Source organism: Trichosurus vulpecula, chromosome 1 (assembly GCF_011100635.1).
Source record: "Trichosurus vulpecula isolate mTriVul1 chromosome 1, mTriVul1.pri, whole genome shotgun sequence".
Classification (NCBI taxonomy): domain Eukaryota; kingdom Metazoa; phylum Chordata; class Mammalia; order Diprotodontia; family Phalangeridae; genus Trichosurus; species Trichosurus vulpecula.
Genome location: NC_050573.1, coordinates 325448546 through 325520634, shown reverse-complemented (window position 1 = coordinate 325520634; position 72089 = coordinate 325448546). Strand labels below are relative to the sequence as shown.

At 36.4% G+C, this 72089-nt stretch overlaps 1 pseudogene; it reads right to left on the bottom strand.

The window, feature by feature from the left end:
• Nucleotides 1-21292: 21292 nt before the first annotated feature.
• Nucleotides 21293-55154, bottom strand: LOC118837856 (annotated as a pseudogene).
• Nucleotides 55155-72089: the final 16935 nt, after the last annotated feature.

Below are 72089 nucleotides of genomic sequence, written 5' to 3'. Positions count from 1 at the left end.
CCTGGCTTCTATATTTGATGGAGAAAATGGAAGAGACCAACTTCTCTTCAGGTTGCTGAAGGAAAAACTCTTGGGAGACATGAAAGGAGTGGAAAGTCTTTATTGTATCCATAGTACTAGCTTGCTACCCTAGAGACTTCTGGGATTTTCCCCTTGGGTGAGATCCAGGACATTCCCTCTAGGTTGATCTGAATTACCTCACTCCCATTAGGAAAGCTCCTCTACTCTTTGTTGTTTGGTGTATATTCTCCTATATATAGCTTCTCTAATTTCTCTTTAGGTATGATTTGGTTAAATCAGTCTCCATTCTGTTCTTATTGTGTGTTCATCAAGGAGCTGGTATTAGATGGAGAAGAGGTCAGGCCTTTGATATAGAGCTTATTGTCCCCTATAACAGCAAACACATGGGCATACTCAGGATGGCTTCTAGCACAGGTATTTTGATCTGCTTTTCTAAAGGAAAGCAACTTTCAAGGAGTCAACAATCTTACTTTAATTAAACATATATATCATTCACTTAGTCCAGGGGAAAAGTCAGCACCCTGAACTTCAGAGAAAATAAAAACAGAGATTACAAATAGAAATTATAGGCAGAGAAAATAGTACAGATCAACAGACAGAACCAACTGTCTGATCAAAGCAATACATAATGTTCGATTAAGCTATGTTAGGTTCGGATTTGGATTCGCGCTGGCAATAAGGCACATGCCCAACAGAACAAAGTTTTTTATTGAAAGACAGGGGAAAAACTCTATTAACCCTGCAACAACATTATATAACAATTCCTACTACACAGTAAACGCAGTGACAAAGACAGAGACACAGACACACAGAGGCAACACCTGTTCAGAGGCACACTGCCGCCTAAGGTTTCTCCAAGATGGGGAATCGCTCTCTTTTCTACAAATGCAGTGACAACAACAAAGGACACACATACAACATACACTTCACATTCAGCACCTGTACCCAAGGCCTTTCCAAAGCTGGGGAACGCCTTTATATCTACCTTCATTGGTCTTTCTGAACGTAGCCCCAGACAAAGCATCATTTCTATGGGTGAGGTTCCAATGTGCCTCTCCTACATGATGACTTTTATAGGATGCTGAACAAAGAAAGTTTTTTCCCACCAGAGTGGGGAGCCACCCTCTCCCCCTCATTCCAAAGCTTCAGGAATGTTTCTCCAGCGGCAGAGGAGTTGTTTCCTATCCTTTGTCTTTGGAGTTTCCCAAGCAGGAGAGTCTAAAGGTCTGCAAAGGGGGCAGGGAGTTTGACACATACATGCTGAGCTTACACTGTAATATGGAGGATCTTCTCTAATGATTTATCATTTGTATACCTAGTTACCAGAGAGAGAAGGACCAACATCTGTGTTTTCAAAGCTGGGGGGCGCTCCTTAACAGATACCAAGAGTAAGAGTCTCATCTAGCCAAATCACACAAACACCCTTCCAATGAGTGAACCCTCAAAGCAAAATGCTAACCTCAGAGTATACACACACACACACACACACACACACACACACACACACACACACACACATATGTATATGTATATACAGAGTCAGAGGGCATCACAACCCTCATGATACCATGCCAACTTAGAAATTAGCAAAAGGTGTGAACCTTCCTGCAAACAAGTATCCCCTAATCAAGCTTCCTTTAATGGGCTTCACATGAGGCCTATTAATGGGCAGGGAAGATCCTCCCATTCTATGAACTTTACATCCCCTTGCCCTCAAAATGACAACATAATCAGAAGTTAATTCAAACATGAGGGGCAGCTAGGTGGCCCAGTGGATAGAGCAACAGCTCTAGAATTAGTAGAATGCGAGTTCAAATCCAGCTTCAGACACTACACAGTTACTAGCTGTGTGACTCTGGGCAACTCACTTAACCCAGATAGCCTCCACCCCCCAAAAAAGGTAATTCAAACATGGTCATATCCTCTGGACTAATAATATTTAAGGGAACAGAGAGATATATTTCTATCCAGGTAACCCTTCTCTTCAAGTTAAACAAGGACAGGCTCTCATCATACATGGGTCTCTCTACACATGGGGCTTAGCCTCTTTTTTGTGACATGAAAGCTGTATTTTCTCTACACATATTAGGCAATTCATAGAATACTCTGTTTTCAATGGTCCCTACTAATTCAATGTCTTACTTCTGTGTAAGAGAAGTATCTTGTTAGTCAATTTCAACTGATCTTCTAGGATTCTAACTAAGTTTGAAGCCACAGTGAACTTGGGGAACTTACATTGGCCTGAACAAATTTCTGTATGGCTTGGTGATGAGCCGACAGAAGGAGCGGGAGACAGTGGCAATCACTACCTATTCTTTGTCCTATTAGCTTCAGTCATTGTTCTATGTTTGCCATCCCTGTGGAGCAGCATCTCTCTTTGGGAGCAGCTTCCACCTCTTTTGTCCTGTAGTTATACAGTAAATAAGTAATGCAATAGATTCAAGCCTATATCTCCTTGAATCTAAGTCAAGTACTCTATGCCATGTAGAGTGCAACTGTTGTGTTATTGTTGGGTTTTTGTTCAGTCATTTGAGTCAATATTTTACTCTTTGTGACCCCAGGTGGAGTTTCCTTGACAAAGATACTGGAGTTAAAGTTACTATAGACACTATAAACAATTTGGGAGTCTTCTTGCCAAGAAAAACCCAGGGCCTATATGAACACAAATACAAAACACTTTTCACCCAAATAATAAGATCTAAATAAATGGAAAAACATCAGTTGCTCATGATTAAGCTGAACAAATATAATAAAAATGACAATTTTACCTACATTAATTTATTTATTGAGTGACATACCAATCAAATTGCCAAAAATATTTTACAGAGATGGGTAAAATAATAACAATATTTATCTAGAACAAAATGTCCAGAATATCAGGGAATTAATGAAAAGAAGTGCTCGGGAAGGTGGCCTTGCCATACCAGTAATGTTTAACATTTCCATCCCCAGCTCATTTTATAGATGAGAAACTGAGGCAAACAGTGGTATGTGACTTGCCCAGGGTCACATAGGTAGTAAGTGTCTGAGGCCAAATTAGAATTCAGGAAAATCAGTCTTCCTGACCAGACCTGGCACTCTATCCAGTCTGCCACCTAGCAGTCCTATGTAGGGCAAACTCTAGTTTAAATACCACCTCTTCTGAGAAGCTCCCTGCCCCAGAAAAAGAAAAAAAAACCTCTTAGAAATAATCGTTTATTTTACTCCACACACTGCTCTTGTTTTATGTCCTAACTTTACATATTATTCTGCATCAAAATGATCAAATAATAATGCAATAGAGCAAGGACTGTCTTAATTATCTTTTTAAAGATAGTGTTTTTTCTAAAGTAAAAAAAGAGGGTTAGCAATGCTAATCTCAGACAAAGCAAAAGCAAAGATAGATCTAATTAAAAGAGATAAGGAAGGTCACTACATCCTGCTAAAAGGCACTACAGATGATGAAACAATATCATTCCTTAACGTATATGCACCAAATGGTATAGCACGCAAATTCTTAAAGGAGAAGTTAAGGGACTTACAGGAACAAATAGAAAGCAAAACGACGTTAGTGGGGGACCTTACCTCCCCCTCTCTGAATCTGATAAATCTTACCTCAAAATAAACAAGAAAGAAGTTAAGGAGGTGAATAGAATTTTAGAAGAGGTAGATATGATAGACCTCTGGAGAAAAATGAATGGGGATAAAAAAGAATATACCTTTTTTTCAGTGGCACATGGCACATACTCAAAAATTGACCATGTACTACTGCAGAAAAACCTCACAATCCAGTGCAGAAAGGCAGAAATAGTCAATGCATCCTTTTCAGATCATGATGTAATAAAAATTAATCATAATAAAGGACCATGGGAAGATAAACTAAAAATTAATTGGAAACTAAATAATCTAATGCTAAAGAATGAGTGGGTCAAAGAACGAATCATAGAAACAATGCAAGAGAATGACAATAAAGAGGCAACATACTAAAACTTATGGGATGAAGCAAACGCAGTTCTTAGGGGATGTTTTATATCTCTAAATGCTTACATGAATAAAATAGATAAAAAGGAGATCAAGGAATTGGGCATGCAACTGACAAAGCTGGAAAAAGAACAAATTGAAAATCCTCAATTAAATAACAAATTAGAAATACTGAAAACCAAAGGAGAGATTAATAAAATTGAAATCAAGAAAACTATTGAACTAATAAATAAAACTAAGAGTTGTTCTTATAAAAAAAACAATAAAATTGATAAACATTTGGTCAATTTGATTAAAGAAAAGAAGAAAATGCCTTTTATATAATGGTAATAATCCAGATGCATTCTCAGTACGCGGTGAAACAAGGATATCCATTATCACCCCTATTAATAAATTTGGTACTAGAAATTTTAATTTCAGCAATAAAAGAAGAAAAAAATTGAAGGAATTAGAATAGGCAAAGAAGAAACTAAGTTATCACTCTTTGCAGATGATATGATGATTTACTTAGAGAATCCTAAAGAATCATGTGAAAAACTACTTGAAATAATAAATAACTTTAGCAAATTTACAGGATATAAAATAAACCCACATAAATTCTCAGCATTCCTATATATTACTAACAAATCCCATCAGCAAGAGATAGAAAGAGAAGTTCCATTTGAAGTTACTATAGACACTATAAACAATTTGGGAGTCTACCTGCCAAGACAAACCCAGGGCCTATATGAACACAAATACACAACACTTTTCACCCAAATAAAGTAAGATGTAAATAAATGGAAAAAAAACATCAGTTGCTCATGATTAAGCTCAACAAATATAATAAAATGTTAATTTTACCTACATTAATTTTTTTTTTCAGAGAAAGGCATTTTATTACGCTCCCCGAGAGAGTGTGTGTAGTGCTCATGGGAACACTCACCTTACCTACATTAATTTATTTATTCAGTTACATACCAATCAATTTGCCAAAAAGTATTTTACAGAGCTGGGTAAAATAATAAAAAAAAGTTTATCTAGAACAAAATGTCCAGAATATCAAGGGAATTATTGAAAAGGAATGCTAGGGAAGGTGGCCTTGTCATATCAGTTGTTAAACTGTATTATAAAGCAGCCATCATCAAAACAACTTGGTACTGGCTGAGAAACAGAGTGGTAGATCAGTGGAATAGGTTATGTACACAAGACACAATAGTCAAACACTACAGCAATTTACTCTTTGATAAACCCAAAGAATCCAGCTTCAGGGTTAAGAATTCACTATTTCACAAACCCTGCTAGGAATATTAGAAAATAGCATTGCAGAAACTGGGTACAGACCAATATCTTACACAATATACCAAAATAAACTCAAAAAGCATTCATGATTTTGGAATAAATGCTGATACTATAAGAAATTTGGGAGAGCAAGAAATAGTTTACTTATCAGATTTATGGAAAAGCAAAGAATTCATGACCCAACAAGAGACAGAGAGCATTACAAAATGCAAAATGGTAATTTTGACTATGTTAAATCAAAAAGTTTTTGTATAAACAAAGCCAGTACAACAAAGATGAGGAGGGAAGAAGAAAATTGGGAAAACGTCTTTACAACCAGTGTCTCTTACAAAGGCCTCATATTTAAAATATAGAGGGAACTGAACCAAATTTATAGGAATACAAATCATTCTCCAATTGAAGAATGGTCAAAGTATATGAACAGGTGGTTTGCAGAGGAACAAATTAAAGATATCTATAGTCATATGAAAAAATGCTCTAAGTCAGTATTGATTAGAGAACTGCAAATCAAAACAGCTCTTAGGTACTACATCTCTCCTGCCAGATTGGCTAACATGACAAAACAGGAAAATGATAAATGCTAGAGAGGATGTGGGAAAATTGGAACACACTTACATTGTTGGTGAAGTAGTGCATGATCCATCCATTCTGGAGAGCAATTTGGAACTATGCCCAAAGGGTTTCAAAAATGTGCATACCCTTTGACCCAGCAAACTACTTCTAGGGCTATACACCAAAGAGATCATACAAGTGGGAAATGGACCTGTACGTACAAAAATATTTATAACTGCTTTTTTTGTGGTGGAAAAGAATTGGAAATCAAAAGGATGCTCATCAATTGGGGAAAGGCTAAAGAAAATGTCATATATGAATGTAATGGAATAATATTGTGTAGTAAGAAATGAGGAACAGATGGACTTAATTATAACCTGGAAAGACATATGTGAACTGATGGTGAGTGAGGAGACCAGAACCAGGAGATCATTATAGATGATTAAAGAAAAGGACTAACTTTGATAGACTTAACTCCTTTCAGCCATACAATGTTCAAAGATAGCTCCAAAGACTCATGATGGAAAAAGCTATGCACATCCAGAGAAAGAATTCTGGATTCTGAATGCGGACTGAGGCAAACTATTTGCTCTCTTTTTTTCTTTCTTTTTTGGTTTCATTTCTCTTTTCTCATGATTCATTCCATTGGTTATAATTCTTCATTACAACTGGACCATTATGTAAATATTTTCAGTGTGAAAGTCCATGTAGAACCTACATTGGATTACATGCTGTCTTGGTGGGGAGCAGGGAGGAGAGAAAATTTGGAACTGAAAAACTTGTGGAACTGAATGTTGTAAACTAAACATTAAGAATAAATTTCCAAAAAAAGGATACTGTTTTTCATATCACAAGTGGTTTAATGAACGAATAAATAAGAAATTTTAATGTAAACATTTTTTCTTAACAAAACTGATCTGTGACATAGTTATACAGGATTTCCAGACTTATTATACATACACTATTTGCTGTCAATTCTATGGAACTCTGCTCAGTCAAAACATAAAGAGGTTTTGGATGAGGGGGATTTTCTGTTCTGGTATTGTTAGAATAATTGCAAATAATAATGAAGTATGTTTAGTCCGTAAATAAGTTTTCTCAATAAACACATCTAAAAAAATTATCTCCCTGTCCTCCCTTTCTTCTTTTTAGGATAAATAAATAGGTCAAATCAAATTAGATAAAATTAAATAAGGACACAAATAATGGTCTAAAAGTGGATTTTTAAAAAATCTCAATTTCAAGAGACAGAAAGCCTGACTAGGTAACAAATATTTCCCATTTATAAAAATATATGTGGAAGTTTGAATAACTAAAGCTCACAATGAATAATTATATATGAAGAGGACATCCCTAAAATGAAGACTCTCTGAGGTTGCATTAAGAGAAATATATGTACCTGAAGGAGAGAGATAATTTTGTTTTATTCTCCCCTAACCCACTGACATTTGAGATAGTGTTATTATGTTCAGGGCCTAAAATTTTATCAGGAACTGTGGCAAATGGTGGCTTGTTCAGTAGAGCACAGTGAGAATGGTAAGAATATTGGAAAACAGCTCATAGAACATGGAAGAGCTGAGTGATATTTTGATGTCCAGCATGTGACATACAAGGATCTATAGCACAATTTTTTTCAGGAAGGCATAATGAATAGATAGGAATAATCTCAAAGAGGAAATTTGCTAAGGATTATAGCTACCCAAAAGTTAAATGAAGTAAGACTCAAAAAAATTTGTGTTACTGTTCCTATAAATACCCCCATTTCCCAGTTCACCAACATCACCAGCTTTCATTTTCCTCATCTTTAATCCACTTCAATGATACACAAAGATCACACCTTTGTACCATAATCTCTTGCTCTCACTGTTACCCACAAGAGATCTCTCACAATCAAGAACTATTAAACTTCTTTGTGTGGCCACTTTATTTCTTAGCCAGTACCAAATAGTTTTGATGATTGTTGCTTTATAATACAGTTTTAGATCTGGTATAACTAGGCTACTTTACTTTGCATTTTTTCTTAATTCCTTTTATTCTTTTATTTTCCAGATGCATTTTGTTTTATTTTTTCTAGCTCTATAAAATAATTTTTGGTGGTTTGACTGGTGTTGCCTTGAATAAATAAATTAATTTAGGTAGAATTTTCATTTTTATTATATAACTTAGCCTACCCACAAGCAACTGATGTTTTTTCCAATTATTTAGATATGATTTGATTTTTGTAAAAGTGTTTTGTAATTGTGTTCATATAGTTCCTGGGTTTGTTTTGGTACATAGACTCCCTAATATTGGATAATGTCTACAGTAGCTTTAAATGGAATTTCTCTTTCTATCTCTTGTTGTTGGGCTTCTTTTAGCAATGTATAGAAACACTAAGGATTGTTGTGTGTTTATTTTATATCCTGCAACTTTGCTAAAGTTATTTATTATTTCAAGTAGTTCTTTCCTTTATTCTCTAGGATTCTCTAGGTAAATCATCATATCATCTGCAAAGAGCAGTAACTTAGTTTCTTCTTTGCCTATTCTAATTCCTTCATTTTTTCTTTCCTGTCTTATTGCTAAAGCTAATGTTTCTTGTACCATATTGAATAAGTGGGGTGATAGTGGACATTATTATTTCACCCCCAATCTTATTGGAAATGCTTCTAGATTATCCCCATTAGGTATAATACTTGCAGATGTTTCTATGTAGATGCTACTTGTCATTTTAAGGAAGACTCCATTTATTCATATGCTCTCTAGTCTTTTAAATAGTTGCATTTCCTCAAAAGCTTTTTCTGCATCTATTGAGATAATTATATGGTTTCTGTGAGTTTTTCTGTTGATATGATCAGTTATACTGATCATTTTCCTAATATTGAACCATTCTTGCATTCCTGGAGTAACTCCTACCTGGTCATAGTGTATTATTCTCATGATAAATTGTAATAATATTTTTGATAATATTTTATTTGAAATTTTTTCATCAATACTCCTTAGGGAAATTGGTCTATAATGGTAAAGTATTTTTTTAAAGTAGCTAGGTGGCTTAGCAAATAGAGCATTGGGTCTGGAGTCAGTAAGACCTGAGTTAAATCTGGCCTCAGACAGTAGCCGAGTGATTGTGAACACATAGCATAACCTGTTTGCCTTAATTCACCAAAGAAGGAAATGGCAAACCACTCTGGTATCTTTGCAAAGAAACCTATCTCTATCTCTATCTTTATCTCTATCTTTATCTCTATGTCTATCTATCTCTATTGTATATATATGACATATATATATATATACATATATCACACACACACACACACACACACACACGTGTGTGTGTGTGTGTGTGTGTGTGTGTGTATTGTCCAGTGGCAAGACAAAAGTCAAGATGACTAGCAATGGCCCAGGATACAGTAGATGATCTTGGATTCTTCTATGTCTGACCAAACTCTAAGTGCTTGACAGCACCTTGTTCAGCTGCTTCCATAGCCATTGGAAAAAATTGTTCTCATCTGCCCATTTCACTGAGGGAGTCTTCATTTGTTTGTGGTAGACATCCCCTTAACTCACCAATGAGTTTGCATCTTGTCAATTACCCTCAACCTGGGTTAGCTCATTTATCAAGATAGTTTTATCTAGGTTTGGCTGCTGAACTTGCTACAGCTTCTTGGAGCCACAACTGAGAACTGGGTGGCAGGTGGACATCAAAGGTGTATGAGTGGGAAGAACTCACACCAAAGGTGTTAGCCCTCCCTAAACACCTCCATACAATTTTTTGTGATTGTATGAAAAAATCAGATATACCTCTGGACTTATTTATTACCAAGCAAACTAATTCAAAGTTACATAGGCCAGTGGTAAAGCAGTAACATGTTATAATATTCTAAGCTGGAGATAGCCTTGAGGATAAAGACCTTCACATATATTGGAAACCAGCAGGGATGTAATGGGTCAGAAGTACAAAAAAAATGTTACATTACTCCATGCCATTGACCATGTTGTTTGGACAAGTATGAGACAAAACATACAACTCTGGAAGGCACATTGAGTAATAATTGTTATTAATTCACATAAAACCAGGGCTTACAATGAAAAAAGTCATATCTGAAAAACTTGGGTCTAAATTCTGCCTGTGATACTTAATAACAGTCTAAGTAGGGCAAAAGAGATAACTCTCAGAGACTACATGTAATTCCCTCATGTTTAGATATTAAATCATAATGAAGTAGTAACCTTTGTTGATCAAGGTAATTCTGTTATGAAAGAAATCATTCTTCTTGGGAGTACCGATGTACAAAAAACAGGATTCACCCTCAGCTATCTGAGAAGCTTGGGTAATCAGAAGATATTATACTATATTGGAAAAATAATAAATATAACAAATACATGTTCATGTTAATTAAATATGTGTGTATGTGTATTGATGGGCAGTTAGGTGGCACAGTGTCTAAAGTACTGGGCCTAAAGTCAGTAAGATTCATCCTTTGAGTTCAAATATGGCCTCAGACACTTACAAGCTATGTGACCCTGTGCAACGCACTTAACCCTGTTTACCTCAATTCTTTATCTAAAAAATGAGCTGGAGAAGGAAATGGTAAACTACTCCAGTATCTTTCCCAAGAAAAATCCAAATTAGTTAATGAAGAGTCAGACATTACTGTAATGACATATATGATTATGATTCTAGTACTGGAAATAAGATTGACAGTACCGCTATAGGATAACTGCTATATCAGGCATATCCAGTTTATCTTTGATTTGTTTCAGGAACAAATTTTGGACCTTGATATGTTGTATTTAAATATTAATATAATGAACTATATTAAATCAGATTGAATCATTTCAGAGAAGAAGAAGAAGAAGAAGAAGAAGAAGAAGAAGAAGAAGAAGAAGAAGAAGAAGAAGAAGAAGAAGAAGAAGAAGAAGAAGAAGAAGGAGGAGGAGGAGGAGGAGGAGGAGGAGGAGGAGGAGGAAGGAAGGAAGGAAGGTATAAAAATGAAATTAGAGTGCCTGAGGGAAATAAAAGTGGAAGGAAGATAAAAAGCTTACCACAAAAAGAGGAAAACTTTAACAAAGTTGGAAATGCCGTGAACTACAATAGAGTAAGATATTTAAATGAATAAAGGAACAATACAAAATTGAATCACAGGAAAAGACTGAAAGATTTGAAGATATGAAGAAACAATTGGCAAAACAAATTACCTGGAAAGCAAGATAAGAAGAGATAATTTAAAAATTAATGAACTCTCTGAAAAATTACCAAATAAAAAATAAAAAGAAAAGAAATTTGATTAGCAGTATTGCAGAAATGTTGTTGTTTAGGGGAGCAGAGCCAAGATGGTGGCTGGAATGCAGAGACTTGCTTAAGCACTCCCCCAGATCCCTCAAAATACCTATAAAATGACTCTGAACAAATTCTAGAACTGCAGAACAAAAGAAATAGCAGAGGGAAACAGGTCTACAGCCCGGGAGAGCCTGGACGGTTTCCAGGAAGGATCTATCGCACACTGCTGAGATTGGAGGGCAGCCGAGCATGGGCCGCACCTGGACAGAACAGACCGTGAGTTGGCCAGCTGGAACAGGCCTTGGGGCCACGAAACAGTGAGCTGTGGCAGTTACCAGACTTCTCAACCCAGAAAAACTAAAGAACAGGTTAGGGGGAAACTGCGGGATTGAGTTTAGAGGGCTCTGGCTGCCAGCTCTGGGTGGGGGTTGAGGAAGTGGTGCAGCAGTGGTAGTAGCAGCAGCAGGAAGTGCCTGAGACTACTACCAGAGCTACAGCATCAGCTGCTTCCCTAGTCCCTGCCTCACACTGTGGGAGGAATCTAGCAGCGGATCAGAGTGAGAGTACAGGGAGTGCTTTGTGGGCACAATGGAAGATTCTCTTGCTGTGCCCTGTTTGGATCTATATTGTGGTCCTGGTTGCCAGTTCTTGGGGGAGGGGGAGTGCTACTGTGAGAGAGCCTGGGGTGAGGGTGGAGTAGAGGTAGCTCAGAAAACAGCAGTGCTTGGACCCTAAAGCTTGGGACAAAGTACTCTCTACTCCACAAGCCGGCATATCCTCACAAAAAGCTCAAGGGTCAAGTAGTTGGCTGGGAACATGAACAGGCAGTGAAAATGAACTCAGACTCAAACTCATACTCAAACTCAAACTCTAGATTCCTTTTTTGGTGACAAAGAAGACCAAAACATACAGCTTGAAGAAGTAAAAAAAGTCAAAGAGGCTACATCAAAAGCTTCCAAGGAAAATATGACTTGGGCTCAGGCCATGGAAGTACTCCAAAAGGATTTGGAAAATCAAGTAAGAGAAGTAGAGGAAAAATTGGGAAGAGGAATGAGAGAGATACAAGAAAACCATGAAAAACAAGTCAATGGCCCCTCCCCCTCAAAATACTGAAGAAAATAACACCTTTAAAAAATAGACTAACTCAAATGGCAAAAGAGCTCCAAAAAGCCAATGAGGAGAAGAATGCCTTGAAAGGCAGAATTACCCAAATGGAAAAGGACTTCCAAAAGACCACTGAAGAAAATACTACCTTAAAAATTAGATTGGAGCAAGTGGAAGCTAGTGACTTTGTGAGAAATCAAGATAGTATAAAACAGTACCAAAGGAATGAAAAACGGAAGACAATGTGAAATATCTCATTGGGAAAACCACTGAGCTGGAGAATAGACCCAAGAGAGATAATTTAAAAATTATTGGACTACCTGAAAGCCATGACCAAAAAAAGAGCCTAGACATCATCTTTCAAGAAATTATCAAGGAGAACTACCCTGATATTCTAAAGCCAGAGGGTAAAATAGAAATTGAAAGATTCCACTGATTGCCTCTTGAAAAAGATCCCCAACAGAAAACGCCTAGGCATATTGTTGCCAAATTCCAGAGTTTCCAGGTCAAGGAGAAAATACTACAAGCATATAGAAAGAAAAAAATTGAATATTGTGGAAACACAATCAGAATAAAACAAGATCTAGCAGCTTCTACATTAAGGGATTGAAGGGCTTGGAATATATTATTCTGGAGGTCAAAGGAGCTAGGATTAACACCCAGAATCCCCTACCCAGCAAAATTGAGTATAATGCTCCAAGGCAAAATATGGATTTTCAATAAAATAGAAGACTTTCAAACTTTCTCAATGAAAAGACCAGAGCTGAATGGAAAATTTGACTTTCAAATACAAGAATCAAGAGAAGCATGAAAAGGTAAACAAGAAAGAGAATTAATGAGGGACTTACTAAAGTTGAATTGTTATGTTTACATTCCTACATGGAAAGATGATGTGTGTAATACATGAGACCTTTCTTAGTATTATTGGATTTGAAGGGAATATAGACAGGGTGTACAGGATGAATTGAATATGAAGGGATGATATCTAAAAAAATGAAATAAATTTAAGGGGTGAAAGAGGAATATACTGAGAGAGGGAGAAAGGGAGAGATAGAATGAGGTAAATTATCCCACATAAAAGTGTCAAGAAAAAGCAGTTCTCTTGGAAGGGAAGAGGAGGCAGGTGAGGGGGAATGAGTGAATCTTACTCTCTTCAGATTCAACTTGAGAAGAGAATAACATACACACTCAATTGGGTATCTTACTCCACAGGAAAGTAACGGGAAGGGGATAAAAAAGGGGGGATAATAGAAGGGAGGGCAAATAGGGGGAGGAGGTAATCAAAAGCAAACACCTTTGAAAAGGGATAGGGTCAATGAGAAAATTGAATAAAGGAGGACAGGATAGGATGGAAGAAAATATAGTTAGTCTTTCACAACATGAATATTGTGGAAGGTTTTACATAATGATACATGGGTGATCTATGCTGAATTACTTGCCTTCTTAGGGAGGGTGGGTGGCAAGGGAAGAGGGGAGAGAATTTGGAACTCAAAGTTTTAAAAGCAGATGTTTAAAAAAATAAAAAAAAGAAATGTTGTTTAAATCTAATGATGATAATGGTATGTAATCCTATTGTAGGCAATGGATGTGGGTATTAGAGAGCACTTCAGAGGCTCTGCAATAGGAAAATGCCTTTTAATTTTAGTAAACATCTGGAGAAGAGAAGCGAAATTATTTAAGAAAAATAATTGCTCAAAACTGTCAGTCAGTATATTACTATCAAAATTTCTGCTTGCAAGTCATGGCCTCAGACCAAAAAATTATGGTATGGGTTGGGTCTTAGCCTACAAGCCATTATACTAATCAAATGACCTAGAACAAGAGATGAACAGATTACCCCAAGGCTAAAATTAAGCCTTTTAAACTCACCTTTATCTAATAGCAAGTTCCTTATCTTTTTTTTTCACAATCCCTAGGCTTATTCTAAGCCTCTATCTTGAGTTAAGAAAGAAAATCCCAATTACTCTTGTTTGAGCCACTCCTGGGGAAGTCTATGCTTTCTATTTCTGGGTGCTCTGCTAAAGAAACTGCAGAGGAGTTGCATGGGTGTTTGAACCTATACAATTTCCCTTCAGCCCTCAAGAATTATTAGATCTTCCATGCAACTGAATGGGTGGAAAACAAAAAGAAGAACAATAAAGCCCAGGTAATTTTTTGGCAAGGCACGTTACTCAAATCTTTTTTTCCAATATCCTGCCTTCCACGTACTATGTCATCCTATAAGTGAAAAAATATAAATAATTTTAATGAAAAGTTCATCAAAAAATCCTTTTCAAATGACAGAAAAACAGATCTACTGATTGGACAATATTGTAATCTAGTCACTCTCCTATTCAGAGCATCACTGCTTTTGTTGATCAGATGATATACATTTGTTTTTTGCTATCCTTTAAGACACTGGACTTTCTAGAATTCAGTCAGACATCCCTTTCTCCAGTCTCTAGTGTGATGGTTTCTAAGATCTCCATTCTATGTGTCAGCTGACTAGCAATTTCCTCGCACAACTCTTTTGTAGTCTTTCCTCTCAATTTTCTTGTGATTTTAGCTATTCTTTTCTTACCATCATCTGATGCACTGGCCTCATTGATTTATCTATCATACACTTGTAGGATTCTGTCAATCAATTGAAGTTTAGCATTTTAATGAAGTTTTCACAATATTTGTTCATCCCTTTCTCTTCTCTGAACCAAAGATATCATCACTCTAATGTTGCCAGCCAATATGTTGGCACAGAATGGTTCTGTATGATTTAATAGTCAGACAAGGCAGCCAGAAAAGCTAATCCTATTTTAGGCCTCATTAATAAAAGCATAGATTCCATAACAGGGGAAATGATAGTATCATTTGTTTATTTTTTTTCTGGTCTAGTTAGGCCATACCAGGAGTACTGTGTTTAGTTTTTTGTATTGAATTTTAGCAAATACAATACAAAATTGAAATATATTCAGAGAAAAGCAGCCAGAATACAGAGGGGACTAGAAATCATTCTATATGAGGATTAACTGAATGAACCTGGCTAAAAGGAAACATATATTGACGGCAAGAGTAAAGGGAGGGATTCTTTGGTCTCTCACCCAAACTCCTCCTAATACCTTTTTAAAATGATTCCAAACAAATTCTAGAGCAGGAGAACCTAAAAAAGACAGAGCGAAACAAATTTCCAGCCCAAGACAACCTGGAAGGTAGACAGGAAACATCTGCTGCACCAGGGTGAGAGAGGGGCATACTCCAGCATAGGGTCGGCCATTAGACCAAGACTCAGCAAAGCCTGAGCAGGCCTTGTGGTGCCTGAATCCCTGGCAGCAGCGGAGATTTACAGACTTCTCAGCCCAGATACACCAAAGATGACTTAGAAGGGTAGTGGGAAAGGTCTGTAAGACCTGGGTGAGAGAGAAGTGCAGTTCAGTACAGCCTGTGCTAGCAAACTTTGGCCCCAGCAAACCTGGAGCAGACCTTGAGAGTGAAGGAATCAGCAGCAGCAGTGGCTGCTTCCAGAGCTTACAAATGATAATTGAGTAGAACAACTGTTCAAAGGAGATTACAAGAGTCTCTTTATTAGCACTGAGGTAGGAGTCTGCTGTTTGCCCATACTTGGATCCTGATAACAATCCTGTGTGTCAGTCCCAGGGTGAGGAGGAGCACTACCATAGCAGAGCTTGCAGCCAGTGTAGCAGGGAAGCTAACCACAATTCCAGTGCAGAAAAGAGTGCTTGTCATCACTCATAGACCACAACACAGCCCAGGAGAATAGGAAACAACTCTCCTTGAATCAAACCACCTTGGGAGAACTGAAAGCTTACAGATCCCTAGAAGTATCTCTGAAAACAGCTGCACAAAATGCCTGAACCTTGGACAGCGTGTCCTCCACCCTGGAAACAGAACCCTAACTTAAAGAAGAGTTCAAAAGTCAAGTAACAGGCTGGGAAAATGAGCAAACAATAACAAAAAAAAACTCTGACATTGAAACTTATTTTGGTGACAAGGAAGTTCAAAACACACACTCAGAAGAAGACAATGAAGTCAAAACTCCTCCAAAGCTTCCAAGAAAAAAATACAGTTTGGTCTCAAGTCATGGAAGAGCTCAAAAAGGACTTTGAAAATCAAGTAATAAAAGTAGAGGAAAAATTGGGAAGAGAAATGACAGTGATACAAGAAAATCATGGAAAAACAAGATGACAACTTGGTAAAGGGGACCCCACCTCGAAAATACAGAACATAATAACACCTGAAAAAATTTTCCCAAATAGCAAAAAGTAGTCCAAAAAGTCAATGAAGAGAAGAATTCCTGAAAAAGCAGAATTGGTCAAATGGAAAAGGAGGTCCAAAAGCTCACTGAAGAAAACAATCTTTAAAAATTAGAATTAGGGGGTGGAACCAAGATGGCTGCATGAAAACAGCATTTTACTGTAGCTCTCTCACAAATTCCATCAGAAACATCTAAAAAAGTGAATCTGAGCAGATTTGAAAGAGTTAAAAGCCACTAGTAGGCAGAGAGGAGAAGGAGAGCACAGAACAGCACAAGACCACACCAAACAGGAGCAGCAGAGGAACCCAGGCAATGCACCAGTCTGGGAGAGCACTAGGCTAGTGAAATGCCAGAGCAGGAGCAGGCCCAGACAGGAAGTACTGGCTATGGCAGTGAGCCTCAGGCCTCTCAGCCCAGGACAGAAGTCTGTTGGAGCTACATGAGACACCAGCACAGAGCCTGAAGGTGCGGAAACAGCTACCCATGAAGCCTCCTGCTCACAGTCTAAAGGTTTGAAACTCACCCTCTTCAACTTCCAGGAGCCATAATGACCAGGCAAAATGGCTCTCATTCCTCCCTTCCCCACCCAGATAACACTTCCTCAGTAGAAACCCTGAAATAGAGGAGTCAGAAGTGGGGCTTCAGTAGCCATATAGCAAGAGAAGTTGGGGAGAGGGCCCTTCTTATGGTGGTGGAAGGAGACTGGAGCAGAGAGATGTTCCAACAGGCCCTACCTCAGCAGAACCGCAGGAATTCTTGAGCCCTAGTGGGGTGGAGCTAGCAAACACCAGGACCCCAGAAGTGCCTTGCCACAGCCAGGGGAAGTGGCAAACACTAGCACAGACAAGAGCTGAGACTACTCATGCTATAGAGTAGCCCTAGGAGAAGAGGAGACTTCTAGCAGCCAGACCACTCCTGCCCCACACCTCAGGAAACCAGAGGCCACAGCACACAAAGCCAGTGATCTCCAGAAGCAGAGATCCACTTTTAGAAGCTGTAACCAGAATGGCCTTTGTTTTCTTTGAATGACTCAGCTTCCCTCATTGAGCTTCCCTGGACACTGCGGCTTGCTCTTCTGGGGCAGGAAGCCCAGCAACCATGAGAGGAATCAGAGAACTTCCTGTGTGATGAGTCATGGGGCTGGCTGAGGGGAGGTGTGTTAACCTGGTCTACACTAGGGGGAGGGGCCAAGTCAAGAACCAATCGGCCCTGGTCATTCAGGCGGTGCTTGATGATGTCAAAAACTCTATAAGAGGGGAGAGAACAGCTGGAAGACCCCTTTTCCTTTTCTGGTTGGAGCCAGAGACACCTACAGCTGAAGCTGAGCTGCTGGTAGCAGAGCTAACCCACATGGAGTGAGGAGTGCTGAGCCAGGACTGGAGGCCAGTGGGTAATCTTGTTACCATAGAGGGGAAGCATGTATACGATTTTGCCTTATACTATCTCGCTTCTCTGTGGCGTCCTGGTCACCCTTGTGAGGTGGACTTATTGGGCCTGGAAGCTTTTGATGAAAATATGAAAATGGGGACGCTGGTTTGTGGGCTTGTTACTATGGAGTGTAAATACATGCTTTAGTTCTCCTGCCTTCTGCCTAGAGAATTCCTTATATCCTGCAGTTCCAAACCTTTCAGGCACATATGAGATTCTCTTTGAAATCATAAATTCTGCCTTCCTAATATAGAAGCCATGGGAAAAAAAATAAAACAAACATCACGAAAAAACAGACCACAAAAGCAAACACTATTGACTCTTGTTATGTACACTGGGAAGATCAAAATACCAATGCAGAAGAGGACAGCATTGATACTATACCCACATCTGAAACCTCAAATGGGTGTGTGAGCTGGTCTCCAGCCCAAAAAGTATTCCTGGAAGAGCTCAATGAGGATTTTAAAAACCAAATTAGAGAGGTAAAAGATGAGAACAAATCTTTAAAAAGTAAAATTGGTGAAATAGTTGAGGAGGTTCAGAATATATTTGGATAGAATAACTCCTTAAAAAGTAAAATTAATCAAATGGAAAAGGAGATACAGAACCTCGTAAAAAAAACAATGTGTTAAAACTTCAGGCAAGTAGAAGCTAATAACACTATGAGACACCAAGAATTAGTCAAGCAAAATCCAAAGAATGAAAAAAATAGAAGAAAATGTGAAATATCTGATTGGGAAAACAACTGACTTGGAAAATCTGTCCAAGATAGATAATCTAAGAATTATTTGTCTACTGGAAAGCCATGATGAAAAAAAAAAAGAGCCTGGAAAGCATCTTCTAAGAAATCATCAAGAAAAACTGTCCCAAGATCCTTGAACCAGAGGGTAAAATAGTCATCAAAGAATCCACCAATCACCCCCTGAAAGAGATCCCCAATTGAAAACTCCAGGGAATATTGTAGCCAAATTCCAGTATTGTCAGGTCAAGGAGAAAATACTTCAAGCAACCAGAAAGTATCAATTCAAATATTGGGGAACTACAGTCAGGATCATGCAGGATCTTGCAGCTTCTACAATAAAAGACAGGAGAAATTGAAATATGATATTCTGAAAGGCAAAGGAGCTTGCATGGCAATCAAGGATCAACTACTCAGCAAAACTGAGCATAATTTTTCAGGCAAGGACATGAAATGAAATAAGGGAATTCCAGACCCTCCTGATGCAAAGGCCAGAGCTCAATGAAAAATTTGATCTTCAAATACAAAACTCAAGAGAGACATAAAAAGGTAAACAGGGGCAAAAAACAAAACTGTTATTCAATAAGGGAAAATTGTTTACATGCTTATATAGGATTATATTGTCTTTTTATATTGTGTGTATATGTCAATATTGAGAATGCTGCAGTTATGACAATAGAAAGGGATATACATGGACTCAGGGTGTCAGTGTAAAGTAACTGATGTAATGATAAAAAACATAATTGAGGGGTGTGTTGCAACAATTCAGCTATTGTGGGAGTGTAAAAAAACCAAACAAGATCAGCAACAAGAGCTGCCAGCACAGGTTCTTTTGATCTGCTTTACTAAGGAAAGCAATGTGAAGGGGTTAACAATCTTATTTTAATCAAATCTATATCTATATATATGCATGTATATGTGCATGTATATATGTATACATACACACATATATGTATATATGTATGTGTGTGTATACATATATGTATGTATGTATGTATGTATGTATGTATGTATGTATGTATATTCATGTATGCTCATATGTATACTTAGTTCAGAAGGAAAAGCCAGCAACCTGAACTTCACAGCAAATACAAATAAATTACAAACATACATTATAAGCAAACCAAATACAAACCAACATCTGGGTTAGCAAAGCCAGGGGGTGGTTCCAATGGTATGCCCAGAGTCACACGGCACTCTTCCAGTGAGTGAGAGCCCCAAGGGAGAATTCCAACCTCTGGGTTTATATGTCTTGTTCAGGGTCACATGGCTTAAATGCTTCTGATGTCACAAATATGTGACTCAAACCCATGTAAACTTGGCTTTCCCTTGAGGCAAGGAGGTCATCAAAGACTCCTAATTTAAATAAAGAAACAAAGGTCAAAATCTTCAAGCATACTTCATTAAATAAGTGCTAAAGCCCACCTTAATTACTGATACAGGGTGCAAAAGGATTATTCTGGAAGAAGACGTAAGGAGGAGGTAGAAAATGGTAAATTATGTTACATGAAGTGGCACAAAAATATAGAGGTATAAAAGGGAGGAAGAAAAACAGTGTTGAAGCTTTGTTCTCATCAGATTTAGTTTAAGGAGGGAAGAACATATTCTGGTAATTATAGAAATCAAAATTATCCTACAGGAAGTAGGAGGGGAAAGGGGAAAGAAAAAGGGGGGTGGTGTGGATAGAAGGGAGGGAAGAAGTAGCAAGGGTAAATAAGGGAGGGGTGTCATTAAGGAGGGAAAAAGTGAGGAAGACTGTGGTCAAGAGAAAAACTCTTTCGAGGAGTAGAAGGGAGAAATAAAAGCATAAATGGGGAAGGGAAACAGGATGGAGAAAAATACATAGCTTGTAATCATAAATGTGAATGTGAATGGGATGAACTCCCATAAAACAGAGGAGGATAGCAGAATGGATTAAAAACAATAATCCAACAATATGTTGTTTACAAGAAACATTTAAAACAAGGGGATACACAAAGGGTGAAGATCAAAGGCTGGAGTATAATATATTATGCTTCAGCTAAAGTGAAAAAAAAGCACAGGTAGCAATCCTAGTCTTAGACAAAGCAATAGCAAAGATAGATCTAATTAAAAGAGATAAAGAAGGACACTATATCCTGTTAAAAGTCATTGACAATGAAGCAATATCATTACTTAAGTTATATGCACCAAGTGGTATAGCATCCAAATTCTTGGAGATGTTACAGGAGTTACAGGAAGAAATAGAAAGTAAAACTATACTAGTGGGGCACCTCAAACTCCTTCTCTCTGAACTTGATAAAGCTAACCTCAAAATAAACAAGGAAGAAGTTGAATAGAATTTTCTGTTGTTGTTGTCAAATGTTAAATTTATTGCAATAGTCTCCTTTGTTGTTTTCAACTTGCTTGGCATTCAACAGCACCACTATTGATGTCAGCAATGACATCATGAGGATGTCTGCCATCAATGTTGCAGCCCACAGACTGGGCTGTTCCAAGTATCTCTTCAATGGTTCCAGAGAGCTCTCTTGCCAAAGATTGGTGCCTCATCTCTCGGGCAATGTTGACAATCTCATCGAGACTGATGTTTCCATTGTTTTTAATATTTTTCTACTTCTTTCTGTCCCGAGGAGGTTCCTTTAGGACTTTGATGATCAGAATGAAGCAGAAGGCACGACCTAAATCTAGGCCTGTCTGTTCTGAATGGTAAGTTTCACTGTGATCCTTAGCCATTTCCAGTCACCACCTTGGCAATGTCATCACCAACCTTTTTGGGAGACAAACTCAAGGGACCAATTTTGGGGGCCAGAACTGATGTGGCACAAACTTCACCACAGTGAACCTTAAAAACATGGATTTAATTTCATTAGGGTAACACTTTGGTGGCATGGAGGCTATGTAGGTGGAGGCTTGGCCTGGATGCTGTGGGGTGGCTGCCGGTGTCAGATGAACCCTGGATTCAGGATGACTGAAAGAAGTTGCACCTTCACCACCATGAGCTGGAAGCCAAAAGTAGTGAATAAAATTATAGAAAAGGTAGATATGATAGACCTCTGGAGAAAACTGAATGGGGATAAAAAGTAATATAACTTTTTTCAGTGATACTCAAAAATTGACCATGTGGTATGACATAAAAAATTCTCAACCCAGTTCAAAAAGGCAAAAATAGTCAATGTATCTTTTTCAGATGATGTTGCAATTAAATGTATGTGTAATAAAGGAACATGGAAAGATAAACCAAAAATTAATTGGAAACCAAATAACCTAATCTTAAAGAGTGAGTGGGTAAAAGAACAAGTCATAGAAACAATTAATAACTTCATGCAACAGAATGACAATAATGAGACAACATACCAAAACTTATGGGATGCAGCAAAAACACTTCTTAGGGGAAGTTTTATGTCACTAAATGCTTACATGAATACAATAGATTAAAAGGAGATCAAGGAATTGGGCATGCAACTGACAAAGCTAGAAAAAGAACAAATTGAAAATCCCCAATTAAATAATAAATTAGAAATACTGAAAACCAAAGGAGAGATTAATAAAATTGAAATCAAGAAAACTATTGAACTAATAAATAAAATTAAGAGCTGGTTTTAAGGAAAAAAAAAAACACTAAAATCAATAAAGCTTTGGTCAATTTGATTAAAAAGAAGAAAACCAAATTATCAGTATCAAATATGAAAAGGGTGAATTCACTTCCAATGAAGAGGAAATTAAAACAATAATTAGGAATTATTTTCCCAAATTGTGTGGCCATAAAGGTGACAACCAGAGGGAAATGGAGGAATATTTACAATATAAATTGCCCAGGCTAACAGAAGAGGAAATAAAATTTCTAAATAACCCCATCTCAGAAAGAGAAATTGAGCAAGCCATCAATGAACTCCCTAGGAAAAAATCTCCAGGGCCAGATGGTTTTACATGTGAATTCCACCAAACATTTGAAGAAGAATTAATTCCCATACTTTATAGAATATTTGGGAAAATTGGTGAAGAAGAAGTCCTACTAAATTCGTTTTATGACACAAATATGGTACTAATACCTAAACCAGGAAGAGTCAAAACAGAGAAAGAAAATTATGGACCAATTTCCCTAATGAATATTGATGCAAAAATTTTAAATAAAATATAAGCAAAAAGATTACAGCAACTTATCACAAGAATAATCCACTATGACCAGGTAGAATTTATTCCAGGAATGCAAGGCTGGTTCAATATTAAGAAAACTATCAGCATAAATGATCATATCAACAAAACTAGCAAAAAAAAAAGCTTTTGACAAAATACAACACCCATTCCCACGAAAACCACTAGAAAGCATAGGAATAAATGGAGCTTTCATTAAAATTATAAGTAGCACCTACCTAAAACCATCCGCAAGCATTATATGTAATGCAGATAAGCTAGATGCATTCCCAATAAGAAAAGTGGTGAAACAAGGATGTCCATTATCACCTCTATTTTTTAATTTGGTACTAGGAATGTTAGCTTTCACAATAAGACAAAAAGGAAGAAATTGAAGGAACTAGAATAGGCAATAAAGAAGCTAACTTATTACTCTTTGTAGATGATATCATGATTTACTTAGAGAATCCTAAAGAATAAAGTAAAAAACTACTTGAAATAAAAAATAACTTTAACAAAGTTGCAGGATATAAAATAAACCCACACAAATCCCCAGCATTCCTACATATTACTAACAAAGTCCAATAGAAGAGATAGAAAGAGAAATTCCATTTAAAGTTAGTGTAGACACTATGAAATATTTGAGTCTTTTTTTTTTTTTGAGAAGGCTGGGAACAGCTTTATTGGTTAAAGTTTGAAATACTGGTTGTGATGTCCACTATAAAGTGGACAGGATTTAGGGTGCTGAGCTTCCTTCACCAGTAGGAGGGGCTCCCTGGTCCCCAGAGTGCTGTTAGTGCTTGAGCCAGTGGACATGGGGGACAACCAACTGCTAGACCAGGAAGCCTTTAACACTGGTCATGAAGTCTTGGGGTTGCTCGGCATGGATCCAGTGGCCGCCCCCTGGGACAGACAGGATCTGAGCTTGAGGGAACAGACGCTTGATCTCAGAGAAATGATCAGGCTGGATGAATTTAGACTTGGCACCTCTGAGAAAGAGTGTGGGACCAGGGTAGGATTTCTGGAGCTGAGGGAAATCGAAGATCTTGTCCATCTGGTGGATCAGGGCTTCAACGTTGCCCCTCCATTGAACAGCCCGCTGCTGGCTTTCACCGGATTGGTGAGGCGGAACTGCCGTATAGTGGAGTCCTTGATGACAGGACTGAGCTGCTGGTCTGCTACTTTGCGTGCTTGAGAGAGGGGCATCTCCTCGGGGATCTGTACTGTCTTCATGGCTAACAAGTAGGAAGAGAAGTCTGAGATGGCCATGACCGGCAATGGGCTGATGTCCACTGAGATCAGGCGTTCCACCAGCTCTGCCCTCTGCAGTGCCAGTGTCATGGCTGTCTTGCCCCCCACACTTGTGTCCGATGAGGACGCAAGGGGCCAGGCCAAGATGCGGCAGGAGGGCCTCCATGTCTGCACTCATGGCCTCATAGCTGGAATCAGGGCTGTGTGGGCTCTCTCCATGGTTCCGGGCATCCACTATCAGCACCTTCCTGCCCGTTTGCTGCTGAGGGTCTTGCCGATGGTCTGGAAATTAGTTTTGCTGCCAAACAACCCATGCAGGAAGACCAGGGGCGGGTGGCTGTCCTCGGAGTCCAGCAGCTTGTAGGCGAGGGGCACCGGCTTGGGGCCGCTGCTCCCTTGCGCGACCGGTGCCCCAGGGAGGCCGAGCCCCCGGAAAGGCAGCGGGGGCTTACAGGCCACCCCCCAGAGGCCCCTCCAAGCCTGGCTCCAGCGCCACAAGCTCTGTGTTGTAGCCAGCCCAGCCCAGGGAATCGCGAACCCTGGCGCTGACAACTGCAGAGGTGAGTTCTGTCCCCATCCGCTGCTCCAGCTCTGCGTGGCCCCCACCTGCTGCCACGCATGCGCTCTTAGCCCGCGTCAGGCCCCTGCCCCTTCCCCCGACAACTACCTGAAAGTGTTCCTGACAAGACAAACCCAGGACCTAGATGAACACAATTATAAAACACTTTTCTCCCAAATAAAGCCCGATCTAAATAAATGGGAAAACTTCAGTTGCTCATTGTTAAGCCAATATAATATAATTAAAATGACAATTATACCTAAATTAATTTATTTATTCAGTGCCATAACAATCAAACTACCAAAAAAAAATTTTACAGAGCTGGATACAATAATAACTAAATTTATCTGGAAGAACAAAAGGTCCAGAATATCAAAGGAATTAATGAAAAAAAATGCTAGGGAAGGTGACCTAGCCATACCAGATATTAAACTGTACTATAAAGCAGCAGTCATCAAAACTATTTGGTACTGGCTAAGAAACAGAGTGGTGGATCAGTGGAATAACGTATGTACTCAAGACACAATAGTCAAGGACTATAGCAATCTACTCTTTGATAAACCCAAAGAATCCAGCTTCTGGGTTAAGAATTCACTATTTCACAAAAACTGCTTGAAAATTTGGAAAACAGTATGGCAGAAACTGGGCATAGACCAATATCTTACACTGTATATCAAAATAAAGTCAAAATGGCTTCATGATTTAGGAATAAAGGCTGGTATTATAAGCACTTTGGGAGAACAAGGAGTGGTTTACCTGTCACATTTATGGGAAAGGGAAGAATCCATGACCCAACAAGAGAGAGATTGCATGACAAAATGCAAAATGGATAATTTTGAATATGTTAAATTGAAAAAAATTTGTATAAACAAGGCCAATTCAACCAAGATTAGGAGGGAAGCAGAAAATTGGGAGAAAATCTTTACAATCAGTGTCTCTGATAAAGGTTTCATCTCTAAAATATACAGGGAACTGAGCCAAACTTTTAGGAATACAAGTCATTCTTCAATTGAGAAATGATCAAAGGATATGAACAGGCAGTTTGCAGGCACAAAGTATCTGTAAGGACTACCTTTGATAGACTTGATTCCTCTCATCTATGCAAGGTTCAAAGACAGCTCCCAAACACTCGTGATGAAAAAAGCTATGCACGTCCAGAGAAATAATTATGGGGTCTGAATGCAGATTGAGGCAAACTTTTTTTTTCTCTCTTTTTTTCTTTTTCCTTCTTTTTTTGGTTTTGTTTCACCTTTCTTATGATTCCTTCCATTGGTTATAATTCTTCACTACAACTGGACTATTACGTAAATAATTTCAATATGAAGTTATATGTAGAACCTTCATTGGATTACATGCTGTCTTGGGGGGGGGGGTTGGGGGAAGGAGTGGGAGGGAGAATTTTCAACCCAAAAACTTGTGGAACTGAGTGTTGTAAACTAAAAATAAAAAATAAATTTATTTAAAAAATAAAAATAAATAAAATGAAAAAAAATAAGTTCAGTATGAATATATATAGAGACTATATCCGATTGCATACCATCTTGAGAAGGGAGAGGAGAAGTAGGAGGAGAAAATTTAAAGCTCAAAATCTTTTGACAGTTTATTTTGAGGGGCAGATAGGTGGTGCAGTGAGTAAAGCACTGGCCCTGAAGGCAGGAGTACCTGACTTCAAATCTGGCCTCAGACATTGGACACACTTACTAGCTGTGTGATCTTGGGCAAGTCACTTAACCCCAATTGCCCTGCCTTTCCCCCTCCAAAAAAAAAAAAAAAGAAAAAAAAGTTTATTTTGAAATCCAAAAATAACTAAATTAATTTTAAAAAAATTAGAATGGAGCAAATGGAAACTAATGACTTTGTGAAAATTTAAGAAATCATAAAACAAAACCAGAAGAATGAAAAAATAGAAGGCAATGTGAACTATCTCATTGGAAAAACAACTAACCTAGAAAATAGATCTTGAAGTGATAACTTAAAAAAAAATATTGGACTACCTGAAAGACACAACCAAAAAAGAGCTTAGCAATCATTTTTCAAGAAATTATCAAGGAAAACTACCCTGATATTCTAGAACCAGAGGAGAAAATAGAGATTGAAAGAATCTACCCAACAGCTCCTTAATGCGATCCCAAAATGAAAACTGCCAGTAATATTACAGCCAAATTCAAGACCTCCTAGATCAAGGAAAAATTATTGCATGCAGCCAGAAAGAAACAATTCAAGTACCATGGAGGTACCATCAGAATAACACTAGATTTAGAAACTTTTACTTAAGGGATCAGAGGGCTTGGGATATGGTATTCCAGAAGGCAAAGTAACTAGGATTACAAACAAAAAATCACCCACCCAGCAAAACTGAGTATAGTCTTTCAGGGAAAAAGAATGAACATTTAATGAGATAGAAGAATTTGAAATATTCTTGGTTAAAGACCAGGGCTAAGTGTGACTTTCAAATATTATGCTCAAGTGAAGCATAACAAGGTAAGCAGTAAAGAGAAATCATAAGGGACTTATAAAAGTAAAACTGTTTACATTACATTGGAAAGATGATATTTATAATGCATAAGATCTTTCTCATTATTAAGGTAGTTAGAAAAAGTATATATAGAGAGCACAGCTGTGAGTTGAATATGAAGAGATGATATCTACAAATATAAAATTAAGGGGTCAGAGAAGAACGTACCGGGAGAAAGAGAAAGGGAGAGGTAGAATAGGGTAAGAAAGGGGTAAGAAAGCTTTTATAGTGGAGAGGAAGGTGAGGTGAGGGGAATAAGTGAATCTTACTCTCACCAGAATTGGCTCAAAGAAGGAATAGCATACACACTATTGGGTATAGAAACCTATCTTACACTACAGGAAAGTAGTGGGGGGTGGGATAAGAGAAGGGGGTCGATAGAAAGGAGAAGAGATTGGAAGAGGGGACAGTTAGAAGCAAAACACTTTTGAAGAGGTACAGGGTGAAAGGAGAGAGATAATAGAATAAATGATATGGGGAATAGGATGGAGGGAAATATAATTAGTCTTTTACAATATGACTATTATGGAAGTATTTTGCATGACTACACATGTATAACCTATATGAAATTGCTTGCCTTCTCAATGGAAAGGTGGGGAAGGTATAAGTGAGAGAATTTGGAAATCAGAGACTTAAAAATGAACATCAAAATTGATTTTACATGTAACTGGGGAAAAAGAAAATACTAAAAAAATAAATTAATGAAGAAGAAGAAGAAGAAGAAGAAGAAGAAGAAGAAGAAGAAGAAGAAGAAGAAGAAGAAGAAGAAGAAGAAGAAGAGGAGGAGGAGGAGGAGGAGGAGGAGGAGGAGGAGGAGGAGGAGGAGGAGGAGGAGGAGGAGGAGGAGGAGGAGGAAGAAGTCATAGAAGAATCCAAATAATCGTTTTCAATCATTTACAGATTGTTCTATTGGAGAGAGTTTAGGTTGGTTTCTCTTAGCACCAGTAAATAAAAGCAAGCAAAATGGGTAGATATTCTAAAGAGTAAGATACATACTTTAAATGTGGTACATTGTGGTTAGTGGTAATCAAACAAACAAAGTTATCCAGGCATAAAGTGATAAGGTCCTCAGGCAATTCAAATCTTGCCTCTGATACTGCCTGTGTGGCCTTTGGCAGGTCACTTAGCAATCCTAGGCATCAGTTTACTCTTTTGTAAATTAGTGGATTGATTTAGAGGTTCTCTAAAGGCCTTTCAGCTCTAGATCCATGACCCTTTCTTCTCTGAGGTCACCTCCAGCTGTGACATTCCATGAATATGATTACATTGAGAAGTAGATGTCCTAATCCATTGCAAATTATTCTTTTTGCAAGAACAGATGCATCAGAGACCATTCACACATTAGGTGAGATGAAAAGATAGAATTAATAAAACAGATCCAAAGTAGATTATTTATAGGAAATTATGTTATTCATGATGAATATTTCTACTCAGGGGGAGATGTACTAAGCAAGATATTTATAGGCTAGCTCCTATTGCATGGGGGGAAAATCTAGATCTGTCTTCTTTCCAAGATTAAAATGGCCCAGAAAAGTGGTTAACTGTGCTTCATGGTTGAATTACAAATCTATCATTGTTTAATGTGGCTCATACTTTACTGTATTAAGAAGGATCTAGATGTCTATAACAACAATACTGCTTGCAGCTGCTGTGGAAGTATAAGGCCAATAACACTAGCACACAGGAGCACTGCTAGCACAGGTTTTGTGATCTGCTTTTCTAAGGAAAGCAACTGTAAGGAGTTTACAATCTCACTTTAATTAAACATAAATATATCATTCACTTAGTTCAGGGGAAAAAGTCAGCATCCTGAACTTCAGAGAAAACAAAAATAGAAACTACAACCAGAAATTATGTAAACAAAGCAAATAACACAAATCAGCAGACAGGGCTTCTAACTGTCTGGGCATACCAATATATATATATATATATATATATATATATATATATATATATATATATATATATATATATATATATATATATATATATATATATATATATATAGTTACCAGAGAGATAAGCACCAACATCTGGGTTTTCAAAGCCAGGAGGCTCCTTAATGGCTACCTAGAGTTTCATCTGGCTAAATCACATGAACATTCTTCCGATGAGTGATCCCCCAAAGCAAAATGCTAACCTCACAGTATATACATGCGCTTCTTCAGGGTCAGCCCACAGAGGGCATCACAACAATGTGAGTCAAACTCATGTGACTTAGGCTTTCCTGTGACTTAAGCAGGTCATCAAAGATACTTGATTCAATCAAAGACTCTTGATGGAAACAAAGGCAAGACTCAAAGATATTTGATTGCCTCAGTGCTGAGAAGCACTCCAAAAGAAAAAAAAAACAGCAAAAAGCCCCACTTTGCTTGCCAATACAATGTGGCATCAATCATGAGGAGACATTCATGTTGGAATTTCAACCAAATTTCCCAGTCAATATAGGAAAAATAAATCTGAGAAAATTAAATTTGGTCCTTTTTTGGCTTTTTTAATTATGAAAAGGACATTATATTGGTGGAAAGCAATGTCAGTAAGTAGTGCACTGAATAACAAGGAAATGAATGTCATGGGTGTTGAAAAAAGCCATGGATGAAATAGATACTAAGGGTTCCATGGAATCTTATCAGATTAGCTTCCAGACATAGATTTGATAAGGCAACACAATCTCCCCAAAGTATTTCCAACTACCTTTTAGGACTTGTTCATTGCTCTTTTAATATTAAAACTTCATATGTTTGTTTTTTGAAGATGTTTCTGTTTCTTTGTAAGAGATCCATGAAATGGTGCAGTGGCTGGAGAAAGCAAATAAGCTTGGAAATTACCCTTGATATAGCAAAGTAGATATAAAAATGAACACTACCCATAGTGTATACAACATATAGACAAGTTAGATATTGAGAAGGCATTGGAATATGTTTGCCTATATGACCAGTTCCAGCAGAATAATAGCATGATGGAGAATGAATCAGACAATTCAATGCCTGTTGAAATCATTTCAACTACATCTATACAATGCTTACAAATATTGAGGTGTTCATGAGGATAGAAGAAATATTTAACTACACAGTGGTATAAATTATAATACCAGTATTAGAATATTGGTCTATCAAGAAAGAAAACATTCAAGTGAAAGGATTTGTGATAATCTAACATTTAATATTAAGACTAACATAGTTAATATCCCTATATAATCATATAGCGAATGGAGATATATACAAATTAGAGCGAGCAGATATTTTGGAGACAGTTTGTTACTGAAAAGATGGAACAAGAGTAATGGGCATTTAAAAGGTCATAGGAGTTATTGATTTGATTCTATGACACTATTCACAACTGGCTGAGAAACCAGGGTTGAGTCAGTCATTTGGTTCAGAAAGAGAAAGAAAATGCAACGCAGAGATAATGGACACTGGAGTAAAAAAGAAAAGAACAAAAATGACTTAGGAAACTAAAACCCAAAATAATGAGAGGATACTAATAGCATACTAGAAAGTCTTGATGCATTCTTGTCATCAGGCCAAAATGAACTGTATCCCAGAGTAAGAAAAGAATTGTCAGACCTGCTTGTTGTGCCCTCGTCAGCTATTTTGGATAGATTATGTAGAATCTAAGATATAATGTAGGACCAGGGAAATGAAATTTCTGTGAATATTGTTAAATTGAGAGGGAGGGATGGAGAGGGTATAAGGAGTAGCATAAGAGGAGGGGGAGAGAGAGAGAAAGCTTTCTTAGTGTGCTCTCTCACTTTCTCTCACAATTAGATGGTATGGCTATTTCATTTGCAGGTAAAGTGATGCATAACTAAGTGATTAAATGACAAATTTGGTATCTACAAATACCTTGAAATACTAGGATGTTTAGGTGAATATAAGATGAATTTTAATAGAAGTAAGTTCGAAGTATGGCTTTTAGGTATGTAACAGAGGCACATATATAATATTCTGAATTTTAATCAGAAAGAATATTCTAAGCACATGAGTATTCTATACGATAAACAACAAAATTGCCAAGGTCTGATAACGAAACATTCTTGATCATCATGCCAGGTTACTTTGAAAAAATGATTGTATTATTTAGGATAACGAGATCTATTTAGCATTAATCACATAATGGTATGACATCATTAAATTCATAAGCTGGAACAACCTCCATCACTGATTTTATCAGTAAAAAATGCTGATTGGTCATGTTCCCCTTAAAAGTAGGCCACACTAAGCTCACATTGCCGTTTCTGACCATGGCATAAATGTGCAGTGTTAGAAGGAAGGCAAAGTATAAGAACCCCAGCTTATTGGAATGAGGAAACATGCAGTGATAATGATCCATTTGAGTCATTGATTTTTTTTTGAGGATGTGGTCTTACATTATCTGCTCTTATTCATATGCCTTGAGAACTTTCACTTAAGACATCAGTAAGAAAAAGCTAATCTCAAACAAAACAATCAGACCATTTCCAACTTCACATGGATAAGATTTGAAGGTTTACCTGAAGAAGTTCTGTGGGTTTCAGTTGTGCTCAACTCAATAGATGGAATCAATATAATATGGTTGTCCCCCAAAAAGCTAATATAAATTTAAGCCAAGTTAATATAATCACACTGACCAAGACTAATGTTATTACAGTCCCAATTTACTCTGCCTGGTCTGAACTTATTTGGGGCATTCTGTTCATTTCTAGAAGCCAAGTTCTGTTTTGTTGTTTGTTTGTTTACAGAAACACACTTATTCTCTGGTTACGCTCTACAAGGGTCAACTGGGATGGCACAAGGGCTCTATTTCATGCCATGTAAGGATCATTTGAAAGAAATAGGAAGGCTTAACCTGTAGAAATGAAGGGTTGGAATGGGGGCAAGATAATGTTCTAAGTATCTAAAGGTCTTTCACATGGAATAGAAAAGAAATTTGTATTGCTTTGCCACAGAAAGCAGAATTGGGAAGGAACAACATTCGGGAAATGCAAGGCACCAAATTAAACCTTTAAGTGAGAAAATTTTTCCAACAGTAAGAGTTATCTAAAGACACAAAGATCTACTTCAGGAAGCAATATTCAAGCAAACTCTTGTTCACTACCTCTTGAATAGTTTGTAGAGGAGATTTTTGTTTAGGTTCATGCTAGACAAGATGGAGTATGAGATTCCATGAATGCTGAGATTCTGTGGAATATTTGAAAATATCAATAGTTTCCTTCCTATGGCTTCTGTTCTCTAAATTAAACATTCCATTCATCAGTACATAGATGACAGAATTGACTTTTCCATTAGGATATTGAATTAACAAAACAACATCTCATCAAATGTGTTGTGTTTACTCGGTAGCAGCTAAGAAAATATACTTATAAAGCAAATGTACCTACAAAGTTAGGTTGTTTTGTTGTTGTTATTGTTTATTTTTAATATTCTGAGATTTTCTCTGCCCCCTAGGGAAATAATTTTAATAGTCCAATGAATATCAAAGTGTCAAAAGCCAATACTTTCCCATCCAAATCAAGACATTTATTTTTAATTGAAATAGAAAATATAAAATAATTCACTACCCAGAACTTATGGTGAAGACCTGTGTCTTCAAAGCTAACGTCTACTAGTTTGTTTTGTGATTGCAACCTATAATTTCATCAGTGAGAAGTAGGGTAGGGAATCTGAGTCCTTGAGGCCATGTGTGAATCTAAACTTCACAGAACAAATCCTTTTATTAATGGTATTTGTTCTGTGGAGTTTGGATTTAGTCAGACAGCCACACTTGAAGACCTACAGGGCCACACATGGCCTTGTGGCTGCAGGTTCTCTACTCCTTGTTTAAATTATCTCAAGCCCATGGAGATTGATCATTCCTTTTTAACTTGTAGTGTTAGAGAGTTGCCTGTGGTACTGAGTGGTTAAGGGACTACTCATTATCACAGGTCTAATATATTCAGAGGCAGCAAGTCTTCCTGATGTCAAGCTCAGTTTCTCTACTCAATAAACCATGCTGCCTCTCAAGCATTCTAATAGCATTGCTGAAGCCAGAAACTAAGACTAGCTGTGCTAAACTTTCTATATAATTTTCTCAATTACAATTTCTATTTTTATCTTGTATTTTTATCATACTTTAAATAACAATTTTGGATTCCTTTAAAGGACCACCCTGACACAGAGTCATTCCTTGCTTCTCTGGGAACTGGGCTAATTACAATACTATTTTCATGATTTATTTTGGTTTCAGTTTGACACTAGCATAAGTGAATCCTCAACTTCTTAAAAATGGAACAGAAATCATGAAGAATTGTAATTGCTAAAATTTCTATCTTCTGAAAACAAGATAAAATGAAGACTTTGATCTAAAAATCTTTGCTCAGAGTACATTTACCCCTGAGTCAGTTGGAAATTCAGGTGCAATGAATCATGAATCCATAGACTTAGAAAACTTTTTTTAAATCAATTTCATCTGAACTAAAATTGCTGAGGTTTACATAAATGTTCCAAGGTAAAACTATATATTGGTTGCAAAACTTTTCAAAAGTACCGATGGATTTTATACATTTTTATTTACAACCCTTGAACTTTAGTCTTGCATTTAATCTTCCATTTTTACCTTGTGTTTGTTTTTTCTTTGATGCAATTCCTTTGAAGTTCTGTTATTGTTTTTACATTATTCTTGGTAATTTTCTGTTCTATTTTCCTTTGAAATATACTTTCTCTGCTCTTCTTTATCTCAATCATCATCTAATGTTTACTCTTATTTATTTTAACTCAGTTTTAAACTTTTGATATCATACAATAGTCTTTTATAGAAGAGTTAACATAGTAAGAAAAAAAGATGATAGTAAACAAGCATTTATTAAGCAATTACAATGTATGAGGGACTCTGATAAGTTTTAAAGATACTAAGAAAAGACAAAAAAAGTCCCTGCTCACAAGGAGTTCATAGTTTAATGGAGGTGACAATATGCAAACAACTATGTAAATCAAAATATATGCATGAAAAATTGGAGGTAGTTTCTAATAGAAAATACTGAGATTAAGGAGTACTGGGAAAGGCTTCTTATGGTTAGTAGGATTTCAATTGCATCTTGAAAGAGGGAGGGAAGCCAGAAGACAGAGATGAAGGAAAGTGAGAGTTCCAGGTATAAGGGACATTCAGTGAAAATTCAGGGAATCTGGAGAAGATGGGATGCAATCTATTTTTTACCTTCCAGTTGGTTGAACTCATACCCCTCAGGTCATGCCATGCCCTCTGGGAATTTAAGTCCCCAACTTTTTGAAGCTGATTGCCTTTAAAGATGAATAGGATTTCAAAAGATGAAGCTAGTGCAGGTGTATTTCAACCATAGGGAATAGCATGAGCAAAAGGCTCCAATGTGGCAGAGTACATTACCTATAAAATACCTATCAAGTAGTCCATATTGACTAGAACGTGGAGAGAAAAAGGGTAATGTTAGGCTGTAAAGTCTGATTATTTCAGATTATGAATGACTAAGGTGTCAACTTTATATAAGTAAAAGAATGATATCAATGTGTACATGAGGAAGATTTATCTTGGTATTCTATATAGAAATTTAACAAATAATTGGTGGTTTGCAACAGTGGAATCATGGAAGGTAAAAGAACTACTACATAATAATGATAATAACTAATGTTTATATATTAATTTTAGGGTTTACAAAGTGGTGTACATTTATTTTCTTAACTGATTCCCAAAACTCTGTAAGACAAAAGCTATTAATATATGCATTTTACAGATGAGGAAAGTGAAACTGAGATAAATTTAATGGCTTGTCCAGGTCCATAAAGTTAGTAAGCATAAATGACAGCAGTTGAACCCAGGTCTTTCTGACTCTGAGTCCAGTCCTCCATCTGCTAGATAGCTATTGTCTAGGTGGGTAGAAATTAGTTAAAGATGTGGTAAGAAATGAAATCACCTATGTAAAGAGTTCAGAAACTGAAGAAATCAAGATATAAGAGAATAATATAATGGAAAAAAGAGGAGCCAGAGTATAAGTACAGTCACCACCTAATACATAGCATTTTCACCTGAATGACTGCTTGAAGCCCTTCCCCAGTGACTCCCCTCTTTGCCATTCTATTTCTTCTATGTAGCAGCTCTCACACGTGTTTTTCCCTTATCCACCTATTTCTACAGACCTTTTTACCATTATCATAGGTTTTACAACCAGGTTTACTTCTATAACAAGGCCTTCAAAAGTCCCTTCTTCCATTACAAGGACAAGAGAAGATGTGTATCCAATCTTTGAAGCTGTACTCTGAAAGGCATGTATATAAGTAACATTAAAAATAATCATCTAGTTCTACAGTACTGTTAACATTATATATTACATATATTATACATAGATTCCTATGGAACAGCCTAAGAACCCAAACACCATTTACAACATTGTTTCTCTTCGAAAATGCATTCAGAATTTCAAACAACCTATTTACAAATTTCAGAAACATAATCCATTTATAAAGGGTGGGGAAGAAATTGCTAGGCAATAAATCATATAAAAGAGACTAGGACATTTTAGTGGAAAGCATACTTACTATAAGCCAACCTTGTGATGTGATAGCCAAACGTTATTATTTTGTCTCCTTTCTTTGAACTCCTTAATCATTTATATGGAGACACAGTAGAAAGAGCACTGATTTAGAGTCAGAGGACTGTGGATCAAATCTTGACCCTGATACTACTTTTCCGATCTCAGTTAAGTTGAGCACTTTCTGCCTTCATTTTCCTTATCTAGAAAATGAGGCTAGACCTTAAGTTTCTATGCTCTTTAAAATTCTATGGTACCAATTCCTCTTACAAAAAATCTCTTTTTCTTCCTTTTTCCCCTGGGTCTCAGAAACTGGACTCAGGAAATGGTGAATAATATATTGGGCTGAGGTGAGGCATACTAGACAGTGAAAAATTGAAACTAGGAGACCAGGAAAATGAAAGGAATCTGATGAAGTATATTTTTAACAATCACAGAATTTTGAAGTTGTCTACTGAATGCACACAGCTAGTCCTGCTCTGTTTAAGAAGATGGACAAACACTTGGCTTTGACATCTACCCTGCCACATGCCTGGACTAAGGACTATTGGGAATTATCATGTCCCCTAGCATTCTATCCTTCAGAGGCCCAATCATTGCCACATTGTCATTTTCCTTGCTTCTCCAACCTAAGGAAACCTGAGCATGACCATTAATCCTGCAGATGAACCCTATTACATTTGTTGCCACCTCAGTTTGAAAGTTTGAGAGGAAGCAGTTTCTCACTTTTTGTTTGCAGAGAAAATAGCTTACCAGAGCTTACCAAGTGCTTAAAATATAAATACTAATTAATTAATTAATAACTAATTAATATAAATACTAATTCTTTAAAAATTATTTCTGTTCACTTCATTTTCAATTTGTTTTTAAACATACTATACCATTGACTCACATTATTCAAATTGAGATTGCCCTCCAATAAAAGCTCTGGATCTTTTTTACCCGCAGATAAACTTTACCCTAACCAGGCCACTCCTATAATGTATTTGTAAAGTTGGTTTTTGAATTCATGTATATAGCTTTATTATTATTTCTATTAAATTTTATCTTCTTAAATGAATATTCCAGACTGGTAAGTACTTTTGGATTCTGTTTCTTTCATCCAGCTTGTTAACTATTCCTCCTAGTTTTGTGTCTAAGAAGTCAGCTATGCTTTTATCCCAGTGATTGGCCAAAGAAATTAAATAGCAGATTACTTTTTGAGACATAATCACAGAGGGTTAGGAGACCAAAGTTAGATCCACAGCTGAAATATCATTTTTGGATGAAAAATATAGTAGTAAATGAGGCCCCTTTAGTCAAATGTCCAAATTTCAATCCAACCAGGCATGAGAACTATTGATTTACAAATATTCAAGTGGTGTTTATGCAAGCACAAAGGTGGTCAGTACCAAGGGAAGATGGCAATTGGTTTTAGGGCTCAGTATGGGGTGGCGGGGAGGGGGAAGAATCCAAGAGAAAAAAATAATCCTTAAAGGAAATAGGATATTAGCCATAGATTTAGGCAAAATACTCTGGGGAAACCAGAATTGAAACAAAAATCTAGATACTGGGGAATTAAAATAACAAAATTGAAGCAGGCCCAAGGTCAAGAATAACTCAGTTTAATGTGTTCCTGAAATCAGACACCTTATATTGTTTTGGTCTAGTTCCAGAATTGATACCTAATTTTGCTTAGTATTTGAACCTTCAGGCTGAGACCAAATAGCTCCAGACTTGATGGTTAGAAAGATATAAGAACAGGGAGTAAAGTAGCATAGGATCAAATAGGATCAAAGAGGATCAAATCTTGTCTCTAGTGCCACTTTCATGAACTTGGGTAACATACGGTATCTATATGTACCCTTTTCAAGGAAAGACATCATTGTGCACATTAAGCATAGATGTAAAAAATTACTTTCAGAAAGTGAACATTAATATACTCTATTCAAGTTAACTCAAATTTCTCCTTTATCTCCATACTTTCTGAAAGTCAGATCCTCAGTCCTCTGTCATTCTTGCTAGTACCTTTTTCTAATTTTGCCACCCTAGGTGTCAGTTTTCTCATTTATAAACTGAGAATGAGTGGACTAAAATGGCTAGGTACCTTCCATGTCTTCTTGTTTGTTGTTCATCCTTTGTTCTCAAAGAGGACCAATGACATCAGAAGGGTGATGTCTTGACTTGCATTCAAATTGTTTACAAATGAAGCAGAGCTGCACAAAGCCATCAACCTCCTTATCTCCTCCAGCATCATTGAAGCCCAGTGCGAAGACAAAGGTCAAGATGGAGACGGCCCAGGATGCAGTGGGTGACATTGGCCTTTCAAAATTGAGGGCCTTTCCAGGTTTCTTCATCTGAGGGAATTCCCGTTAAATAACTAAGGGCTAGTAGACAAAGAGATGATGTAAAAGATGGTTCAACTTAGGGGAAGTGCTTCAGAGTTTCTTTCCAGAACAGAAAATAATTGCTATTGACACACTTTTTAAGTCATTAAAAGCTAAATGAGCCACAGAAGCTTGGGTTGGAACTACTGTCCATTCAATTAAAGCCATAGTGATTTAGGATTAAATGGATAGTCAAGTAGCTACATTTAAAAAAAGCTGAACTTTTTTAAAGCCTGTATTTTCAGAGCTATATTTCAAGAAACCAAAAATGAAAACTCTACAGGACAAAAAGTAAATTGCCCCAGCTTTTGGAAAAGAGATAGTAATAAAAATAAATGAAGAAGAAGAAAAACAAAAAGAAGAATAAAAACAAGAAGGAGAAATATCAGCATTCTCCAACTTCTGCTAAAAGTGACAGAGTGGGTCCCCTTGGGGCAGCTACTACCACTCTTAGAGAGCATGGTAAAGGCAGCAAACACAAAACTTTCTCCTAAGATCTGGTTCATTACTTTCCACAAGTATACACAGGGTCCACAAAAGGAGTAAGCTTAAATTTAGACTATAACAGTACTGATGCACACATGTAAGAAACATGTGTGAGTAGGTTTCACTCACAACACCTGCTCTGGAAGTCTTTCTTTGTAGAGACTTCATACAGAATCCCTGCTGTTGATATTGTTTTGTTGTTATGGTTGTTGTCGTTTGTCCTTTATCCTCAAAGAGGACCAATGACATTATCAGATGATGTCTTGACTTTTGTGTGAATTGGATATAAGTGAGGCAGAGCTGTATGAATATGTCAGCCTCACTTTCTCCCCCAGAATCATGAAAGTCGAGTGGCAAGACCCCTTCCAGCACTAACATTGTGTGAATACACTCTTTAGACTCTAGCTTTCAGGAATTCTGAATTAACAGTTCAAAACCAAGAATTATGAGTGTTCATGTGAAACTACTTTTTGTGTTATTCAATCAGTTGAGTGTATTTAGGTTTTATTAGTGTTCTTCTATGTGCCCTTTTCTAATTCCCCATATCCTCTTAATTTGTGGCACTCATACCTATTCCATTACTGAAATGTGTTATTATATGCTGGTAAGTGTCTGACCAGTGCTTACTATAATGAATGAATGACATTATAGTTTCCACATGCTATTATCCTAAAGTCTTCACTAAAGTCCTATTCAGATGAATAATCTTGGTGTGTGTGGGTCACCCTAAGTTCTACTAGGCTGTAAGCATAGAACACAGAGGCTAGCAAGATTAACCAAGTGGCCATGAATTCAAGTTTGGCCAGAGATTATATTTCAGAGAAACTGACCTCAGACACATATTAGCTGTGTGAGTCTGATAAAATCACTTAAATTCTGTTTGCCTCAGTTTCCTCAACCATAAAATGGGGACAATAATAACACATACTTCCTGGGGTTGCTATGAGGATCACATGAGATAATATTTGGTAACTTCTTAACACTGTGTCTGGCACATAATAGGGGCTCAATAAATGCTCATTTTCCTTCCTCCAGCCCTCTCTTCTCTGCTCCTTCCTTCCTTCCTTCCTTCCTTCCTTCCTTCTTTCCTTCTGTCCTTCCTTTCTATCTAGGAAATAGCCTAGCCAAAAGATTTTCATAAGCAAACAAAATTAAAAAAAAAGAATGCTCTGGGATTGGGAGCTAAGTTGGTAGAAAAAGTATCCAAACTAGAGAAATCAGAGATATTTTGAAACATTGAAATATATTCTTATTCATATATTGCAGACTCTAGCATGTGTTTATTCCATAATGCCTTTCTCATAACCTCTATGACCCAATTAAACTAGACTGACTCTCATATCGGAAGCATGAATCACACATTTTTACTTCCATAACTTGGCCAGTCAACAAGCATTTATTGTTTATTATGTGCCACTTACCTGTGTAAAGGTCTGGACATAGTAGTAATAGTAGTAGTAGTAGTAGTAGTAGTAGTAGTAGTAGTAGTAGTAGTAGCAGGAGAAGGAGGAAGATGAGGAGGAGGAGGAGAAGGAAGAAGAGTAGGTGTAGGAGTAGTAGTGAGTACAAAAACAGACCATGATGTAAAAAAGCTTACATTCTAATGGAGGGAGACACCACCATTCTCCCCTGTAATACTTACCTTCTGTTACTATCTGTTGACCTCCTAGCCATCCTTCAAGGCCCTACTCCAACCTTCCATCATCTATGAATCTCCCCTGGTCCTCTAGCCTAAAGGTAACCCTGACTCTGATACATAGAGACTCTGTGACCTTGGGAAATAATAATAATCACTGTTTTTATACAATGCTACAATGCTTTAAGGCAGGGCTGTCCAAAATGCAGCCTGTGGGCTGCATGTGGACCTCAGTGGGATTTATGTGGCCCACCTACAAGCATAGAAGTTTACATAAATGCTTTAGTAAATGAAGCTGAGCTACTGCAAAGCTCTCACTAAAATGGCAAATCAAAATATATTGTCTATTGTTTCAATAAAAGCCTAAGGTTGGACAGCCCTGCTTTAAGGGATGTAAAGTACTGTGCATCTATTATCTCCATCAGTCCTTACGATATGCCTAAAAGGGAGATGCTATTATTATCCCCATTTTTTTTTTACAGAGGAGGAAACTCAGGATGTAAGAAATCAAGTGGCTTTTCCAGGCTCATACAGCTATTAAGTATCTGAGGCCAAATTCTATCTCAGTCTTACTGATCTATGCCTCCTAACTGCTCAACCTCATCTTCCTGGGGCTTAGTATATTCATCTGTTGACTTAAGGGGATGAACTAGATAGACTCTAAGATCTGTCCCAGTTTTGGATTTTTGATTCTATGTGTTTTCTCCTCCCTCAGAACTCTCATACTCACCTTTCAAGTAGCTTTCTTCTACATTTATATTTTATATCAAACTATTGATGCATATATTACTTAATTCTCCTACTAAATTGTATGCTTTTCTGAAGCAGGAACTATTTCTTACTTAACTTTATTTCTCCTCCAGAGCAGATCAGAGTGCTTTACAAATATTAGGTATTTAATTAAAATTTTCTTGATTATCCTAAACACTAGAATGTAATTTTGAATCAAGTTCATATTCTTAGTCATTATAATAGACATTAGTTCTTCTGTAAACCGTATCTCTTCATACATTTATAATGGGCAGAATTCCCTCACCTTTCATATCCTCTATGGGTCTAATCTACTGAACTACGCACATACGCACACACACACACACACACACACACACACACACACACACACACATATTCTGATTCCTTTGAGCAAGGAGTTAGAATCAGAAATTATTTTGATCTCTTGTAAAAAAAAGTATGTCCAATTTAGTCAATGTGTATTTTACTTACTTTAAGTAGCATACATGCATAAGTTTAAGCCAGCCCTTCAATGCAATACCCTAGGAATAACTACTAACAGAGATAAGCATCAAACCTAAGAAATAACTTACATAAAATTAATGAAGGATCTTTACTGATAGTCAAAATTGTAATGGCTTAGGTATGACTATGGCTAAAATGGAAAATAGACTGATGTTTATGGTTGAGAATTGAATAAACAGAAACCAGTTTAAAGAGTTCATTAAAAATCATCATCAGGTTCTGGTCTAATATTTTGTTGCTTCAACTACATGGGGTGAGCTTCATTCCCTTGTCAATACAGTAGATGTTGAAAATAAAAAAATCCATGGGCAGTTGCCCACTTGTATCAACTTTTAACCCTAAGCATTAGTCATTTAAAAAGACAATCGAATATGACATGTTAGAACAGAACTGTGCTGGGTCATAATGTATCATCATGCATCATGGGATTAAGCTATTTGATTTGTCACAGCTGGCTATAGCAATTATATGAATAGCCAATTTCTTATTTTATGTAAAGATACACTTCTCAAACTGTTGGATTATTTTGTTAAGTGGGGATCAATATTAACTCCTTATCCAGGCATGTTGACATTGTGAGTGTGTGACTATATTCAGAATGCAGTAGTGGGAGTTAGAAGGTAGCACAGAAAATTTAGCTACAAATAGACTTCTCAAATGTCTTTTAGTCCCATATGCAAAAATGCCTAAAGTGGAAAGAGAAAGGTGAGGGGGAAAAGCAAGGGGAAAAAAATAATAAAATGAGGGATGTTAACAGTAAGCCACCAAATTCAGGTGCAAAGGGAACAAAAAAAACATTAAATATTGGCCACAAACCATAGAAAGGAAGTTGATTTGGACTACTGCTCAGAAGTCTGGTTTAAGTATGTAATTTATCTAGTATCTCTTATTAAATAATGTCTCAAATAAAGGATAGAAATGAATAAAAACCAGTATACATATGTGTTTTGTGCGTCAAAATAGAGGACAAGTAAGTTAAGAAATGATACAAATGTTTTTCATAAGATATGCCAAAGTTTGTTAACCCGCATTATTGTTGATCCTCTGCCTCATTAAACTTATCAATGAGGCTTTTGCAACCTTTTCCCTCCCACAGGGGAGTTTTCCTAGTATTTGTCCCCGACCTTTCCTATAAACCTAGAAAATCTAAAACCTATGAACAAGAAATCAACCATATTACAGATCAAATTTCATGATAATAGCATATGTTCTCTTTATTTCGTTTCACTACTTTGTCCCTTATGTGCCTGACTTCCAGTCTTATATACTGTTTTTCTCTTTTTTTCCTGCCAGACTGTGCATTCCAATGTTTGTTCTTGGGTACTACTAACAATAGAAATTCACATTTATCTGATTTTTACACTTGTTTACTTCTGGTTTGGCTCATCTTCGCAAGTTATGGTTTCATTGTTGTCTAATCCTGTCTTTTATTATTGTCCTTTAGCAGATGTTGGACTTCTAATAAATTTTGTCCTGAGTCCACAACTCTAGCTGCCTCTAACAATGACTAAATTTTGGAGAAATGAACTATGCATGTGCTAATGAGGAATAATAAACCAATTAATCTGCAGTATGTCTTTTGCAAATATGATATCTATTTTATTTATCATTGAAAATTAGAATTGCAAAATCTAAATGCATTGTTTTACACTTGAAGCAAATACCCAAAGAGATGGTATCTTGAAAAAATTCATATACTAGTCTGCATCTTGGCTCATGAAAATCAAAATGATATCATACCTATGTATGACCCTTACAGAAGTAGAATTTTAGGGTTACCTAATTGTCTTGAAGGCTTTTTCTTCTAATGAAAGAATATATTTTGTCAGAAGTGTCTGAAACTAAAGCTGTTGTATTTCAGAGAAAGCAAGGTGATAATGATGATGGTGGTGGTGGTGCTGGTGGTGGTGGTAATGGTGGTAGTGGTGGTGACAATGACAATAATATATAATGTTTTAAGGTTTTCAACACATTACATAGATAGATGGATAGATAGAGAGATAGATAGATAGATAGACATTTCATCCTCATGATAACTGTGGGGGGTAGATGCTATTAATATTCTCATTTTACAAATGAGAAAATAGAGGTTAAGTAACTTTCCCAGGATCACACAGATAAGTGTTTCAGGCCAGATTTGAATTCAGGTCTTCTTGACTCCATATAAAAAATCTTATCCACTGTGACACCAAGCTGTCTCTGAACATGAGGGCAGTTTTCCTGCTGAAATTGGACTCTTATTATGTCTGTCTTTGTTAATCATAATTTTAAACAGTTTCCATAAACTGGAAACTGCTTCTATCTGCTAGCAGCTCAAGGCTTTGTATCATTCTTAGGGAATAGTTTGGAAACATATTTATCACTGATACCAAAGGAAGATCTTTTGTACATTTAAGAAATTTATCTACGTCTGCTCCTCTCATTCAGGAATTTAAGTAAAATAGAGTAATAGATAAAAAAATGCTTTGCAAAACTCCCAAAAAACAAAAACAAAATGTGCAAATATAAGACATTCTAATATGTAGATATAATTGCATATATGTGTGTATATGTACATATAGAGGTCTATGTTTGTGTATATATTTGTATGCCCACACAAATAATATGTGTATGTGTGTGTGTATCTGTGTGTGTATTTAACTGTTTTGACTATGAGGAAAATAATGAACTGGGTAATAGGAGAAGTAGAAGACAAGAAAATTTCTTGAAGAGATTTTAAGGACATTACAATAACCCACCTGAATTGAGAATCTAGAAACAGAAACTCCGCAATTTTTCCCCAACAGTGCTATGCCTGGCTGCAAACTTAATCAAACATGGGTCCATGAGAGTACTATTTAGCCATATCCAAAGGAGATCATTACAGAGACTTGGCAGAGTTTGTATACCATGTGAGACTGGTAGGGTTCAGACTGAGCTAATATATTACAAAAACATAACCAGAATATATTGGTGACCCTGTATGTTAGAAATGAATTGCCCCTCCATGCATCTACTCTAGCCAGATGTCTTCCCAATGTATGTACTTCTTCATCTATGTATTCAGTTTTTAGCAACTCCAGTATATTTTTTGATCTCCCACAAAACTACATAGAGGGTGAAAGGGTCATGATCCCTAGAGAGGAGGCAATCGAAGGGATCATTGTCCAACTCAAAACTTTGCTTGAAATTTCCTGCCTAAATTATATCTATGGGCCAACAACAACATGAACAGAGAAGTGTCCCATTTTATAAGGATATAAGAAAAGAAGTTAGTGTTTTTTTACAAATGTGTCTAGATCAGACTACATTCTGACTTGAAAGAAATGATGAAAAGGTAAAGAGAATATAATTTCCCACAGTGCTTTTCTTGTTACTGTTATCAAGGACGTATAGCAGAATATGTGACAGGATAAAGAAAATTCTGCTTTTCAATGCTGAACTCCAATAATATGTCTCTCAGCCATATGTACAAATCTTTTTTAAAAGATTTCATGAAAGATTTAACGTTTTCATGACTACCCTCTAACTACATATATTTTGAAGATAATTTATTGACATCTGTTTTTAAATCATTGACATTCTCAGCATATACACCCCATTGTCCTACAAAAAAGGTATCATTTATAAGTAGGGAATTTCAAAATATGGAGGACAAAAAAGTTAAAGCAAAACTCCCCAACATATCAACCAAGTCTAACCTTATATTTAAAGTTTAACTCTTATAACCACCTAACTCTACAGAGTAGGGAGGAAAGTATATTCACATAACTCTTCTCTGGGGCCAAGCTTGGACACAATAATTTCATAGCATTGAATTACAACTATTTTGTTGCTATATTATTGCTATTACAATTCTAATTGTACTTTTTCAGCATTCTACTTAATTTTCCATTAGTTCATATGTTTACTTATGCTTTTCTGCATTCAATAAATTCAGAGTTTCTTACAGCATACTAATTTTTCATTACAATCATCTGCCATGATTAGTTTAGCCACTCCCCATTTGATGGGCACCTATGTTGCCTCCAAGTTGCTATTACAAAAATATTTCTGCTGTAAATATCTTTGTTTCTATGAAGTTTTACTTTTAACATTGGCATCTGGGGGCGATATTTCTAGCACTCAGAGCTCCAGGTCAAAGAACATAGGTATTTTAATCACTTCCTTTGAATGATCCTAAACTACTTTCCAATACTTCCAAATTGCTGGTTAGATAAAATCACAGCTTCTACAATAGGATATTGGAGCATTTATTTTTTGTAACCCTTCCAGCTTTATCTAGTACCATCTATGATCATATTTGCTAATTTTCTGGGCATAAGGTGAGACCTCAGACTTATTTAGATTTGTATTTCTGTTTTTCGTCATGGTTTGGAGTAATCCTTCATATGGTGATTAGTCATTTGTAATTCTTTATCTGAGAATCTTTATTCATGTCCTTGACTGTAAATATTAAGCAAAGATTAAAACAGAGAAGTATGTTTATCAAATATTCACTGTAATGGAAGATATGCAGAACAATGTCTCAATGCAAAATAGATTCTTGATAGGGGGTAAGAATTAAGGAATTAATTAAGAATTAAGCAAAGAATAAAACAGAGAAGTATGTGTATAAATATATGTGTGGGCATATATACATATATGTATACTTATGCATATATGCATACGTGTGCATATGTGTGTGTGTGTGTGTGTGTGTGTGTGTGTGTGTAATGGTAGCCATCTGGGGAGGGGGAGAAAAAATGAAATTTACATGACAGTTTTGTTGTATATTTGAAAGGAATAGCAACTTGTGCATAGTAGATGTATAGTTTCATGTACAACTATCTTTTTTATTATACTGTTATGGAATTGCTTGTTTTATTACATAAATTAAATATATAAAACAAAGAAATTATACTACCTCATCCCCTTTTCCACTCCCCTTTGAGCAGATGAGGACCTCTCTACCTCTCCTCTCTTTTGTAGGATGTTCTACAAATCTTTCTCTCAGGCAATAAATGCATTTAGTTGGTATACCCACCTCTGTTTCATTTTAGTTCCCTTTATGGGCCTGGGGATTCTTTTGTTAACACTTTTTATCAGTTCTTTCTTTAACATCCCATTTTTATGAGATAACTGCTACTTTTTACCTTTTCCTACCCAATTTTTTTTAGAATAACTCAGCTTCAACCTTTCTTTCAAATTACCCTAGCAGTAGATGACAGTTTCAAGAATACTGATAACATTTTCATATATAAGAAGTAAACAATTTAACCTTAATGTATCCCTTAGAACTAGTCTTTAATGTTTTCCTTATATATCTTCTGGATCTTTTATATTGAATTTTCCATTCAGTTATGGTCTTTTTGTCACAAAAACCTGAAAGTCTTTCAGTTTGTCAAATGATCATTTTTCTTTACATTCAGGATTTCACTCACTTTTGCTGGATAAGTTATTCTTGGTCACAACCCCAGCTATTTTGCTCTTCAAAATATAATGTTTCAAGACCTACAGTCTTTTAATGTAGAAGATACTAGGTCTTGTAAAATCCTGATTTTATCTCAGAGTACTTTTTGCCCCTCTTATAGCTTGTAATACTTTCTCTTCAACCTGGGAGTTTTAAAATTTGGCTATGGCATTCCTGTAAATTCTCCTCCTGGGATCTCTTTCAAGTAGTGAACAGTGATTTTTTTTTCTGTTTCTATCTTACCCTCTTGTTTTAGAATTTCAGTGCAATTTTCCTTAGTAATTTCTTATAACATTGCATCAAAGTTATTTTTTGGATTGTAAGTTTTAGGTAGCCAAACAATTCTTATACTGTCTCTCCTCAACCTGTTCTCCAGTTCAGTTGTTTTTCTAATGAGATGTTTTGGATTCTCTTCTGTTTTTTTCTAATTTTATTATGTATTGGTGTCTTAAAAAGCCATTCAATTTTCTTGCCCAATTCTAGTTTTCAAGGAGTTATGTTCTTCCATCAAATTTTGGACCACTTTTTCTAATTGGTCACCGTTTTCCATAATTTTTTGGATTGTTTTTACTTTTCCCCTAATTTTTCTTCAATCTCTCTTACTTGATTCTGAATTCCCTTTTAAGTTCTACCAAAAACTCTTTTGAGGCTTGTGACCATTTGATATTATTCTTTGGGGTAGGAATGGCTTTTCTTAACCTCACTATTTTCCTCTGAATATAAATCAAGAATATGTACAACTTGCTAGTTCTTTAATTTCATTTTTTTTGTTTCTGTCTTCTTTGAAAACATGATTAATATTGAAATATGTTTTGCATAATTGCATGTATTTACTGATATCAAAATGCTTACTGTCTCAGAGAGGAAGAAGGGAAAAGAGAGAGTGAGAGAATTTTTAACTCAAAATTAAAAAAAATGTTAAAAATCATTTTTACCTTTATTGGGAAAAATAAAATCTTATTAAAAAGAAAGAAAATTTTCTAGGAATAAGATTTAACAAGTGTAGGAAATATTTCATTTAGGAAATGGTTAAATTTCTTTCTCAATGATAGTTTCATCTTTAATGCCAATGATCTTCCCATGATGCTACATATTTGTACAGCATTCAATAAAATAGTCTAGATGAAATTAAGGTGGTAGGTCACACTAAAAACCAGTGAAAAGTTACTAACTTGGTGTGAATGAGCTGCAAACAGCCATTAACAAAGAACTACACATGAGGAATGGTGGAAAATACATCTCTATTATTAAAGAGATGTATGATATTAAAAAAAAGGAAAGAAAAATATTTATGAAATACCTACTATGTGCCAAGAAAAGGAACTTTACAAGTATCTCATTTTATTCCCAAAACAACCCTGAGAATTAGGTGCTATTATTATCTCCATTTTGCAATTGAGGAAACCAAGTAGATTTAAGCGACTTGAACAAAATTGCACACCTCATAAATATTTAGGGTGAGATTTGAACTTAGTTTTCCTGACTCTAGGAGCAGTGTTCTATACACTCACTGCCTAGGTGAAGTAGATCTTTCATGTAGTAGGAGTGAGGGAAAATTAACGCACAGGCTTTTTGTCTTGTTTTACAGAGTGTCAAGTGACATAGAATGTGGCCTCTATAGAGAGCAAGTTGGGTGTACACTAAAGAACAACTTACAGAAAGAGACAGATAAAAGTCAAATGGTATAAAGTGTGGAAGTTTTATGATTTTCACCATTGGAATGATGAGATCCCAGATTGGCTGAGGAAACTATATCTCTTCTCTTAATTTCATTAACAGAAAAAAACTGGGGGGGGGGCAGGGAGCTTCCAAATTGTGGCATATGACAACAGAGTTACATTTATCCAATAGAATAACTGAAGGAAAGTAATATATGCTTAAAGATTATTACAGCAGAGATAAACTGCAAACAATTGAATTGATTGTGTTTGTGCTTAAATTACCATGTCACAATTCTAATACTATTATTTGTTGCTTTTAGCTTATGTTTTGCAATATGAAACAATTCTTCAGTAGTGGCAAAGTGTAGAAAATGTGCTACAGCTGACTGAGCTCCAATCTCAAACTGTTTTGTGAAGATTTGCCGACTCAAGAAAATTATCATGATGATCTTTTATTCTACTCTGCAATGTATGAAACCTTTTAATAAAATCTTTTTTATGCTGCCATCATAGTCACTTTATTAAGATGTTTTAGCATCTTGAAATAAAAGTGTGTGTGTATGTGTGTGTGTACTTATGGGGCAGGTAATAATAAGGGTAAAGTATGAACTGTCTAAGTATTCCTGCAGTACTGTGGACACATTATTTCACTAAGCAGTTCAAATTGAATTTTTGTTTTTGCATCTCATCTTAGGATTCAGCTGTATTTCAAAAGTTTATGAATTTCTGAGCCTTTTAATATGACCTGTTTAAGAAAGGAAAATATATTTCACAGGGGATTTTGAACTATTTGTGATAGAATAGCAATATCTTACTTTATATCAAAATGAAGTACAAAGAATAACACCAGTGAAAGTTTGTCAAAGGACAAATTCTACCATTTCAGCTAAGGAATTTATCACACTCACTACATGCTAAAGTCATTTCTAATAATCCACAGGGAAACATTATCACAGCAGGTGAATCCATAGGGTTTGTAAATGGTGCCAGTGTGAAGATTAAAGTGTTTCTGTTGCATTTCACGATTATGCACATGAGCATAAAAAAATCCAAATGTGTCTGTAGAAATCATATTGAAGCAGAGCTGTAAGCCAATTATCAACATTCAATACAATTAGTTTGCTTCTCTTCTTTCATTCCCAAATGTATAATGTCTCTCCCTGAAAATGTTCACAGGGGACTGTGCATCCCATTTGTATGGCCAATATAATTCTGCCTTTTGTGATACATATATTTCTCTGCATGAAAGAGAGGTTTATGTTATTTTTAACAAAGCCCAGTGGCAGTGAAATGTAATTTCCACTAATTCTTCAGATAAACTGAATTAATTCCAATGGAGTAAACTTTGTATATGTGTATTTGTGTTTGTGTATGCATATGCTGATTACTGGGGATACTGAAAAATAAAAAAAGAAGGAAAACAGCTCCAGCCTTCAAGGAGTATATATTCCTTGGTATGTCATTGATTGGTATATAATATGTACACAAATTATGCTAATATATATTCATATATATATACATCTTTTAGGACATTTAAAATAACCTTGCAATATATTCACAAATTACAAAATGAGATTCACATTGTTATAAAAATTACTCTACCTAATGACTAGACTTCTGTAGAATGACACATTTTCTACTTGCACAGCGACCAAGGTCATTTTGTATCACATTCAGTCATCCAGCATTAAAAAATCTACATGATTTTTAACACCAATATTGCATTTCAGGTATTACATCTCAGATCATAATGTTAAGTCTGATTGAATGTCCTATTGGAAAGCCTCAGTAGAGGGGACATTTTTATAGAATAGCTATTTCATGCTAGAAGTAAATTTAAAAATATTCAGGAAATATGATCCATTTATATACCTATATTCTACATTCCTCTCTTCTTCTCCAATCCAAAACCTTACTTACTCCAGAAAAGCAGAACTTCAATCTTCAAATTTAACTTTGAAATATTAATTTATCTGCCTATTTCCATAAAGGATGAATACATTCTTTTTGGTATCTTGTACATATAAATTGTACCTTTGAGTTGCTAAGATCCAGCCTCATAGACATTTTTGTTTCTTTTTAAAAATTATTTATTTATTTTTTGTTTACAACATTCAGTTCCACAAGCTTTTGACTTTCAAATTATCTCCCCAACCCCCAACTATCCCCCAGCCCCAAGACAGCATGCAATCTGATATAGGCTCTACATATATATTCAAATTAAACACATTTTCACATTAGTCATGTTGCAAAGAGGAATTATCACCAATGGAATGAACCACAAAAAGAAGAGTGGCATGGATTTTTAAGACCTTCTTGAGATAAAATGAAAACTGTGTTTTTGGAGTTCTAATGGGCTTGAGGAAGAGAGCTCTACATAAACTCAGAGGCAACAGATTATAGATTAGGGAAGAACTGTGGCATGGAGAGCCTAGAATGAGATATGCATGTAGCCTGTAGGGAAAACTGGAAAGCAGTATGCAGAAATTAGATTGAGATCAATAACTTACATTATATTCCACAATATATTTGAATGAACATATAACTTAAATTTTAAAGATGATATTATAAAAATTTATAAGAGAAGAAGATAATATACCTTTTATAACTTTGTATTGGGGACATATTCTTAACCAAACAAGGGATAGTGGAAATTACAAAATTGATAACCTTGCATGAAATTGAAAAGTTTTTATATAAATGAAGTTAATATACATAGGAGAAGAAGGGAAGCAATCAAATGGGGGGATTTATGTCAACTTTGCAGTAAGGTACTGAGGGTGCTTTTTTGTTGCCTTCTCCTGGGATGGTTTGAGACCCAGGGGGAGAGTGAAGTTTTCTATAGTGGGTGGGGGGAAGTGTTGTGGACCCCCAGGACCCCACCCTGTTGACTTTGTTGTCCTGCCATCCCTCAGGACTTGGAAGCAGGGGGCTGGAACAGTGTGGGGAGAACAGATCCCCAAGAGAACTTTATTTGGACTTTTTTGTTTGTGTTGGAACTTTACTAATTAAAGCATGCAGGTGCCTGAGGATACCTGCAAAGGCAGTGTGGGGAGAAGGACACACCTTCATGAAATACTTTACTTGGAAACTGTATTTACTAAAGAAGATTGTAACTTTCTGTGACCTAGGGTTCGATGGCATTTGTATTGTAAACAAGTATTTTGGGGAATGATGCTGAATGATATGTTTTGTTATGTTGTAAATGTTATTCTTTAGTTCCCTGATGAGATCTCAATGTATAATGCCTCAATTTGTTCCAGGATCCATGGCCATTAAGATTGTGTAAAGCCAAGGATCCTGGAAGGGTTGGAAATGTTATGGTTATTAGGGTGGGAGTTTTTGGTTTTGTTTTTTGGAATTCTAAGGTAATCAAGTGCCTTGGATGAGTCTTGCCTTTCAAATGCAATGGCAAGAAAAGTGGACTTTTTGCTGTCTGTTGTTTCTTTGGTTGAATCAAAAGTCTTTGACTTGCTTAAAAAACAAGAAAGCCTAGTTCACATGGGTTTGAGTGGCATGATTGTAATGCCCTCTGAATCTGAAAAAGCATCATATGGTTTTGATTCCCTTGGTTGTGATGCTCTCTGACCCTGAGAACGGTATATAAGATCTGAGGTTGGCATTTTGTTTTGGGGCTCTCACTCACTGAAGAGTGTCATGTGATTTGACCAGATGAGACTTTGAGTAGCCATTGTTAAGAGCCCCCAGCTTTGAAAATCCAAATGTTGCTGCTTCTCTTTGATCAGACAAAGCCTGTCTGTTGATCTGTTTGTAGTTTCTTTTTGTATTTACTCTGAAGTTCAGGGTGATGACTTTTTCCCCTGAACTAAGTAAATGATGTATGTATGTTTAATTAAAGTGAGATTGTTAACCCCTTAAAGTTGCTTTCCTTAGAAGAGCAGATCAAAAACATATGCTAGCAGCCCTCCTGTGTGCTCTTGTTGTTGGTCTTATTATTGGTTGTACACATCCATAGTAGTGGCAAGTAGCATTGTTCTTACACTAGTGAAGGTTTGGCATCAAAGATATACGATTAACATGTATGTATCCATATTAACAAACATGTATATATGTATGTATGTAGGCATGTAGACAAAAACCATTCCTTCATAAAAGAGTGGTCAAAGGTTATGAATTAACTGTTCTCAAAAAAATTGAATAATATTAAGAACCATATGAAAGAATGCACCAAATGACTAATGATACATGCAAATCAAAGAAACCAGAAGTTTTACCTTATACCTTCTTAATTGATAACAATGACAAAAGACAGCAATAGTCAAAGTTGAAGCATTTAAAGACAAAATGTATTTTAAAAAGGGAAATCATAATAACTAATCAGGAAATAAAAAATCTGAAAATATATACAATAGACCACATTTATGCATCTCTTATCTATACAAAGGAGTGAGGTGGGAGTGTCTTTCAATATTTTTTATGGAACGATAAACATACTAATGTGTCAAGATATTAGGAGACAGCCTGTTTCCCAGAGCTAAGGTGTGGTAAGCAGGCTGTGCCCTTAGCTTGGCATAACAACAATCCTTTTTGCTCACCCCCTGGATGATCTCACCCTTTGGTAAAATCATGCAATTTTGTGTTCCCTTGATCCCCATTTCCCAGGGGATCTCAGGGGAGCTGGTCCTGCAGCTGACATACTGAAGCAGAAAGTGATAAATCAATCAAAATCTCCTGACATGCTAACAATTCCTGAATTTCTATCCTCATAACTGCTAAGAAAACTGAACCAGGTGCTTCTCTCCTGTTCATGCCACACTAACTCTGTCTTTGTACTCTACTGAATGATCACAAGGCTTAACAACCCTAATAACTTGAGACAATCACAAGACTTACTGATTTTAATAACTTAGAGACTGTTCCCACAGGAGCCAAGAATGCCTGTATTATCCCAAGAAATGCCAACCTTGGGAATTGTTTACTCAAGGATGTTTTGGGCCCTGCCTTCTTTGTGGTTTTCATGTATAAAAGCCCTCCCCTTGCCATAAATCATAAGCCTTCCTCTTCAGGAAGATGAACTTACGCTTGCAAGCATTTTCATCATTTTGAAATTAAACTCCTTTTTGATTCCTGACTTTCCTGTCTCTGACCTGCTTTGTTTGGCACTGGTCACCCACAAGTTAGAGACCGGTTGCAGTCCAGTTGAGAGCTGCAATGTTGCTGAATCTGTGAATCAGTATAAACATTTAGGAGAATATTTGGAATTATGCAAATAAAATTACTACTAGGCTTATATCCTAAGAAATTCATTGATAAGAAGAAAGTTTCCATAAGTAACAACATATTTATAGCAGTGCTTTTTTTTGATAGCAAAGAAATAGAAACAAATTAGATAGTCCATCAACTAGGAAATGACTAAAATTGTGGGAAATGAGTGTAATGGAATATCATTGAGGTATAAGAAATTAGAATGTGTATACAAAGAAGCATGGAAACATGAACATGAACTGATACAGAGTGAAGTAAGCACAGACCAAAAAACAAAATGAAACACTATGCACAATGCCTACAACAATGTAAATGGAAAAAGCAGTGATAAAAAATCATAAGTGAATTGTACAAAATTATAAAGATAAAAACAGCTTGAAAGAAGAGATGAAAAAATATGCCCATTTCACCCCTTTGAATAGATAACAGATGCAGAAGTATGGTATATTGCATGTTTTCAGATTTTTTTATTTATTAGTTAGTAATGATTTCCCCTTTAAAATACTTTTGTCTTTAAAATATTATTGGTTATATGGGATGACTCTCTAGAAAATAGAGGGAGAATTATACTAGGAGAACTTATAATAATGTTAAAAAAAGACATCAATAAAAGCTATTTTAAGGAAAGAGATTTTGATATATTGGGTAAACTAGAGTTACATACTGGGGTTAGAAAGACAGGTAAAAAATAACATTCCATACCTCAAAGAACTTAGATTTGAATGAATAAATTATTATATAAAGTAGATGAAAGGCAATCTGAAAAAGACATCATCTTCGGAAGAGCAAAAAGGTCTCCTAAAATACTGCTTTTGAAGTAAGTTTTGAATGAAATCAGGTAAACTAATTGTCAGAAGTCTATGTCCAGATAAGAATTATTTTCTTCAGTGAAATTTTGTACCTCTTTTTCCACTTGGCAAATTCCTTTTAAAGAGGTTTTTTTTTCCTTCAGTAAATTTTTGTGCCTCTTTTTCCATTTGGCCAATTCTGCTTTTCAAGGTATTCTTCTCCTTGCTTGTTTTTTGTGCCTCTTTTACTATTTGGACTAGTGTCTTTTTTAAGGTGTTATCTTCTTCAGTATTGAGTGTATGTTATAATCTTCCTTGTTACCATAGTAATTTTCGATGGTCAGGATTTTTTTTTCTGTTCTTTACACATTTTCCCAGCCTATTTCTTGAATTTTAACTCTTTGTTAAAGTAGGGATCTGCTCCCAGGGTTTTGTGCAGCTGTTTCCAGATACTTCTAGGGTCCTGTAAGTTTTCAGTTCTCCCAAGGTGGTCTGATCTAAGGAGAGGTGTTTACGATTCTTCTGGCTTGTGTTCAGATCTGTGAGTGACCACGAGAACTTTTTTCTGCCCTGGAACTCTGATGAGACTCCCCATTTCACTGTAGCTTCAAGCTCTAGTGTTCTGATTCTCAACCTCACCATGGGATTGCCACCCAGGACTGCTACCCAGATCTGAGTACGGGCAGAACGATGGCGTATTGCCTCACTGCTAGCACACAGACCCCTGTAATATCCTTCTGACCAGTTGTTTGACCCCCTTACCATCCCTGGGTTGAGACCTTCAGAAGCAGCTGCTGCTGCTGATTCAGTGACTCCCAAGGCCTGCTCCTAGTTTGCTGGGGCTGGGTATGTGCTGGAGTGGCCTATACTGGACTGTGCTCTACTCTCACGCAGGTGCAACAAACCTTTCCTACTGACTTCTATGTTGTCTTTGGCTGGAATATTATTTCACCCCATCCTTTTTATGGATTCTGCTGCTCCAGGAATTCTTTATGGAATTATTTAAAGATGTTCAGAGGGGTTTTGAGGAGAGCTGGGGAAGTTGCTGCCTATGCTCTGCCATTTTGACTCTGCATATGATCTACTTAAATACAAATTACAGTCTTTTCAGAAATGCATTAATGAATGCTGAAATATATTAGTGAATTCCAGTTACAAGCTATCTTTTTGTATTTAGGGTCTCCAACTGTATAATTAAAGGTTTTCACAAAAGACTACATGCAGCTCTTAGGGAAACTGAATGTTGCTATTGTTCATCCTTTGTTCTTGCGACTGAATATTTTTGAGTTAGCAGTGTTACCAGAATCAGATATTTGTTTCTTTGCATCAGCTTAAAGGGCCCTACTCAATATGAGTCACTTCAACATATTCAGAACAAAGTTGATATGGTATTCTGGACAATTACAGTCTTTCTATATAAAGGGGGACATAAGCTGGACCCCAGACATTATATTTTCCCTAGTTCTGAGGACTTTTTTGATACTCTGAAAGATCCATGATTTCATTGCTGTGAGTATGCCTTCCGCCTGACACGATTGTCATCCTGTGAGACTTTTGTTCCTGTTATCCTATAATTTCTCTATAGATTGATTCACTATGAGGTTTTTAGAACATCTTTCTAAATTAATACATTAATAGTTAACTTATAGAATAATTGTCCAATATAGAGAATTTATTAGGAGGTTTGAATTCCTGGCATCTTTTCATAAAATAACTAAAGTAGAATTTCTCCATGCCAAATATAAATTCTGTAGATTATTTTCACTACTCAAAATATTTTATTCACTCAACTAATATGCCTTTTAAGGGCTTATTATGTGCCAGGGACTGTGCTAATTAATCAGTGAGGATACAAAAAAAGGCGAAAGACAGCCCCTTTCCTCAAGTAGCTTACAATTTAAAGGGGGAAACAACATGAAACTAAATAAATACCAAGAAAGTTATATACACATAAACAGGAAATAATTAAAAGAGGGAATGCTCTAGAATTAAGAAGCGGTGAAGAAGACTTCCTAGAGAAGATGAGAGTTTAGTTGTGACTAAAACAAAGACACGGAGGTCAGTAGTTAGATTGAAGGAGGGAGAATATTCCATTTATTAAGAAAATTCAGAGAAAATGACTAGAACTGAAAAAAGAAATTTCTTATTTGTGGACCAGCCAAGAGGACAGGGTCAATGGATTTAAAATATGTCAGGAACTCAGGGGCAAGAAAACTTGAAAGGCAGGAGAAAGCTAGGCTGGGGAGGACTTTGAATGTTAAATATAGCACCTTGTATTTGATTCTGGAGGCAATAGGGAGCTACTGGAGTTTATTGAGTGTAAGAATATGTGTGTGTGTGTGTTTGTGTATGTGTGACATGGTAAGACTTGCTTTTTAGGAAAATCACTTTACTTGTTGAATGGAGGACATATTGGTGCAGGGAGAGACTTGAGACAGGCAAATCTAACAGCAGGCTGTTGTAGTAATCCAGGTACAGCAGAATGGATAGCAGTGAAATAGGAGAGAAGGGAGCATATTCAAGAAATATTGAAAAAAACCTGAAATCTACAGGCCTTGTCAAGAGATTATATAAATGAGATGGGGGTGGGGGTGGTTAGAAATAGTGAGGAATCCAGGTTGACTTCTAGGGTACAAGCCAGGGGGACACAGAGGATGGTGTTTCCCTCTACAATAATAAGGAAGGTAGTCAGGGGGTGCAGCTTAGGGGAATGATATTAATCTTCATTTTGGTCATATTGACATTTAGATATCCACTGGATATTGTATTTTCAATGTTTGGAAGGCATTAGTATATGTAAGATTAAAGAGCAGCAGAGAGATTGGAGCAGGATACATAAATTTGAGAATCATCATCATAGAGATGATAATTAAATCCATGGAAACTGATGAGATTGCCAAGTGAGGTAATATAGAAGGGAAATGAAGAGAGTTTATGACAGAACCCTGAGACTTATCTATGGTTAGGGAGCATAATCTGGAGGAGGATCCAGAAAAGTTAAAAGAGAATGAGTGACAAGGCATGGAGAAGGAGAACCGTGAGCTACTGGTGTCCCTAAAATGTAGAGAGAAAATTAATGATGATCAACAGTGTCAAAAGCTGCAGAGAACATAAGAAAATGAGAATATATAAAAGATCACTGGATTTGGCAACTACAGATCATTAGTAGTTTTGGATAGAGCAGTTTTGATTGAATGATAAGTCCAGAACACAGAAGTTTTAAAAAGGTGAGAGGAAAGTGGAAACATGCGGATGAACTTTTCAGGGGGTTTATCTGCAAAGGGTAGAAGAGACATAAGACAATCGTTTGTGGAAATGATGAGATCGAGTGAGACTTTTTCAGGATAGAGGAGATATTGGCAGCATGTAGGCAGTAAGCAATGAATGGATAGATAAGGTGAGATCAAAAAATAAAAGCAAAAGGTGAAAGAGTGGTCAATCTGTTGAAGGAGATGGGATGTGATAGGACTGCTTGAAAATTGGAGGAATTAGTTTCAGTAAGGAGTAAGGCCATTTCATAATTTGAAATAGGGGTGAAGGAGGAGATAATGGAAAAAGGGTTCTGAGTGATAGGAGATAAGAAAGAGAGGAGAAAAGGGCATTAATAGTCAATGTTCCCAGGGCAGCTAGGTGGAGCACTGAGTAGAGCACAGGCCCTGGAGTTAGGAGAATTGAGTTCAAATCTGGCCTTAGACATTTGACACACATACTAGCTCTGTGACCTTGGGCAAGTTGCTTAACCCCAATTGCCTTGCTCCCCACTCCCTCCAAAATTAATTAATTATTTTATTCAATGGTTCCAATTTTTTTCTGTAAAATATGAGGTAAGGTTCTCATCTGAGAGAGCGAAGAAATCAAGAGCCTTGGAGATTTGAGTAGGGATGAAATGGTTTTTAGGAGATATTGCAGAAAATAAGATGATGAGTTTATAAGGGAAATATAGTAGGAATACCTAACAACAGTAGGGCGCCAGTTGAGAACATGTAGCATAAATTTATAGTGGACTCAGTCAGAACAGTTGCATGATTTTTTCTATCTTCATTCAGCAGCATATATACAGGAATGAAGACAGAGAATGGTGGCAGTCTTGGCTGGATGTAATCAGTTATATGATGAGGGGACTAGGGATTCATGACAGGAAGAGTATAATTTAAAGTTGAGTTAGTTCTCCAAGTGGTCAAGATGATGAGAATAGGACAGAGTAATTAGTGCAGAGGAGATGACCTGGAAGAAAATTGAATTGTGAAGGGACTGGTTGGTCATGGTATGGATGAGGAATAAGGAAAGGTAGAGGGAGAGATAAAAAGTCAGTAAGTTAGGATTAGATAAGGATATTTTGTCATTCTTGAATATGAAAGTGGTGATTTGTGGTTGATGACAAAATCAAGGACCCAACTATACTTTTGTTGTGGTTGATGTGGGGTGGATGAGTAACTCATGGGAAGCATGTAGGTTGAGGAACTGAGTAGTTTGTGAATTGAAAGGAGAATCAACATGTATTTGAAGTCTCCTAGTATAAGAGCAGGAGTTGGGGAAGAGAGAAAAATGGTGTTTCCAAACTTATTGAGGATGGAAGGTGTATGACTTGAAGCTCTGTAGACAATGGTTAACAGAATTTTCATTGAGTGGTAGATGTGAATAGCAGGAATATCAAAGGAAGAGAGGTTACGAACGGGCAGAAGAAAGGGGAGAACATGGAATTAGCATTGAAAAGCAAAAGATATGCAAACTCTCTCACCTTGACCAATGAGCTGAGCAGAATGAATGAAAGTTCAGCTAACACTGGAAAGCGTGGCAAGAAAGGATGTGTCATTGGGGGAGGGGAGAACCAGATTACAGTAAGAGCTAGTAGAAGGAAGAAATAGGAGAGGAAAAGATTTAAGATGAAGATGAAATTTGTTAACTAAACAACAAGTATTCTAGAGGGCACATTGGAAGGACTTGGGAGACCTAGGTTGAAATTTTAGTGTGGGATGGTTGAGGGGTCTGAAAATGAGGGGGAGAAGTTATGAAAAGGTTTTGGGTGATGAGTCAGCCCAGGTGTAAAAATGTTCATCCTTGAGTGGAGGGCACCACTCCATCATAAAATGGAGGTTGGAGATTGGGCTGAAAGCAAGTGCAAAATGAAATGGAATGCACACTGTCAGATGGTCAGAAGGGAGGACCCAATTCATGACACCTTGTTTCACCAAAGACTGGAAATTAGGCATGAAAGGGGCACATCTGGAGATGAAAGTTAAACCTGCATAGCAGGAGAAAGGAGTCCCATTCCCCACCAACTTTTTTGTTCCTCTTTCCTCAAAGAACAAACAGAATAAGTGATGGAAAGCATGAAATCCAAGGGAAGTTTGCTATAATTTGCACTATAGGTTCACCATATCCCAGTTGAGAGATTGGGCTGGCAATAGGGGGTTACTTTGTACTGGTACAGAGGGAAATGATTGCTTTGGGGTACATAGAAGACTCTCTGGCTCCTTGCAGCATTCTCATAAGAGACATGCTGCACCCAGCAGACTGTTTTGAGGCTTTTTCACCTGAAGACAGTGGCTATGAGGCAACAACAGGAAGTAGTAGTCTCCTTGTGTTGGGGAAAGTATAGGACATAAAATGTTCTCTGTTGACAATGTCAAGGAAATAGGCTACAAAAACAGCTTATTTAGGCACCAAAACATCATCTAGGTTATAACATTTCCTTGTTGTTATATGTTGGTATGGCATATCCTTGTTGCTATTGCCCGGAAGTACTCAGACCATGTGGTCTTTCAAAGCAAAAGGAGAGAGGAGCCAAAATAATGTAAAAAGCATTACTTTAACTCTGAATCTGTGTTTTCTGGACAATTTCTCTGAAGGGAATTTGATACAACCACTATAAAGTGACTGTGACTATTCCCTCACTTATAGTAGCCAAATGAAGTCTCATTTACTAAGTCTTGCAAAATAGGATACATAGCAAGTGTTCTCTGTAGTTTAAACTGGCAATTAGAACCAATTAATCCCTCACCCCCAATTTCAAAGTTTCACATGCTGCTGGAGTTCACATGTAATTAGGTAAGTGGAAATCAAATATTACTTTAGAAAGCTTTTTTCTAAAATTTCAGATTTACTAACACAAAATCACCCATAACAGGGACTATAACGTCACATGATCATATTTCTTATGTGGTTTATAAATGAACTCTGAGACTTATTCCAAAAGAGGAGGTCCACAACTGTTTCAAACAGTGTCACAGACTATGAGGTCATATCTCAGCTCTAACATTCACTGACTGTGGGACTACAGCCAGCCTCTCTGGGCCATGATCGTAAATGTCTTTTCTAACTCAAAATATATGTATATGATTATTAGAAGATAAACAATTATTTAGATGTGTAGATTTGAAGAGAGGTAGAGTTATATAATGAAGAAAAAGCCCACCTTGCTTTATGTGAACCTGGATTGAAGTCCTCCTTCTAACTCACTCTAGCTGTGTAGCCGTGTAACCTATTAGTTCCCCAGTACCTCTGTTCATATCTCAGATACAGAACAGTTGCCAAACTGCATCAAATTTGAAACTATACCTATTAATAATTTCCTACAGCAAAATAATATCCCATAGCATTCATGTAATATGTTCTTCCATCCTCCAACTCAAGGACAATCCCTTAGTTTCCAGTTTTGTGCCACCACAAAAAGAACTGCTACAACTTTGCCTGTATGCATGGTATTTTTTTTTCTTTCTGTGATCTCTTTGAGGGTGTAGAGTCAGTAATGGTATTACTGTGTGAAAGACTCAGTTTAGTAACTTTTTGTGTATATTTCCTGTTTTCCAGAATAGCTGTAGATATGACATCACCAATAGATCAATGTACCTCTTAACTGATAACAACTTCAACATGTATCATTTTCCTTTTCTTACAAGATCAAATTTGTCAAATTAAGGGATCAGGTAGAAAATTAATGCTGCTTTGATTCTTATTTTTCTAATTATTAATGATATGGAATATTTTCTATGGCTACTAGAAGTGTGGAATGCTTCCTCTAAAAAACTATTCATATATTTGACCAATACATTTTATTTTTGATCCCCAAAATGGAAATAATCATCTTGATCATCCCCATTTTGGTTGCCTCTAAAAATGTATTCATTCCTCAAAAAGATGATAATTGGAATCTAAAGTATACATTTTTCAAAGTACCACAAACTTTAAAGATAATTATTAGAGACTGAATGAGGGATTGTGCTGAAAGTATCATTCAATGAAAATATTCCCTCTTAAGGCAATCACTCAAACAAGGACAATTGTCATTTGTCTATAGATTTCTGATGTATTTGTTGATAAACCAAACATATTACTTTGCAGTCACAAGTTGAATAACCTTTATGTGAATGACAATCAAAAGCAAAATATACATGATTAACCATTAAAATATTTAAAATGTAATTAAGGGGGGCAGAGCCAAGATGGTGAAGAAAACCAGCAAACCCTTCCAAATGCCTATTAAAAATGACTCTAAAGAAATTCTTGAGCAGTTGAACCCACAAAAATGATATAATGAAACAAATTTCCAGCCCAAGACAAGTTGGAAGGTTGCCAGAAGAGGTCTATTGCACCAGGCTGAGAGAGGAGCACAAACAAATGCTAGCCATGCTAGCATAGACTGGGCTTCAGTGTCATGGAGCAGGCCTCAAGGCATGGAATCACTGGCAGCTGTGGTGGTTTACAGACTTCTCAACCAACAAATGACAAAGACAACTTAGAAGGTCAGTAGTAAGGTCTGTCAGGACCTGGGTGAGAGAAGAGCAGAGTCTGGGCCCAGCTCCTGTGCAGCAGGGGCAGGAATGGTGCCAGTGGCTACTTCCAGACCTCTTGGTCCACAGACAGTGGGGGTATACAGCAGCTGATCAGAGGACATTGCAGGGATCTCTTTTCTGGTGTTGAGGTAGCATTCTCTAGCTTTGCTCACTCTTGAATCCTTGGTGGCAGTGCTCAGGTGGGGAGGAGAGCTGGGCTGGCAGAGCTTGTGGTAGAGGTGGAGAAGGAACATTCCTGACAGTTCCAAGGCAGAAAAGAGCACTTCTGTTCACTCATAGACCAGGGCACAGTCCATGAAAAAAATAAACACCTCTCCTTTGATCTTACCACTTTGGAAGAACTTAAAAATTTATAAGCCTCTAGAACTATCTCTGAAAACAGCTATACAAAACCCCTGAAGGTTGGGAGAGTACACCCTCCACCCTGGAAGCAGTGTCCTACCTTAACAAAGAGTTAAAAAGTCAAGTAATTGGCTGGAAAAATGATCAAAGAGCAGGAAAAACTCAGACTATAGAATGTTACTTTGGGGACAAAGAAGATCAAAATATACCACCAGAAGAAGGCAACGAAGTCAAAGCTCCTACATCAAAAGCCTCCAAGAAAAATATAAATTGATTTCAGACCTTGGAAGAGCTCAAAAAGGATGTTGAAAATCAAGTAAGGAAGTAGAGGAAAAATTGGGAAGAGAAATTAGAGTGATGCAAAAAAATCATGAAAAACAAATTTACAGTTTTCTAAAGGAGACACCACCAAAAATACTGAAGAAAATAACACCTTAAAAATAGACTAAGCCAAATGGCAAAATAGGTCCAAAAAACCAATGAGGAGAAGAATACCATAAAAAGCAGATCTGGAAAAATGGAAAAAGAGGTCCAAAAATCCACTGAAGGAAGTAATTACTGAAAAATTAGATTGGAGCAAATGAAAGCTAATGACTCTACGAGAAATCCAAAAATTATAACATATAACACAAAGAATGAAAAAATAGAAGACAATGTGAAATATCTCACTGGAAAAACAACTGACCTGGGAAAAAGATCCAAGAGTGGTCATGTAAAAATTATTGGCCTACCTGAAAGCGATGATCAAATAAAGATCCTAGATGTCATCTTTCAAGAAATTATCAAGGAATACCTCCCTGATATTCTAGAACCAGAGGGGAAAATCGAAATAGAAACAATCCAGTAATCACCTTTTGAAAGAGATCCCAAAAGGAAAAGACCTAGGAATATTGCAGCCAAATTCCAGAGTTCCCAGGTCAAGGAGAAAATATTACAAGCAGTCAGAAAGAAACAATTCAAGTATTGTGAAACACAATCAAGATAATACAAGATTTAGCAGCTGCTACATAAAGGGATCAAAGGTCTTAGAAGATGATATTCCAGAAGTCAAAGGAGCTAAGGTTAAAACCAAGAATCACCTATCTAGTAAAACTGAGTATAGTCCTTTAGGAAAAAAAAAATGGACATTCAATGAGATAGAGGAATTTTAAGCATTCTTGATGAAAAGACCACAGCTGAATAGTATATTTGACTTTCAAATACAAGACTCAAGAGATGCATGGAAAGGTAAACAGGAAAGAGAAATCATAAGGGACTTATTAGAGTTGAAATGTTTACATTCCTACATGGAAAGAAGATATTTGTAATGCTGAGACCTTTCTCAGTATTGGGGTAGTTGGAGGAAATATACACATACACACACACACACACACACACACACACACACAGAATGCACAGGGTGAATTGAATATGAAGGTATTATACTTAAAAAATGAAATCAAGGGGTGAGAGAAGAATGTACTAGGAGAAGGAGAGAGAGGTAGAATAGGGTAAATTATCTCACATAAAAGAGGCAAGAAAAATTAAGGTCTACAAATAGAAGATTTCATGACCAAAGAAAGCACAGAAAGGATCATAGTGGATAAAATGAACAATTTTTCACACTTTTAAAAAAAGTTTATGCACAAATACAATACAACTAAGACTAGAAGGCAAATTGTTAATAGTGAAAAATTCAGCAAGTTTCTCTGTTAATCTCATTTTTAAGATATCTAAAAAAATTGATTAAAATTTATAAGAATAAGAACCTTTTCTTATTAGATAAATATTCTAAGGATACAAAAGGCAGTTCTTAATTGATGGAAGTCAAATTATCTATAGCAATATGAAAAAAATGTTCAATTACTAATAAATAGAGAAATACAAATTAAACCAATTCTTGAGTTCCACTGCATACCTACCATATTGACAAAGATCATCCAAAAATTATTAAAAAAATGTAAAATGTTATAAGTGCTGTGGGAAAACAGACATGTTGTTATAGTGTTGGTGGAGCTGTAAATTCATCCAACCATTTGGAAAAGGAATTTGGAATTATGCATCTGAAGTTACTAGATATCACATACTTTTTGACCTAGAGATACTACTACTAGGCTTACACCTAAAAGAGATCAGACAAAAAGGAAAAAAAAAAAAAACCTTTACATACAAAAATATTTGAAGTAGCTATTTTTTGGGGGGAAAACAATTAGAAACTAAGGAAGTGCTCAGCAATTCAGAAATAGTTTATAAAATTATATTACATTAATCTTATGGAAGGGTATTATGGTATAAGAAATTAAGAAAGAGAGGATTCTGGAAACATGGCAGAGTAGGTCAGAAAATGCCAAGATCTCAAGGTTTTCTCCCACAGAAGAGTTAAAATAGCCCCTTAGGGCAAACAAAGTGTGGGTGGAATCAAAGAAGAATAGGGGTACAACCCAGGTATTCTTGGGACAACTTGAGAAGATCAGAAGAAAAATCCCAGGAAGAGGTTTAGTCCCTTAGGAGAGCGAACACCTCCAGGCTAGGTTCTGTTTTAACAATAAGCACCAAGTCCTGGGGTTAGTTGGTTTGAGAGGCTGCCTTGACATCAGCCACAAGGACTTTTCACCCCAGGATAGTGAGGGGAGTTGGGTGTTTGAGCCCAAGAATATTGAGGAAACGTATGCTGATGAGGAACACCAGAGTCAGCTGTGCTGCAAATAGTGGTGAGGGAGAGAAGGAACCAAAATAGGCCTGGTGAGTGTAGAAGCAGTGGGGCACAAAGCCCCTGGCTCTGGGCATTTAGAGGAGGTTGGAGATTTGTCTTTGGCTCTAGGCTAGAGGGGAGAACTGAAGATCTGGGGCACCATTTCCCATACCCCAGGGCTAGAGGTGATTATAAAAATCAAGCTATTACCACAAAAAATGCACTGGCAAAGCAGAAAGATTCCAATCATACAAATCTATTAAGTGAACAGAAAAGACCTTAGTTCATCTTCAGAGGAGGATATTGAAGTAAAGAATCTCCCAAAGAGTAATGTCAAATGGTCACCTTTCCTAAAAGAAATTATAGAAGGTCTTAAAAAAGACTTTAAAAATCAAATGATAGAGATAAACTAAAATTGAAAAAACTCAAATAAAGCTGAAAATAATCCAAGAAAAACAAAATGTCATGAAAAGAAAATCAGCCAATTAAAAAAGGAGATCCAGAATCTTTTTTTAAATTTAATATATTTAGTTTTCAGCATTGATTTTCACATGAGTTTGAATTACAAATTTTCTCCCCATTTCTACCCTCCCACCCATGCCAAGATGGTGCATATTCTGGTTGCCCCCCATTCCCCAGTCAGCCCTCCTTTCTGTCACCTCACTCCCCTCCCAAACCCTTTTCCCTTCCTTTCTTGTAGGGCAAGATAAATTTCTATGCCCCATTGCCTGAGTATCTTATTTCCTAGTTGCATGCAAAAACATTTTTTTTGTTTTTGAACATCTGTTTTTAAAACTTTGAGTTCCAAATTCTCTCCCCTCTTCCCTCCCTGCCCACCATCCCTAAGAAGGCAAGCAATTCAACATAGGCCACTGTTTCAAAAATCCAGCTAGCAGCTTCTGTGGGGGTGTAAGATCCACCCACAGCCAGCACCCAGAAAGCTGCCGGCACACTGGGAAAGCACAAGTTCATTTGATCTGCTTTAATAAGGAAAGTAAGGTTGAAGGGGTTGACAAGCTTACATTAATTCAGCATATAGACAGCATTCACTGAGTTCAGGGGAAAAAGTCAGCACCCTGAACGTCAGAACAAAATACATACAAATTACAAACATCAACAGACAGACCCAATACAATTCATAGTTACCAACATCTAGGTTCAGCCTGGGAGCTCGGAAAAAGGGCTGGCCCAGAGTCATGCTCGCCACCACTTCTGCAGGTAGAGCTCCCAAGAACAGACAGCTAACCCCTGGTTTTTATATCTTTTTTCAGCGTCAGGGGTGAGTCACACATGCGACTCACCCACGTGACCTAGAATCGTCACAAAGAGGCAGACTTAAACCCACGTGGTCTAAAAGCCTCTGCTCTCCCACATCTGTAAACTAGGCCCTCCCTGGAGTTAGTCCCACCTTGAGCCCCACCTTAGGTGCCAATCCACACCCGCTAAGGTTTTACACCTAATAGGGGTTTGGTCCTGGGGCTTAGCACCCAGTAAGACTCAATCAAAGACACTGAATTAATCAAAGGAAACAAAGGCCAAACTCTTCAAGGGCACTTGCTGAACTAAGTGCTAAGGAGCCCATTTTGATTACCAACACAGCTACATGTGTATCATTATGTAAAACCCTTTCCACAATACTCATGTTGTGAAAGACTAACCATATTTTGTTCCTTCCTAACCTATCTCCCCTTATTGAAAGTTTTCCCTTGATCCTGTCCCTTTTCGAAAGTGTTTATCTTTAATTACCTCCTCCCCCTATCTGCCCTTCCTTCTAGCATCCCCACCTTTTTATCTTCTTCCTCTTTCTTTCCTGTGGAGTAAGACACCCTATTGAGTGTGTATGGTATTGCCTCCCCAGGTCAAATCCAATGAGAGCAAGATTCACTCATTCACCCTCACCTGCCCCCTATTCCCTTCCTACAGAACTACTTTTTTCTTGCCACTTTTATGTGAGATAATTTACCCCCTTCTATCTCTCCCTTTCTCCCTCTCTCAATATATTCCTCTCTTATCCCTTAATTTGATTTTATTTTTTTAGATATCATCCCTTCATATTCAACTCACCCTGTGCCCTCTGTCTATGTATATATACACATACATATATACATAAATACACACACACACACACACACACACACACACACACACACACACACATTCCCTTCAGGTACCCTAATACTGACGTCTCATGAATCATACTCATCATCTTTTCATGTAGGAATGTCAACAAAACAGTTCAACTTTAATAAATACCCTGTGATTTCTCTTTCTTGTTTACCTTTTCATGCTTCTCTTGATTCTTGTGTTTGAAAGTCAAATTTTCTGTTCATCTCTGGTCTTTTCACTGAGAAAGCTTAGAAGCCCTCTATTTTATTGAAAATCCATATTTTTCCTTGGAGCATGATACTCAGTTTTGCTGGGTAGGTGATTCTTGGTTTTAATCTTAGCTCCATTGATCTCCGGAATATCATATTCCCAGCCCTTCAATCCCTTAATGTAGAAGCTGCTAGATCTTATATTATTCTGATTGTGTTTCCACAATACTCAAATTGTTTCTTTCTGCCTGCTTGCAGTATTTTCTCCTTGATCTGGGAGCTCTGGAATTTGGCAACAATATTCTTAGGAGTTTTCTTTTTAGGGCCTTTTTGAGGAGGCAATTGGTGGATTCTTTCAATTTCTATTTTACCCTCTGGCTCTAGAATATCAGGGCAATTTTCCTTGATAATTTCTTTAAAGATGATATCTAGGCTCTTTTTTTGATCATGGCTTTCAGGTAGTCCAATAATTTTAAAATTATCTCTCCTGGATCTATTTTCCAGGTCAATAGTTTTTCCAATGAGATATTTCACATTGTCTTCCACTTTTTCATTCCTTTGGTTCTGTTTTAAAATATCTTGATTTCTCATAAAGTCACTAGCTTCCACTTGCTCCAATCTCATTTTTAAGGTAGTATTTTCTTCAGTGGTCTTTTCGACCTCCTTTTCCATTTGGCTAATTCTGCCTTTCACCCAGCGACCATCCAGGCTGTCCTGGGCTTGAGCCCTGCTTCTCTCTGCTACTTCATGGGTTCTGCCATTCTAGAATTTGTTCAGAGCCATTTTTATAGGTTTTTGGAGGGACCTGGCAGGGAGCTCACACAAGTCCCTGCTTTCTAGATGCCATCTTGGCTCCCAAATTTCAGGAGATCTGGAATCTTAAGAAGGAAAATTACACCTTGAAAATTAGAATTGGCAAAGTGAAGCCAGTGAAATTATGAGATCAAAAAACAATTAAACAGAATATGAATAATGGAAAAATAGAGGAGAGAGAGAAGCATCTTATAAGAAAAACAACTTATTTGGAGAATAGATCAAGAACAAAAAATATAAAAATAATCAGACTAAATGAAAGTTATGATGAAAAAGGAAATCTTGATACAATAATACAAGAAATAATTAAAGAAAATTGTTTGAAGCATTAGAACAAGGCAAGGAAGTAGAAATATAAAAAATCCATTGATCACCACTTAAAAGAGATCCTATGAGGAAAACTCATGGGAATATTATAATCAAATTCCAAAACCCCCAGCTCAAGGATAAAATTTTAAAAGCATCAAGATTGAAACAAATTAAACATGATGGTGCCACAATTAGAATTGCACAGGTCCTAGTGGCAGAGACATTGAGGGACCACAGGTCTTGGAACACAATATATTGAAGAGCAAAACAACTGGGGATCTGGCTGAAAATATCATACCCTGCACAGTTAAATGTTATTCTGAACACAAAATAAATGGACATTTGGTAAATTCTCAGACTTTCAAGACTGTGTTAAAAAATGTCCTGAACTTAATCGAAGATTCAACATATAAGAAACAAGAGAAACATAAGGTACATACCAAAGACTGAATATAAGGGATTCATAAGGACAGAATGTTTAACTTTTATATATGTAAAATGTATGAGATTCTTATCAATAATTAGCAAGCTCATAAGAAAGATTGGGGTAAACCTGACTATAACATGAATTTAAAAGGTAAAATCATTTAGGAACAGGTAAAAAGAGTAATTATTTTATAGGAATGAGGTACAGGAAGACTGGATACAGATGAATTAGATGGAGGAGGAGGGCTGGTAGTTTTGGTAATCTACTTTCATCGGGAATGTGTTTAAGAGGTAACAATATGTATATATTTAGAAGAGTAGAAAACATTTCTAAATTTAAAAGAAATAAAATGCCAGGGGCATAGGGAGGGAGGAGAGGACAAGGAAGGTATGTTTAGAGGGAGGAATGAGGGAGTAGTCCAAAGGGGGGTACAGAAAGGTGTTTACATTTATGGGAATGGGAGGATTGGGAGGGATCCTTGGAGGGTGGTAGGCAAGTAACTGGAGGGCTAGGTAGTGGGTAGAAGTAAAGTAGAGGAGTCAGGAGGGATAGGAAACAAAAAATATGCACAAACATAAAAACAAAGATCAGGAGTAAAGTATGTTTGGGAAAGTATATGTCTATATATGTATGTATATGTGTATGTATATATCTGTAGCTATAGAGAAACATATCTAAACCTTATTGTAGCCTTCTGGGGCATGGGGGGAGGGGAAAGAAGAACAAAGTAAAAAAATGCACAGCAGAGAACAAAAGAAAATTCACAAGGAAGCAAAGAAAAGATGGACAATTCTCAACACAATGTGTATTATTTATCATACAGGCTTTCTTGAAATGAAAATTTATCATTACATATTCTGAATCCCCCTCTTAACTTCTGCTATGCACATGACATGCTTTTTTTTCCTTTCTTATTTTGTATTTAAGTTTCAATATTTATGTTTATGATATGTTTTGTTTCTTTTCTCTATTCTGTTTTTATGTTCTGGCCTGTGAGTCTAAAATAAAATTGAACAAGAAAAAGAAATGAAGAAAGAGGGAGTTCTAAGAGATCCATCAAGACTTGTATGAACTGAGGCAGATTGAAGTAAAGTGAAACTCAAGAACAATTTACACCATATCAATATTTGTAAAAAAAAATTCTGAATGACTTAAGAACTTTGATCAATAGAAAAATGAACCATGACTCCAGGAACTAATAAAGAACACTGGTTACCTCATCAAAGAGAGATAATGAACTAATGTGTGTGTGTGTATACACACACACACACACACATATACATATGTACATATATATATATGTATATATATATATATATATATATATATATATATATATATATATATATATATATATATATATATATATATGTATATGAACCAATAATAAGAAATACATTTTTTTTGCAGCAAGCTCATGTTGGGAATTTGTTTTACTTGACTACACTTAAATGAAAAAAGGATTATATATTTCCTTCATTCATCCTTCTTTTCCTCCCTTTGCTTTGAATATATGTGAGGAGGTGAAAGAGGAAAAAAACCAAAATCTTGATGAAAAATATATGTACATATATTAAACACCAAAATATAGTATTGAAGAAGGTATGTATGGCAAAAAATCCATCACTCAATGGACAAAGAACCCATTTTAATCTGGTTAAGCTCAAGCAGTATGAGTCAGGTGAGTGTCAAAAGAAGCAAGCACACATGACCATTGCTGTCACAATATGAAGCTGTATCAAAATTATTGCTTTCCCAAAGTAATTCACACACCAGTATACCAGCAGGTCAACTTGCCCTGTATCCTACACCCCACTGAGCAGTTTAAGAGTTTGTCACATCAAGAGATTTCAATGCACAGTTGGGGGATCAGAAAGATATACTTTCTAGTCAGATACTGAGATAGAGATAAAGTGACTTAAGTCAAGAAGCATTTCCAAGGAGCAGAGAAGACTCAGAAGGGAAATTATTATTGTATTTAAGGTCTTGAAAGCCTCTCACATAAAATTCTGTTTGGTCTCTGTTAATGGGAATAGAAATAGTAGAAATTATAGATAGGTAGATATAAGTTTGACATAACATATTATAGTATATATTTTCTGTATATACAAGAAAAACTTCCCAATAATTAGAAATTTACAAGATGCCTTACAAGAGAGTAATCAAATAGAATGCTACTCATTGATCATCTGGACTGAAAGGCTAGATGAGCAATCAACGAATCAACAAGCATTTATTTAGTCAGTCTAATATACCCAACACTGTGCTAAATGTCCTGCATAAAAATACAAATACATAATATAATGTGCAATGTACAAAAATACAAATAATGTCCTGTATATAATACAATACAAATTGGACAAATAATGTCCAAGTACATAATACAATTTACAAAAATATAAATACAAAAAAACCAAACATACAAAGAATGAAATAGTATCTCCTTACAGAAATGGAAAAGATGGAAGCTTATATCAACATTATTTTCTTGCCATATCTCCAAATTCATTGATTTAGGGAACTCTCAGGAGAAATTTTCTCTATCAATGTGAATCAATATCACTTAGGACACCAAAATGTTAAGTGTTTTGTAGAGGATAACATAGCCAGTATTTTCAGAGGTAGGACTTAAACTCAGATCTTCCTGACTGAGGTCAGATTTCTATCTGCTTTGCAATAAAGAATTTCAAAAATGGAAAATAATGCAGTATTTAAAAAATAGAACTTTAGTTGAAATAGAATATAAATGCAAATACACATATATGCACTGAAATATTTATATAAATTTATATATTCAAAAACACATATATTTTATGTGTACATGTGCAGACATACTTAAAGATAATATACAGCTATCACTATATGCACAATACATTGTATATACATATATATACATATATACAGTATATAATATCTATGTGTATTACACATACACATAGATGTATGTATAACCAAATTATATACAATGAATATAATCATTAAGAACATGTGTATATGTACACCTATGTTTGTGTACATATATGTCACTAT